The 72,089-nt window shown below is 40.6% G+C and overlaps 2 protein-coding genes and 1 long non-coding RNA gene across 4 annotated transcripts; 2 read left to right on the top strand and 1 right to left on the bottom strand.

The window, feature by feature from the left end:
• Positions 1-21,864: 21,864 nt before the first annotated feature.
• On the top strand, positions 21,865-35,268 carry LOC131224300 (uncharacterized). Its single transcript, XM_058219823.1, has 4 exons — positions 21,865-21,930; positions 34,185-34,245; positions 34,332-34,606; positions 34,700-35,268. Exons 3-4 carry the CDS (start codon positions 34,519-34,521, stop codon positions 35,266-35,268), a joined length of 657 nt encoding a protein of 218 aa, XP_058075806.1. The 5' UTR covers positions 21,865-21,930; positions 34,185-34,245; positions 34,332-34,518.
• LOC131223822 (LRR receptor-like serine/threonine-protein kinase ERECTA) lies at positions 25,092-25,998 on the bottom strand. Its single transcript, XM_058219331.1, has 3 exons — positions 25,811-25,998; positions 25,600-25,735; positions 25,092-25,439 (listed from the first exon to the last, which is right to left on the bottom strand). The coding sequence occupies exons 2-3, from the start codon at positions 25,719-25,721 to the stop codon at positions 25,106-25,108; spliced, it is 456 nt and encodes a 151-aa protein (XP_058075314.1). The 5' UTR covers positions 25,722-25,735; positions 25,811-25,998; the 3' UTR covers positions 25,092-25,105.
• Positions 35,269-35,312: 44 nt separating the features above from the next.
• LOC131222270 (uncharacterized) lies at positions 35,313-37,095 on the top strand. 2 transcript variants are annotated; one of them, XR_009159968.1, is made up of 6 exons: positions 35,321-35,470; positions 35,564-35,630; positions 35,714-35,977; positions 36,071-36,803; positions 36,881-36,944; positions 37,017-37,095. It is a non-coding gene; the product is annotated as an uncharacterized LOC131222270 (long non-coding RNA). The 2 variants fall into 2 exon arrangements; XR_009159969.1 differs by lacking the exon at positions 35,564-35,630 and having other exon boundaries at positions 35,313-35,466.
• Positions 37,096-72,089: the final 34,994 nt, after the last annotated feature.

Here is a 72,089-nt window from a genome sequence, read left to right as displayed (position 1 = left end):
TGGTGATACCCTGACTATAAGTCGATCTTAGTAAAATACTGCACCCCTTTCAACTGATCAAACAGATCATCTATCCTAGGCAAAGGATACCTATTCTTTATTATCACTTGGTTCAACCTGCGATAATTAATACACAATCGCAGTGATCCATTCTTCTTCACGAACAACACGGGTGCTCCCCAAGGAAATAAACTCGGTCGTATGAAGCTTACATCTAACAGATCATCAATCTGTTTCCTCAGTTCGTCCATCTCACATGGAGGCATGCGATACGTCGTTAGAGATATAGGTGTCGCACTAGGCACTAGATCAATGGTAAAATCGATCTCGCGTTGAGGAGGTAATCCAGGTATCTTCCAGAACACGTCCGTAAAATCCTGAACATCTGGCGTGTTCCCAAGTGTCGGACCACCAACATCCTCTAGCAAGGTAGCATAACAACTAATGTGGTAGTACCAACAGACCTGAATCAGAAATGTAAAGGTCGTGCCCTTAGGTCCATGGGCTATCACCAACCTATTATCACAATTAATCTCTGCCTTCATATTGGTGAGCCAATCTATACTGATGATCACATCGTAATGACATAGCGGGGCAATAATTAGGTTGACGAGTACTGTTCTGCTTCCTAAGTCTATCGAACAACCCTTACACATCTTGGTAGTGTCTGAGAAAGTCCCTGCGGCGGTAAGGAGTCTCAACCCAATCATAGGACTAGTTTCCAACCCCAGTCGCTTGACTGCTACCCATGATATTATAGAGATAGTGGACCTGGTGTCCACCAATAAGAAGACTGGTGTACCTTGAATATGTGCTATGACTTCGAAAGCCATCAGTGCTTAACTATTGTCTCAGATGCCTCACTTGCGAGTGAGTGCACACGAGCCTGTTGGGAATGGTTCGGCTGCGGTGCCATAGGTCGCTGAGGCGGCCTAAATCGAAGTGCAGGTGGCCTGTAAGAAGGTTGTGCAAGCGGTACAGAATGTAGAGGTGGAGCCGAGATAGTTGGTGGCATCTGACGGTTAATCTTCTGAGGGGGCATGAAGTCATTGTCCCTCATCCTGGTGAAGCAATAAGTGTCAGCATGGCCCGACCTCTTGCAGTAGGTACACCATACATCAGGTCGCCTCGGCTGTGACGATGGAGCCATAAGCTGAGGAGGAGAATCTGTACAAGGCCTCCTATCGAGGAATGGCCTGCTCGGCAAAGCTGGCCGAGGCCTAAGAATTTTTAGGTACATGTGTACGAGATAGCCTATCCCCGTCCTGCTTAGCTCGCAGGGACATGCTCACTAGCTCAGTATAGTTGTTAATGTTAGCGCAACACATCTTCGAGCGGATCTCAGGCTACAAACCCTTAGAGAATTGTTGCATCTTTATCAACTCGTTTGCTAAGATCAAAGGAGAGTATCTGGCTAGCTCCATTAATCAGTTCTCATACTTTGCCACAGTATTCCTCCCTGTCGGAGGTGAAGGAACTCTCCCTCCTTCTCATTACGGTAGGGGAGAGGGAAATACTTCTCATGGAAGCGTGTCTCAAAAGCCTCCCATGTCCATACGTAACCAGTAGCAACTGTCCGTAGGATGCTACCAGAGACTGGCCTCCTTCTCGAACATGTAGGTGACCAACTCGACCAGCTCTGCCTCAGTGCAGTGCAGCGGCTTCAGCATCTTAGAGATGCGGTCAAGCCAATACTCGGCCTCCTCGGGTCTGTGAGTACCCGCAAATGTGGGAGGCCGAAAGTGTTGGAATCGCTCGAATAAGCCGCTGATACTCATGTTTCCAGCAGGCTGCACATGTGGTGCAGGCGGGACCGTATGCATGCTCTGGGCAATGGCCCCCGCAATGGTGGCAAAAAATAATTGCTACTGTTGTTGCTGCTACATCAAGAGCATCATCTGCTCCAATCTATCAAGAGGAGGAGCCGACTGTGATACCTTTGGCGACGATGTAGATGCACAGTTCTTCTCGGGAACCGATGGTGCAAAAGGTGTCGGCCCATTAGTGGGGCCAGTGGCTGGCTGAGAATCCGGCATAGTCTCGTGATTCAGACCCAAACTAGGGTCCGTATGGCTATCGCTGAGGGGAGGTGCCCCGTCAATCGATTCGCCAAATGTAAGGCATGTCGTACTCTGAGTGGTCTTTGGTGGTATTCCCTACATACAACATAGGGTGCACCACGTGTAAGATTTAGCATGAGAACATACACTTATTCAAACATCATTCACATTCCAAACCAAAAGGAACTTCATGCATTTCATTTACCAAAATTGTCACAATACATGAGATACAGTCTTACATGAATTATGACAGAAAATGCATGTGAGCTAATCTAAACAAGATTTAAATACTAAAACATACTAACAACCAACCAAGCCTACAAAGGTTAGCACAAAAGAAGACTAACAACAAAACAAACTAAAAGACGACTACACATATGACTAGTCGTCCGAATCTGTTGATGGAGGAGTAGCACCCTTGTTCTGCATGCAGCACAAGATAGCCTTCAAGGTGCGAGACACCTTCTTGAATTTCTGTTTCATGAAGGCTTGACCCTCTTCAAGCTTGGCCCGGGTCTCACTAACCTTCTATCGCAGAGCGACCTGGCCCTCCTCGATCTGAGCCAAGTGGGCTTCTATAGCAGCCCCATCATGGTGGGGCTCATGTGTAGCATGGGGAGAGCCCTCATTAGAGTCTTGGGCCTCCTCTTCTTCCTCTTTCTGCTCTTCCTCTTCCTCACTTCCTTCCTCACCTTCATTCCCTCTTCCTCTTCACTTTCTTCCACTATCTCATCCCCATACTCATCACGACGGGCTCAGTGTGGTCTTTGCCCAATACACATGTTGTTAAGTGTAGAGTCATTGATGAAATGGATTGGCGCAAGCCTTTCTGATCCAAGTCTGTAGTCGAATTCTCGAGCAAGCTTGCATATGAGTCTGCTAAAGGGGAGGGAAAGATCTGTCCTAATAGAGCGTGTGGTCTGTACTATCTGTAGCAGGATGAATGTAGGTAGGCATAGCTTATCTCCCTGCCTTGCTCTGTATATGAAGTCCACCATCAACCGTGTGCATTCGGTGTGATTGCTCCACCTGGGATACACATTGTATGTGAATATGTGGTGGAGTTGGTGGAAGTCAGGAGTCATCTTCATCACTGGGAGGCAGTTGCCTCGACTCCATTGGATCAGTCGGCCGGAAAGAAATCACGTGCGGTGATCTCTTTCACGCACACTCTTGAGGTTCTTATCGCTAGCATGAACCTCACCGCGTGGCATCCCTATGATTCGGGCTATCAAGTCCACATTGACAATGGCTTCCCGCCTTCCTATGGGGATAGAGAACTGTAAAGGCTCCAACTATGGCTCTCATATATGGGCGTAGAAGGCTCGGACAGTACTCTCATTCACACGAGACCTGCCCTCAAATATGGGACCCCAACCGGCGTCCAACAGGAGATCCATCGCCGGATAAAGCCCAAATAATTTCTCGTCCACGTGTGCTTCAAAGAGTACCCTATGGCCTTGAAAACTTCCATGTACCATATCTGCCAGTAGAGTTCTTTCGAGAGGAATCTGGGGATCGAGATCCCGCTTCGTCCTTATCTCCTAATCGACGGTTGTGCTAGCCTCGGCGCCTTTCTACCTCCTTGAACGGGTAGGGCGGCTAAGCCCAACTTCATCCGTGGAAGCCCTCTTATTTCCCATGAGGGAAAGAAGTGTGGAGAGGGAGAATATTGCAGCCACAAGCTCAAAAAGAGCTATGGAAGTGAAACAAGATGGAGGGATAGGGTGGATTGGTGGACTTTGAGATTTTTGAGACAGAAAGGAGGATTTGTGTGCCCGAATGAGAAGAAATGAGGGAGATAGGAGATGAGTTTGAAAGGAACGGTGGGAGGTGGGTATGTAGTGATGAAGAAGAAGGAGATTTGAGAAAGGAGGGAGGATTTGAGAGAGAAAAATGAAATTTTTATAAGTTTGGAAAGCTTGGAGGGATGAAAATGAAGGAAAGGTAGAAAATGGGGAGGAAAAGGGGATCCCCACGCGATTTCGGGGGCCCCACTCATGTGTACAATGGTCGACCCGACCGGCCCGCTGCGTTCCAACAGGCTCAAGCGAACCGGTGGCGATGCATCACGGTAGGGGTGATGCCATCGCGGTCCGTTGGACCTTCGGGCACCCTAGGGGTGATGGCATCCCCCTCCCAGGATGCTAAAAATGTGTGGGACCCACCCCGAGTCCCACTGTTTTATGCGTTTTGGGCCCCCACGTCCATTTGATGATATTTCGGGTCCTATCTCGCACGTATTCACACTTTTCAGGTTATTTGAGCATAGAATACGTCGAATTATTGTCTAAACTCATCGATTGACAACCTGAAAAAGAATTAGGATCATTTCGCATGATCATAGATGCATACGGGTCCGATTTCAACGGTCAGTTTTGCTTGTCGGCGAATCTAGGAATCCTACGACTGTTTCTACGTTTCACCGCTCCCTCCTAAATTAAAGTACGTCAGTGTGCATTATGTTACCATAACCCAGGTCCAGTTTAATCCAAATCATGCTTTGATACCAACTTGTAATGCCCTGAAAATCGAGGGTCGAGCAGAAGCTCAACTCCCGAGTTCCAACGCATCACTTATGCAACATAGATAATGATGATTAAATGTTGTCCGTATTAGTGCATTAAACATGAGTGAGATTATACCAAATCAGCATCTCATACTTTAGAGACAGTTAAATTACGCAAGCGGAAGACTATGATAAATATATAGAGCAAATAAGTAATTGTAAGTCCCCAGAGTATGAATGTCACCAAGTTAAATAATTACATGTATAACTCCAAAATTTACAAAATAATAAAGTGTGATGTTCAACTAGTCTATATTCCCGTAACCCCGCCGACACAACTCCAGGTCTACATAGACCCGCCAGAGAGTTGCATGTAGGAGAACTCATCCTCATCATCATAGAAGACATGCTCTAACTCGTATGCTTCGTCATCATCTGAAACTAAAATAGGGTCTGGTTGGTGTTTTAAAACACTATCCCAGAGTGGGAGTGAGTGATCAACTCAGTGGAACTATAAGGCAAAGGTTAACATGTTATTAATTAAGTCAACTAGTAACGATAAAGCAATACAACATTCATGTCCTAAGTACTCTTGTTAATGCAAGAATGACATGTATTAATGATGTATGCCCTCACCTGCACTCCCTCTGTGACATCATCTCACGGTCGCTCATGCTAAACTCTCATTGTGCTCAACACCCACGCAAAAGGCATATGTAATGTGGTGCATGGTCGTGTTAGCGAAGTTCTTAATTAAACCTATTCATACAGTAGATTCGGGAAGTTAAGGTATCTCCTTTTATATCATTTATCCAAATAATGATCCTTCTAGAGTCGTCAATCCTAGTTAATCACATACGATAGGCAAGTTCGCAAGTTTACACTATAGGTTGCTATGGGAGGCTCATCACCTCAGCGTATGCTTAATTCACACTCAAGGTCACTATGAGGGGCTCGTCACTTGATCATAGGCCTATTTTATACTTAAGGTCACTACGGGAAAGGCTCGTCACCTTAGCATAGGACGATAACTTGAATACAGTGTCCCATACTACCGTATTCGGCTTACGAGTTTGGTTTGCTCACTTGACACTACGGGGAGGCTCATCACCCCAGCGTAGGCTGATAGCTCGACCACAGTATCCCATACCACCATGCCTTGCTCATGAGTCTTAGAGGATCGTGGCACCAAGGTTAAACTGGCTTTTCAATGGTAAGTGGTACCTTAAATTCAAATAGTAGCGTCCATACATGGTGAACATACATTAGGCCAATCGGGTTACTTGACAAGCTTAACTGGTATGAGAATACGTTGAATTAATCAACATGGAGTGCATACGTACTCCTTGTGTCCTAACCACTATTGATAACCACCGTGCGACTCGGATTCATCGAACGTATCCGTTGTGGCGAAATTAGTTCGGCCACTAATAGTAAATCATTACCGATTGCCTGGACTATGTATTAGTCTCAATCATACTCAAATACAAAAGGTATTCATATGTGATAGTCAAGATAGTATATGACAACCAATTTAAATAGAAATCTTATTCAAGCATTTTAACAAACACATAGTGCACATGTTTAACATACATAGGCATTTCATACATGAATCACGTAGCCGAATGTAACTTACATGAAGGAATCTATTCATATAGATAAGGTAATTGAGAATCTCATCTCAACACCTTTAATAAATGCATTTCATTAACCAATTACTCATTCAGACATTTTATCTAACACTTAGGCTACACATTCAATATACATGTAAGAAATTAGTTATAACATATAATATGGCAAATCCTTTCACTAAGGATTTGTCACATATACAACAATCATGAATCATCAATTAGTAATCATGGCAAGCACGAAACATCATTTCCATATTCATTCAAACATTTCAACAAATACATGTAATGCATCATATTCAACATAGTTCATATATATGTGTAATACACGGAAAACATCGTATCTAAATACATGTGACAGCAATCAAGTCAATCATAAATCATTAACTGACATTAAAAGCTTTGAAAACCATAACCTAAACATTTATAATCTGCACCTTTCATCAGTATGTCGATTACGAACTCAGTTCGTACACTATGCCTTTGTTTACAGCACAACGGCTACCTATACATTGAAATAGGTTAGCTATTTCACCATTTTACCTATTTGGATACCTAAAATAGATTAGGGTTAAGATTCCTTATCCAAGAATGGAGTTGAAATCGCTGGTATAGCGACATGAAAGAGGGGATTCAGCACGTGGAGTGGCGGAATTGAATCCCAGCAACAAACCACAACTCACTCTCTCTTCTCCTTTCTCCTTATCTTTTCTCTCGTCTCTCTCCTAGGGTTTAAGAAATTCGTATGGAATGAGAGAGGGGTGAGTTTAAGGTCTTATATATGCCCAGAAGTGAAGTCAATGGCCCTAGGGACATGGTATACTTAAGTTATAACCAAAAGTCATCCGTTTCGAGCTAACGGAGCTCATCTGAAGGCTCATTACCTACATACGGTCTGGAGAAAGTTCCCTAACGATGGATCTATGCCAGGCTAAGATTTCGGTCTGATCGGATTTATGGATCGACCGTGGTGGACTTGTTTCAGTTTAATGGTCGACGTCTCTCGATTAGGGCCACAAGTACACTGACATGTGTAGGAAAATTTTCTTGATCCGAGAGTGTAGTTGGGTTAGAATCTGACATTCTGAGCCCTTAAATTTGGCCCGCCAACGAACGGCCCAAATCACTTAAGTTTGAGTTCATTTTCTAAAGATATTCACATTTCTCACAGACTTCTCTCCGAGCTCAAGTTGTGCATTGCTGGATATTATTTGGGCTTAATTCCCGATATGGTTGTCAAGCCCATTAAGGAGGTCATAACCGTATAGTTTTGCGTTAATCGGACTTTCGACGCGTGGTTCAGGTCCGATACGGAGTTTCAATGTGCTCCCATGAGCAACTGGGTTTTGAGATTGATCATAGGTTTCTAGGTAATGTAGAGTTAGTGATTCTATTAGTTTTGGGTCTTGCAGTTCGTATAGAAAGTAGTTCAAGCTAATCTACCGATTAATTCAGCTTAGTACTTAATTAATTTTCGTCTAATTCCTAAAGGATTTGGTCCTTAGTGATTTCTGCCTGAGGTGGTATTCGGGTTTTTGTACGAATTTTTCGGAGACATTACATAGCCACACATATAAAGAACCCTACCATTGGAGCTTCGTCAACATATACTCCATGGCATTATATTACCGGCTGGATGGGGGTCTACTTTCCTTGGACTTTTGAAGCCCTAGAGAAGGCATATGTTCATCCTTCGCATCTTCCACTCTGGTTCTTTCAGCAAAGGGCTATGGCAAAAAGATCATACAACTGGGTAGCCAACAAGATTTGGGACACTAATCAGGTTGATTTCTTTCAATTCCATTTCTATCGCTACATCGAAGATACTGATATGGTAGACACCGCAACACTCATTGTAGGGAAAAGGGCATTCTTTCTCTCCATACGCTCTTACAGCTTGCCACTGCGGGAAGGAACGGAGTTTTGGAGAGAGCCATACTATCCCAGTCGTTTTGCTCGTCAGTTCGGTTTTGACCAGGCTATTCCAGAAGACTGTGGATTAGTTACCAGAAGAATGCGTTGTTATCACTATCAAAAAACTGAGCAAAGCCGACGGACTGGGGGTGTTTTTAGCTACGGTTAAAATTTGTCGGCATCACCGACGACTAAAATCCGTTGGTGAAACCCAATTATCCGTCGCCCTCCCACATGTTTTGAATGGTTGACGTCCAACTGTATAATGTTTTCTCGGTTTGTGGTCGATAAAAGATTTATATAGGGATGAGTTTTGGGGATCTATCCCAAAATAATGTGTAGAAATGGATGGACGGATTGGATGAAACATAGCTATCATGGTGGGGCCCATAGAGCCTTCCCCTTTCCAAAGCTTTGTTTACTACTTTATTTTTCTGTAAAAAAGCTGTGAGTTTTATACAGAATGTAAAATAGTGGTGACTTGTTCATGAAAATAGTGGCAATGATATAAAGTTATCCAGACCATTGAAATAATCTGTCTAGTTGTAGATGTTTAATATTTATAATTTTCTTATATAATACGATCTTAACCATCCAGAAAATGGTCCCTCTTGCATGTACGATTGTTAACAGAGTTTTTGTTATAAACAATAGTAAACGCACACTGTTTCATATTTTAAAATTTTATAATATTCAGAAAAGGATTTGTAAAATAACGAGCGCCTTCCTCTCTTCTCACATTTTCACTTCTTCCTTCGAGCGGCGACCCTCTCTTTTCACATTTTCACTTCTTCCTTCAAGCGGCGAGGTGTCTTCTTCCTTCGAGTGGCGCGGCTTCTTCTTCCTTCGAGTGGTGCTTGGAGACGGCCATTGCACTAACCCCCACCACCAGGATGAACGTTCCAAATGCTTTGCACGTGTGTAGGGAGAGAGGTAAGCAGAGGGACCAAGCTCCTTTGTTTGATTGTTATGATTGTTGAGATTAGAAGAGGTATTTTATCGTCTGAAGTTGATACTTTTGACAGAGAAAAGTGTCGGTGGTTTGGCTTTTCATACCAAAATTTTATTGTTTTTTCTGGCTGGCGATACCCATTTCTGTGATTGGGAGAGTTAGATTTCCTGATCCAGATGGGACCCATTTCACGAATCCCGACGTGGACAATGGTCCAGTCCAGTTTGATACGTCCAAGCACGTGGGATCTGAGCCGTGAAACATGTCGGACATGATGTGATGAATAATATCCTTAATGCATGTTAGGACGATCCACTCGACATGTAGGCAACATCTGTATGTTGGGTCAGATTGTACAGTCGTCGATTGAATTTGACCAGTGGTCATGAATGGATGGTAAGGATTACCTGACAGAAGCGTAAGTAAGAACCATCCATGATGGGCCCAACTAATTGTTTATTAGAACTATTTTGTATTAACGATCGTTACCCTACATTTTATATTTATATATTATTAATCAACTATTTTTATTTTATGAACGGTTGGGATCACCCGATTAGTGCTTTTAATCTCTGGACGACCGCAGCAGGGCCTGCCTCATGAACAATCCTACTCCAGTCAGTGTTAGACACGTGTACGGTTTCTGGTCAGGGAAAACTTCTCTCTATTTTTCTTACGTGGCAAACTGTCCGTAGAAGCTTGGGGGCATGAACGGCCGGTACGGCCATGCTTTATTATGCTTGGTAGGAAAGTAAAACTGCCATCCTCTTGCATTGCATGATCGATGATACACAGGCACTTACAACTTACATGCATGCAATATAAGTGATCCAAATTAGACCGTCCTAAGTTATGGATAATAGTTTAGATCCATCTTGAATGAAATATTACTCTTATTTGGAAATACAAGTATCAGATTGGTTGACATTTATTGGACGGCTAAAATGACAATATGGTCTTTAAATAACAAAAAGTGTCCTCCTATCGAAGGATATCATTGTTCAACACTCTGCCGGCCAAGGGCCTGTTTGGGAGTGCGGATTCCGAACCTCGGAGTCCCCTGGATTAATTGAAATCCTTCAATCGTGTATAGAAGCCTGGATTGGGAACCAACTTTAATCCAAAAGTAGCTATGCATGGTATATTTATGGGGGTTTGAATTTAATTACTAAATCAATTTTAATAGCTTTAATTAGTGACATATGTAATGTTTGACATAATGGCTGTAATAAGCCAATGCTTTGCCTGAAAATGATGAAATTCCAGGTATTAAATGGGCCACAAGCACGAGGTCATGTCCAAGTGAACTATGATAAAAAATGCTCTTTCAATGGTAACTGAACTATGATAAAAATAAAAAATATATATAAGTTTTTTTTTTTTTTTTTAAAGTAGCATTTAGATTGTTCTCACTAGTTACTTGGTGAACACCTGATAAAAACTAGCTTTGCTAAGTGAGAGAAGGCTCAAAATTTTCTGTAAACACCTATGTATTCCATTTAAGTTGTATGTCTAGCTATGTGGCATGTGGGGATCACCATAGTATTTGTATGACATCTTGCCTATATGTTATGGTTCTCTCACTATGAAAATGGCATGCCCAAAAAATCAGGTGGATCCAACTATCAAGTGGGGTACACAATAGGAAACAGCAAACAACCACCCTAAAAGTACTACATTCATACGGGGGACATTTAATGGTTGAATTGAGTTGATTTTTGAGCTTCATGGTGGGATAACCTGCTGCAGTTGTGCCTTAGAAAACTAATAGTATTAGACCTAAATTAATAAGCAATATGCATTTACCTTTTGAATTAACCTTTTTGCAACATGTTTATAAGTGTTTAAGAGTATAACCTCTGATGCTCTTGGTTTTCTCTTTAAAGATGAATGGAGGAATATTCTATAGCAGTTATTTTTTAACCACTTGTATTATTATTATTATTATTTTTAAATGTTTCTCTAAATGATTTCTGGATTCTTAATGCAAGTAGTAAAAGCTTTCACAATTCGTCTGCAAGTTCATTGTTAGAGGCTTAGAGATGCCCTTTATGTGACTAGATATTGGTTTTTCTTTTTGCAATTTATCATTTTTAACTATTTTTTGGCTTTATCAACCTGTTTAAGGTTTCAGAGTATTACATCCTATTTTTATTTAAGGCCTTTTGTTTTAAGTTGTGTAAGATGTAGTGGTTTTCTTCTTTTCTTTTCTTTTTTCCAGGGGTTGTCGGCTGGATTACTTAGGCAAGCTACATACATAACAACACGACTTGGGTTATTTAGGTGAAGCTCTTGCACATGAAGTACAAATATGTTAGACTGTGTATGATGTTTTTGAGATAAATATGTTTTCTATACTTATTTATAGTTATGCTTCAAAAACTATTGAAATAATTCATTGTGTTTCACTATAACCCATTTCTTCTTAGATTTTCCGTCATGATACAATTACAATTAGTATTTATGCTACCCAGTGGTTTATAATGTATCCCCCCGTTTAGGAATTTATATTGAATAATTATATTCATTCGATTGAAAATGCTTGTTCTTTATGGATTCCTAAATTGTCCCATTTTGGACAGTTCGGTACAATACCATGTACTTAAGTTGTCATCATTTTCAGTTTACATGTAGTTGAAAATTTGGTAGTGTCTCCCTATATTTTCTCTGGATATGTAGTTCTTTACTGATCGGTTTCCTCTATCCATGTGTAATGGATTATGTTGATGCAAATGTCCGGTTCCTCCTCTTGGACCTTCGTGTACCTGCACATAAAGGGGACGAAGGAGACCCTGGCTTGAGCAGGGGACCCTCCGATGCCAAAGTCAGGCCTGGATTCTGGGTCTAAGAGTATTGAGGAGCTTTTTAGAGGGAATTTGTTTCGTACCTCTCAAGGTGACCGGGGTCCTTCTTTTATAGCTGCTGGGGCCTTCTGTCGCACAAGGATTCTCTTCCTCTTATTGAGCGCGGGATCTTCTCCTGGTATCACGGAGATAGGATCGCGCCCATCTTGAGCCCTCATCCGATCCCGTGAGCTTCGGGGTCGGAGATCTTATCCCAAGATATCCGGGATGAGGCCCGTCCTTGCGACGGTCGGTCTGGCAAGATGGTCCGCCCGACGCATGCCCGGAACGCTGATGAGTCGTCCGAACCGACTCAGCCTTTGTCTCGGTTTAGCGAATCATGCCTCGGACTTGACATATCCTTTTGTGACCCGAGGCATTAAGTCCGAGTCTGCGGACTTGTATTTTTTATCCCCAACAGTAAGCCCCCCTTACTCCGTGTGTTTCGTATGACACTTAGGAGTAGCGAGTTTTGAGTCGGTTCACAACCCAGTCCGAGACAGTAGGTAGTCATTTAATGCGTTCCATGTCGCCTTTGACGGGAGGCGGTTCGGTTCCTGACATCGCATGCGCCGTCAGCCATCGAGTCACTCATCCCGCCAATGAGGGTTGGACACGTAGCAAGGGCATTATTGTCGTCAGTCGACGAGCGCCACGTGTCGAGTGGGGGAATCGATGCAGGCGTCGAATCATTTCCTTATTAATTACTCCCGCCGTATGGCAATCTTATAAATTGGTGGGGGTCCCGCTTTTCGAACTTCTATTGCCATTCCTACTTTTCATTCCCTTTGGAGCCTTTTCAGTCTTTCATCTTCTTCCTTTCCTCTCTCTTAACCGTCAGCGCTTCCTTCCGCCATTTCCGTTTTCCTTTCTCCCTCCGGTGAGTTTCTCCTTCCTCTTTATTAGATAATAATGGCGGATAGGGGTTCTCGAAGTCCCCAGGGGGGAGCTTCCGGAGACGAAGGCGAAGCGCAACGTTTTTGGAATGTTACGGAATCGCCTTCCTTACTAACGGAGATAGCAGTGGATGCCAACGCTGCTTTTTTATCTGAGAGAGTCACTGAAGCTCCGGCGGAGCGCCCTGCTTCTGTTGTTCCTTCTCGTGGTGGGTCGTCTTTGTTAACCCGCCCGGGAAGGCCTAACTTCCCAAGGGGCATGGAGGAAGATGAGGAGGAAGAAGATGAAATGTTGATTGCTGAGGGAACCTCCGATCCAGTTCCCGTCGATGACCCGGCGCATGCCGAGTCTGAAGGAGAAGGATCGGGGGAAGATTTAAGCGGTCCGGTTCCCTCAGTTTTAACTGAGGCGGACTTAGACAGAATCCGAATCGGGTATCACATCCCCGAATCGGTCATCACCTATCTCCCCCGTCCAAATGACTTGCCGGATCACCCTCCTGCTGGGGCGGTCGCCATTTACCAAGTGTCAATGCAACGCGGCTTGCGTCTGCCCCTTCAGGCCATCGTCCGGGGAGTATTGTCTCGCATTCAGATTGCCCCGGGGCAGATAGTCCCGAATGGGTGGAGGAACTTATTCAGGTGTGCGGTGTTGTGGGCCGAGATGGAACAGCCACCGCTTACAGTCGACGAATTTCTCCACCTGTACCAAGTGCGGGTGAATCCGAACTACCCTGGCTTCTACGTCTTCGCTGCTTGGCGAGGCGAAGGCGGTTCCCTGATCACTGACCCTCCCACTTCCAACAAACATTGGAGAGAGCGTTGGTTTTGGGCATGTGGTCGCTGGGAGATGGATGAGTCCGGGTCCTGCGAGGCTCGTGTTCCTCGGACATTCCAGAGGGCAGGTGACTTGGGTTTTCTCTCTCTCGCCCCCTTTTATTTTATGTAATATTCTGAGTCTGAAGGACTTGTGTCTGGCAGACATCCCGAAGAAGCGGTCGAAGCTCGGCTCCAGTGCCTCGGCTCGGATCAAAGAGTTGAGGACGTTGGATCCGGCAGATAGATCTTGGAAGGTGTTTTTACAGCCGGAGCGCCTTCATCTTGCAGGTCTAGATTCGGAAGTCACAGGTAACTGAAAATGTATCTTCTGAATTTTTCGAATTTCCCCTAACTTACTTCGTTTTTTTTTTTGTTTTTTTTTTTTTTTTCTTTTAGATCTGCCCGAAGCCCGTCCTAACCTCAGGATTGTTCCCGAGCCGCTCCTCGAAATGACTGGAGCTCGTCCCCCCCTTAGGGCAGTCACGAAGTTGAAGGCTCCTCCGCGGTCAGTTCTTCTGTCGAAGCCTCGGCCGCCTAAGAGGCAAAGGGTGGTGCGGAAGGAGAAAGAGCCAGCGAGTTCTTCTGCCCCTCCCGTCGTCGTAATTCCCGACCCAGAAGAAAGGGCTGAAGAGACGGCGGTTGCTGCCTCGGAACCTCAGGCGGCACCCGACTCGGCAAACGTTGAGACGGACGTCCCGAGACGGGAGGAAGAGACCAGGGCCGCGTCTTCCAGAGGGGAAGGTGAGACGAGGACCGCATCCTCCAGAGGGGAGGAGACAAACCAGGAAGGGCCGTCTGTCCTGCAGCAAGTGGTATCGGGGATGGTTCCCTGGGTCTTAGCCCACGGGGGCGAAAGAGAGTTCGTGAAGCTCTACAACACCCCGTCATCGCAAACCGTCAGCCATGCAGCAAGGGTGCTTTTTGAACTCGCTCCCTGCTTGATTAAGGCCGGCAAGGAGCTATCCTCGACTCATCGGCTGCAGACTCTTTTGTCGGAAGCCGAAGGGGGACGCGAGGAGGCCGAAATCCAGGTCGACGTCCTGACAGGCGAGGCGTCCCTTGCCCGGAAGGCTGCCGAGGATGCGAAAGCAGAGGTGGCTTCCTCCAGAAGAGCCTTGGATGATGCGCAAGCAGAGGTTGCTCGGGTACTGGCTCTTCTCTCCGAAGCTGAAGAAGAGAACCGGCGAGTTCTCGCAGTTCATGCTTCGTGCACCGATGAATTAGCTCGGGCTAAGCTTGAGGCGGCAGAGCATATTAGGCAGGCCGACGAGAAGACTCGGGAGGCTGAGAAGGCCAGGGACCAAGCCGTCCAAGCTTTCCTCGAGTCGGCGGAGTTCGAGGACGAGAGGGACCGCTTGTTCCAAAGCGGATATCTGGAATGCGTCAAGGATATAAAGAAATCTTTTCCTGACCTTGACCTTTCAGAAATCGAGGGTGGAGCAGCCTCGGACGCCGCTGCTGAAGACACTGCTGCTGGGGACGAGGCCGGTGCATGAGGACAGTTACCAGGGCCCTTTGATTTTTTTTTTATTCACTTTGATGTATTCACACATTGTATTTGTATGTGTTTTGATGAATGAAAGAAAAATGCTTAGCTTTATTCATTTGACTTGGCTTTAATCTTTCGTAGTTCAGAGTCTTTAAACATTGAGTACCGAGCTAAGGATAGTAGACCTTGAGGTGTTCAGCGTTCCAAGGGTGAGGCAATGGTTGTCCATTTAGGTCTTCTAGCCGATACGTTCCTGGTCGGATAGTGCCCGAGACGACATAGGGTCCTTCCCAATTGGGTCCCAGCGTACCCGACCCAAATTCCTTGGTGTTGGAAAAAACTTTCCGGAGAACCATATCTCCCATTCGAAACCTTCTAATCTTAACTCGGATATTGTAGAACCGAGCCACTTGTCGTTGGCGCGCCTCCGTGCGCAGCCGCGCCACTTCCCTTTGTTCGTCCAGAAGGTCGAGTCCGAGTGCAAGGAGTTCTTCATTCTCTTCTGTATTGAATGAGGTGATTCGAGCCGAAGGCAATCCGATTTCAACGGGAGTGACGGTTTCCGAGCCATAAGCTAGTGAAAACGGAGTCTCTCCTGTGGCTGTTCGAGCTGTAGTCCGGTAAGCCCAAAGAATTTTTGGGAGCTCTTCGGCCCATGCTCCTTTGGCCCTGCCAAGCTTGGTTCGAAGATGTTGCTTGATAATCTTGTTCACCGCCTCAACCTGTCCGTTGGTTTGAGGGTGATGAGGTGAAGAATAAACGTTTCTGATTCTGAGGTTGTCGCACATCTCGCGAAAGCTCCTATTATCAAATTGCCTTCCATTGTTTGTGACAATGGTACGGGGTACTCCGAATCGGCAGATAATATTTTTCCACACAAACTCGGTGATCTTCTGCTCGGTTATTTTAGCTAATGGCTCCGCCTCGGCCCACTTCGTGAAATAGTCCACTACTACCACAGCAAACTTGGTCTGACCTTTTCCCATAGGGAGTGGGCCTACGATGTCGACACCCCACTGTGCGAAGGGCCAGGGACCGGTCATCGGCGTCAGTGCCTCGGGGGCTTGCCTCGGAATTGCCGCGAACCGTTGACATTTGTCGCATTTTTGGACGAGCTGGCGAGCGTCGTGTTGGATAGTGGGCCAGTAATATCCCTGTCGTAGGACCTTATGGGCGAGAGATCGCCCTCCAGAGTGGTTTCCGCAGATTCCTTCATGGATTTCTCGTAATACGTAGTCTGCCTCGCTGGGTTTGAGGCACCGCAGCAACGGGGCGTAGTAACCTTTTTTATAGAGGGTTCTGTTGAGTATGGTGTAACGGGAGGCTCGGATCTTAATTCGTCGAGCCTCGGCGCGATCCTCAGGCAACTTTCCTTCGTCAAGGTATTGGCGGATTGGATCGATCCAGGATGGTTCCGAGTTGATTGTATTGACGGCCTCGCTAATTGGTTCATCTATACTCGGCTTATCGACGTATTCGACAGGGACGGACCTGGGTATTTCATCTTCATCGGCTGAGGCGAGCTTTGCTAACAAATCGGCTTTGCTATTTTCCGTACGAGGGATCCGAGTGACACGACAGAGTTGAAATCCGTTGATAAGTTCTTTCGCTTTCTGCATGTATGCCCTTAACTGGTCTTTCCGTGTCTGGTATACACCGGTGACTTGATTAACAACCAACTGAGAGTCGCTGAAGACACTGAGGTGCGTGACCTCCAAGCTAGCGGCGAGACGGAGGCCGAGTAACAACGCTTCATATTCCGCCGTATTGTTCGACGCTTGGAATCCAAGTCGTAAGGCATACTGTATATAGGTATGATCGGGGGTTTCCAGCACAACCCCAGCCCCACTTGCCTTCGAATTGGAAGAACCGTCAACAAACAGTTTCCAGGGAATAGGGCAGGTAAGGGTCGGGGGAGCGGTTGTTGTCGGAACTGCAACATCCTTTGGCATATCGTTGACCGGGAGCTTGGATGGTGGTGTTCCTTCGGCGATAAAATCAGCTACTGCTTGCCCTTTGATTGCTGCCTTCGGTCTGTATTGAATGTCAAATTCACTCAATTCGATGGCCCATTTCGTGAGTCGGCCGGAAGCTTCTGGTTTCTGCAACACCTGGCGAAGCGGAAGATCGGTCATTACGATGATGGTATGGGCATGGAAGTATGGCCTGAGTCGGCAAGAGGAAGTGATTAAAGCCAAGGCCATTTTTTCCAGGCTTGGGTATCTTGTTTCTGCCGGCAATAATGCTTTGCTGACGTAGTAAACCGGCAGTTGCTTTCCTTCGGATTCTCGTATCAAGGCCGAGCTAACCGCTGCCTCGGATACCGCTAGGTAAAGGAACAAAGACTCCCTCGATTCGGGCTTTGATAAGAGAGGTGCAGAACCGAGACATGATTTTAATTGTTGGAATGCCGCTTCACATTCTTCCGTCCAGTCCATTGTTTGTCTTCCTTTCAACTGTCTGAAGAAAGGGAGACATTTATCCGTGGCTCTGGACAGGAACCGATTAAGTGCTGCGACTCGTCCAGTCAACCTTTGGACGTCCTTTATGGTCTTAGGGGATTCCATATCAATCAAAGCCTTTATCTTCTCAGGGTTTGCCTCTATTCCTCGCTGACTAACCAAGAAACCGAGGAACTTTCCAGAGCGCACCCCAAAAGCGCATTTATTCGGATTCAGCTTCATCCGAAACTTTCGTAGGGTGATAAACATTTCTTCCAAATCATTCACATGATCTGCCGCGTGTATACTTTTGACGAGCATGTCATCAATATATACTTCCATGGTTCGACCTATAAGCTGAGCAAAGATTTTATTAACTAATCTTTGATAGGTTGCGCCGGCATTCTTCAGACCAAATGGCATCACTCGGTAACAATAAAGGCCTTTGTCGGTGACAAAGGTAGTTTTTGATTTATCTGTCTTATGCATTGCAATTTGATTATATCCTGAATAAGCATCCATGAAGCTAAGGAGCTCATGTCCGGCGGTGCTATCTACTAGCTGGTCTATCCTTGGAAGCGGAAAGCTATCCTTTGGGCAGGCTTTATTTAAGTCAGTATAGTCAATACAGACCCGCCACTTCCCGTTGGATTTCTTTACGAGCACGACATTCGCGACCCACTCTGGATAGTATACTTCTTCTATGAAATTAGCCTGGAGGAGTTTGTCGACTTCTTCTTCAATGATAGCGTATCGTTCAGGGCCGAGCGGTCGCCGCTTCTGTCGGATCGGTCGATACGACGGATCGATGTTGAGTCGGTGAGTCATCACAGAGGGGTCGATCCCGGGCATATCTTCATGACTCCAGGCAAAGACGTCGGCGTACCTACGGAGCAGGGCTATCAACTTTTCTTTCAAAGGGGACTGCAGAGACGAGCCAATTCGTACCGTCTTGGATCCATCTGTCTCGACCAAGGGGACCGAGACAAGATCCTCGACCGGCTGTCCTCGCTCATAATTCTCGCCTCGAGGGTCCAATGATTCGATCGTTAATATGTTGGTCGGACTTTTGTCGGCGGCTCCTTTTACGGCTATCATGTAACATCGCCTTGCATCCTGCTGGTCTCCTTTGACAATTCCAACTCCCAACTCGGTCGGGAATTTCATTGAAAGATGGTATGTGGATACCACGGCCTGGAGGAGACTCAATGAAGGTCGGCCGAGTATTGCGTTGTATACTGAGGGTTGATCGACGACCAAGAAGTCAACCATCATCGTCGTCTGACATGGGCACTACCAGCGGTGAGTGGTAACGAGACAATTCCTTCAGGCAGTACCTGTCCTCCGGAAAAACCGATCAACGGGGTCCGAACTGGGCGTAGTGTGGACCGTTCGATCCCCATTTTGTCGAACGCCTGGGTAAATAACACGTCTGCAGATGACCCCGTATCGACGAGTATCCGAAACACTTTTCGGTTAGCGATAGCCAGGGTGACAATCAATGCGTCATCGTGGGGGTGATAGATGCCTCGGGCATCTTCCTCTATGAACGAGATGCAATATCTTTCTCTTTTCTTTTCCTTTGGTGGCCGGTCAATGATCATGAGCTCGGACTGAGGCTGACTAAGTTTTCTTGCATGATTCCTTCGTGCATTGTTTGAGTCGCCCCCACCCTGTGGACCGCCGATAATCGTCCGGATCTCTTCCATAGGCTGGCTCTCGGTCGGGCGTGCCTCAGCTGCCCCAGCTTTAACCATATGTTCTCTGAGTCGGCCCTCTTTTATGAGTCATTCGATCTCTTCTTTTAGGTGACGGCAATCACTTGTGTTATGCCCGTGATCACGGTGATAATGGCAGTATTTATCCTTGTCCCGCCGATTAGGATTACTCCTGAGCTTACTGGGCCAGTTAACAAAGCCTTCATTTTTTATTTCCATCAATACCTCTTCCCGAGTCTTGTTCAGGGGAGTATATGTGGAAAATCTTCGATCCGGCCGTTTGCCTGACCTTCGCTCATCACGCGCTTAATCATCCTTGCGCTTCCTTCCTCCGGTCGAGTCGGCTTCCTTTTTGGCCGACTCTTTGGTCAAAGTTTTAGTTTCACGCATGATTCGCGCTTCCTCGGCATTCGCATACTTATCCGACCGTGCCATAAATTCCGCCAGAGTATCGGGCGGAGTTTTGTCTAGAGATGCCAGGAATGGCACATCTCTAACTCCTTGCATGAGCGCATTGAGAGCCGTTTCTTCTGAATGTTTTCGAACCTGAAGGGATTCGAAATTAAAACGCTTGATATAATCTTTTAGTAGCTCTCCCTGCTTTTGAACTACGTTGTTCAGATGCGCAGGGGGCTTCAATTTCTTCTTTCCACCGATGAAGTTGGTGAGGAAGGCGTCGCTCAGCTCAGCGAATGAACTGACGGACTTTGGTTTCAACTGTTTGAACCACAGTCGAGCTACATCGGTTAATGTAAGAGAAAAGGCCCGGCACATTACCGCATCCGAGGCATCGTGGAGCTCCATATAGGTTCTGAAGCATTCAATATGCTCGGTCGGGTCGGTCTTGCCGGTGAAAGGAGTGATTTGAGGTAATCGAAACCTCTCGGGCAACCGGGCCTTCAGTACCGAGTCCACAAAGGGGGATGCCTTCGCTTCGGACCCGGTCGGATATACATTCCGGCCGTGCTTTATGTCCGCCATCTCTTTCGCCATTTCTTCCTGCACTTCTCTTTTAAAATTTTGAATATCGGCTTTCCAAGGTTCACTGCTCTCTGCCGTGCCTTCCATAGATGGGTGATTGCGCCTTCTTCTCTCTATCTCGTGCCGAAGATCAGTCGGGGGGAGGGAAGCGTTGGCCGACTGTGCTGGAGATGGTTCTGATCCACCTTGGGGTTGGCTCGGCCGGAAAGACTGCGGCGCGGAAGGTTGAGGATCAACCGCCGCCGTCGGTACGCGCGCTGTCTCCCCTTGAGGATGCGGGAGTGGCTGCATTACATTCGTTCCAGCATCTGCTTCATCATATTCATATCGGAGCGGATTTCTTGAACCTCCTTGTCCAACCGCCCATCGTCGCGACCCCGCTGATTGTTGCTTGTTCCGGTCGCCCCTCGTCGGCGGTTGTTAGGTGGGTTCTGGGCTGCGGGAACCGCGACTGCATTCTCATTCAAATCTTCTTCTGGGACCGTCCTTCTAGTCATCACCATTGAAATCAGTATAGAGATACGAGATGGCTTTTTGTACGTTCCCACAGACGGCGCCAAGCTGTTGATGCAAATGTCCGGTTCCTCCTCTTGGACCTTCGTGTACTTGCACATAAAGGGGACGAAGGAGACCCTGGCTTGAGCAGGGGACCCTCCGATGCCAAAGTCAGGCCTGGATTCTGGGTCTAAGAGTATTGAGGAGCTTTTTAGAGGGAATTTGTTTCGTACCTCTCAAGGTGACCGGGGTCCTTCTTTTATAGCTGCTGGGGCCTTCTGTCGCACAAGGATTCTCTTCCTCTTATTGAGCGCGGGATCTTCTCCTGGTATCACGGAGATAGGATCGCGCCCATCTTGAGCCCTCATCCGATCCCGTGAGCTTCGGGGTCGGAGATCTTATCCCAAGATATCCGGGATGAGGCCCGTCCTTGCGACGGTCGGTCTGGCAAGATGGTCCGCCCGACGCATGCCCGGAACGCTGATGAGTCGTCCGAACCGACTCAGCCTTTGTCTCGGTTTAGCGAATCATGCCTCGGACTTGATATATCCTTTTGTGACCCGAGGCATTAAGTCCGAGTCTGCGGACTTGTATTTTTTATCCCCAACAGATTACATATGGCAACTAGTTAGTATTGAATTTTACATATATCTAGAGAATATGGGGAGGTGCTGCTGAAATTTTGACTCGCATGTAAACTGATGAGGACAGTACATGGTATGTTACCGAATGAGATAGAGACAATTAACTTGTCTAGGTAGAGACAAGTATGATCAGCCATTTATTGATATGCACAAAAAGATAGGGAGAGTACAAACTTCTTTTCTAACTTGGGAAGATAATAGAAATATGTATTCTTTTACTCAATGCCCTTATGACTAGTATTTATTCCATAATTGTATTTCCTTTAGCTCACAAAAAGAAATCATTCCTAATTCTTTTCTTTTTAGCAAAGTGGTCAACTTATTTCAGATATTAACGATGCATTCTGACAACACAATGGATTATGTGGTGCATTAAATGCTTCCATAGAGTGCTAAATGCCTCTTTAATAAAATCAACCATATATCTGTGATGTTTTGATATAGCTTGAATTGAAAGACAGTGCTTGTTTCATTTCAGGAATATAATCCTATTTGTTAGAAGTCCACTTCTCTTGCTGCAGATAAGAACTTGCTTCATCAAGTATAATTTGTATTAATTTAACTTGTAACTCCTCAAAACCCGCTCTGCCGTAAGATATTATGGTGCATGACGGTTCTCAGTAGGTTAAGTTCACTACAAGAAAAGGGGGCATTAGCCTTTGTTCAAAACTGTGGCTAAAAAGGTTAAAAACTGAGGCTAAAGCATTTAGCCTCGATTTTGCCTCAGTTATCCGAACTAAGGTTGAAAACCCCGTAGCTAAAGGCTTTAGCCTCAGTTTTAGCAACCGAGGCTAAAATGACTTTTATAGCCTCAGTTTTAGCAACCGAGGCTAAAATGACTTTTATAGCCTCGGTTCTTCAAGTGAAGCTAAAAGAATCTTTTTAGCTTCAGTTTTCTCGAAATGAGGCTAAATCAAAATTTTAGCCACCATTGTTTCCAACAGAGACTAAATCCAAATTTTAGCCTCGGTTGCCTCCAATTGAAGCTAAATCTATTTTTAACCTCGGTTCTCAACAACCGAGGTTAAAGCCTTTAGCCACGGGAGTTGTAGTCTCAGTTTAGGTAACTAAGGCAAAACCGAGACTAAAGATGGATTTAGCCTTTGTTGCCATCAAACCATCGATTGAACAGTCAAAAATAAAATTTGTAAAATGTCCAAGATTCAATTCCAAGAAATGAACAGCTTAATTTTGCTAATTTTGGTTGGTCAGATTGATCAGCTAGCTACTCAGGAACAAGGTTTAAAGTATCTTCCAGAACCAGTACGTATTGATACATACCAGTATCGTCCATAAAAGATATGGCTGTATCGACCCGAAACAGCCCAATACAGGGCAATACAGAGCTGTATCGGTGGTGAACGATGCAATAACTGGTACACCGATTTTAAACCTTGCTGATCTTCTCTGTTGTCTGTCCATCAAAATTCAATCTGTCACTATCAAAAAGGCATCGCCTTGCTGACTTCTCTTGTTTGGCTGCAACATGCCTTGTTGACTTCTCTTGTTTGGCTGCAATAGGAGAATAAAACAGGAAAAAAAAACTATAAAAATAAGTCTGAAATGAACAGCCAAACATAGCCTCACCTTTCCCCTCAAAAAATAAAAATAAAAAATCACACACATTCTCAAACAACAGACCTTTCACAGTGCAAAGTTTCAGTTCGTCTCTTCTTTACCTTCATCTCCAACCCTATACTATTTGGAGTTCATTTCAGATTCTACATAAGTCTAACAATGTAAATTCTTTTTTAATAGGTAATGAGAAAATAAGTCTGACAGATACATATTAATATCTGTATTTTTTGCAGACTAACAAAATCAAGTTAAAACCATTGAAGTATTTATATTTGGTTAAATATAATACTTCAATGTTCATGTATGTGTTCATATAGGAGCTTGCTAGTTGATAGACCCTTCCACTTCCTGACATTATTAGAACAGATGTTTCCCAAACCTTCACAGAAGTTGGACGAAACCATGGCAAGAACCAAGGATGTTATATGTTCACACACAGTCTACTGGCCAGAGAGTCAAAGAATCAATAAGCTCACTTATATCCACTATATCAACATTGTGGTTGGTTAGGATTCCCTGGACATTTCATCATAAGATCTTGCTATTAGGGGTATGTCTCTAAAGTCCAAACTGGTAAGAATAGGCCTGGTTCAATTTCCCTTGACAGATTGATCCCTTCTTTAGTCTGTGGATGTGGCTTCTATATTCATTATCCAAAATTCTACATGAAAACTGGTATATGATCATAATTTTGTCTCGCTTGTTGGAAGGGGATTCAACCACAACAGTAGAAACTGCAGAGAACTAAAGAGTATTGCAACAAACGACGTGCAGAAATACATTTACCATTGACAGCTTAAGTATTAGAAACATTGGTCAAATTTTGAATGGAGAATGAAAAATTATAAATTAAACCATGGTTAATTTAATAACAAATGGCAACCAGCCACCTGTAACAGTAGACTGCTTCCTTAATGTCATTGGGGCAATCCCTGAAATAGCAAATTGAAAAACATACATCAGATGATACAACCTGCTGAGCAAGCCATTCGTCCCTTTTATGCATCATATCGTTCCTTTGAAACATAAGGAAGTACCATTTACTGTATCTCCTATTAGATTGAAGAACATGCAGCTATCTCAAAACCGTGAGACTAGAACTTGACTTAATTCCTTATCGGAAATGGAATGTGAATTCATGAATGTATATTATAATCTAAAAAAGAACCAAGTAAAGATATTATGTGATTACATCGACAACGAAGTTGAGGCAAAAAACTGTAACTAACAACAAATAGAAACAAGAATGTAAGGTTTACCAGTAACACTCCGAAAATTAAAGTTAAAAAGTCCTTTTCCCACTGAATTTTGCCAAATTGCTTCTAAAGCTCGAATAATTGGAGATACATCTGTTCCACTAGCAAGGAAACCAAGCCTTGTGAAATCATTTTCCATCTCAACATTGTCCTCATTTACTGCACGGACAACAGCATCGATCAAAATTTGTTTATTTCGCTGGCACTAGAAAAGAAAAAGTTACCATTGGATACTCTGAATATATCTCATGAGATGCAATTGTAGCAAAAGATTATCCAAGGTAATGCAACCTTGGATAATCTGAATATCTACTGACAGATTAGAAAAGAAAAATTTACCATTGGATACTCTGAATATATCTCATCGATCAAAATTTGTTTATTAGCAGTTCATTGTTATATTTGAGCTCAAACTTCCAACTTCCTATTTTTCTTTAACTCTTATCAAATTAAGAACAGCATGAGGTATAAAAATTTATTTAAAAAAAAAAAAAAAGACAAACAAACAAACAAACAAACAAAAGAATTCTACTGACAGATTAGAAAGACAAACAACTCCTCTTCCTCTAATTTCATAAATTAACAGCATGCCCCAAATCTGTAAAGCAGAGAAACAACACTATCAGAGTCACATCTTTTTTTTTTTGAGTTTTGTTGAGTTGAATCGACTTGACCAAGTTACCTGTCCAGACAGAGTCACATCTTTTTCTTTTCTTTTTTTACTTTCTTTCTTGAGTCTTGATGAACTGATCAAATCGACTAGAGATTTTTCAAGTTTCCAAATAGAGGTACAAAAAGACAATGATTAGTCAACCAAAGATTGGAAAAAAAATGGCTGCTAAAATCAGAGCAAAAGGTATTTAATACCCACCTCCATGGAAATTATATTAAGGAATTAAAAGTAGAGTGGTCTATTTCACAGGTTGAAGCCAAAAGACATTTACAAACCTGGGAACCATGCTGATCACAAATAACCAATATGGGGACAGGGAAACAATCTGTTATGATAATTTGAGCATCATCATGAGGAGCTTGCAATAGTTGAGCAAAGGCCTGTAAAATAATCAATATAAGAGATTTTTTTAAAGGGTAGTACAAGTCCTCTTTCTCGTCATAATCATTGAAAGCTTGCATTGCAACCGACAGAGTATCAAGATTGATTATGCGCCCTAACTCAATAGGGATCCACCCTTTGAAATTGTTCGATGAGAAGTTTCTGCAGTTTAAAAGAAAATATAGATTGGTAAAAATATAAATATACTAATGAAAGCATGTGCACTTAATAACTGCAAGCCTCTGTACAAAGACATCATTGTAAATTAGAATATGTTCACAAATGACTGGCCCATCTCTAATATCTTTTGGTTAAGACTTACAGATATGTTAGACTCTCCAGCTTCAGGAATTCAGATGGAATGGAACCATTCAATCTTTGCCATGCACAATTCAAACAATTCCAGCTATCCAAGCTCGGCTGGAATGCTACCAACCAGTTCATTGTTGTTCAATTTCCTGTAGAAGGAAACTATCAGAAATAATTTACACACAAATATCCCCGAAATGGAAATTTTATTTTAAAGTAAGAACCTTCACAGATAGCTTAGCTTGGACATGTTCCCCAATTCAGGTGGAATTAGCCCAGTGAGCTTGTTACTGTGTAGGTACCTGGGAAGAATAAACAGGAAACACCATGACCAATGATGAAGAAAATCCCTGTTGCATGAATACTGAAGCTATGAAATAAATATCATGAAATCTAACAATTCTTGCTGACATTTTTCTAAAAACATAGAAAACAAGCATGACCAAAAAATAAAAAACCACATTTTCCTTTCTGGTATGGAAAAAAAATGCAGTAAAATGAAATGAAACTAAATCTCAGAAAAGAACATCAAAGCATCTGATTTATTAGACAAAATGCTTGTTGAATTTCCACTTCTCTGAAAATTCACCTGTTGCAACATTGCTTAAAAAAAGGCCAAAACCCTAATTTCCAAACAAATCACATCAGAGTCGAAGAGAGATCTCCGAAAGGGGTCAATCTCAGAAACTCCAAAGCAAATTCCAACAAATCAAACCACAACTCATACACAATACGCAAAAAATAACACCTTTGGGATTTCTCCCACATCTACATCATCCAAAACCTAACTCTCCCTGACGAAATCAAAAGCGATTTCCAGAAACTCAGCAATTCCGGCAAAAACACACAAAATGCAGGAAAAAAAAGGCACAAGACTGAATTTTCGAAACTTTTTCCCACCAAACGCATCAAAACCCAACCATTCCTACCAAAAAAAAAAACCCTAGCGATTCCCACCACAATTTTGAGAGGAACCGACACTTCAAGAGCCACGAACCCTAGCGATTCCCTTCTTCAATCAGCGACGAATGGTCGAAGAAATGGGAAGAAATGCCAGATTGCACGGTGAATAACAAAGATCGAAGGGAGATTCGTATGTACCTAGCGATGTCAAGATCGATTGAAGATCAGATCTTCGATTTTTACATTTTTTTTTCGTCTTCCTTTCTTTTTCTTGCTTCGATCTCTCCCTCCCTCTCTCTCTCTCTCCTTTTTCTTTTCTTCTTTTCATTTTTCTGGTTTGGCTCGGGTAAAAACCCACCGATGGTGAGTCTCTCGCTCTCTCACACGAAGGCGCTCATGGTGAGTAGACCTTTGGCCTCGGTTCTAGGCAACTGAGGCTAAAAAGCAGGGCGCACATCAGGTACTGCGCCCTCCTGTTCTGAGCTCGGTACTGGCGGAGGCCCCATGGGCCACTGAGGGGACACTGTGATGTGTTACTTTTATCCACACCATCCATCCATTTTTCTATATCATTTTAAAATATTGGATAAAAAATAAGGCAGATGAAAGGCTTAAATGGACCACACCATAAGAAGAAGCAATGCTAAGAACGCCCAGCATTGAAACCTTCGTAGGGTCCACCATGCCATTTATTTTCCATCCAACCTATTGATACGGTCATATATACCTGGATGAAGTGAAAAAATAAATATCATACTGATCTATAACTCTATAACTTCTGTGGCCCTGAGAATTTTTCAATGGTAGGAATTTAATCTCCACTGTGTGGTCCATTTAAGACTAGAAGCTGTCTTATTTTTTATCCAGTGTTTTAAATTGATATGAAAAAAAATAGATGAACGGTGTGGGTAGAAGTCATAGATCACGGTGGCCGCTAGATGGCCTGTGGGGCCTCTGCCTATCCCGATAAGTAGACTTTTGACGTCGATTCTATGCAAATGAGGTAAAATAATCAACTAACTAAGGCTAAAAGGTAGACTTTTGGCCTCGGTTCCTATGCAACCGAGGCTAAAAGGTAGACTTTTGGCCTCGGTTCCTATGCAACCGAGGCTAAAAGGTAGACTTTTCGCCTCGGTTTTTATGGAACCGAGGCTAAAAGGTAGACTTTTCGCCTCGGTTCTTATGCAACTGAGGCTAAAAGGTAGACTTTTCGCCTCGGTTCCTATGCAAGGGAGACTAAAAGGTAGACTTTTCGCCTCGGTTCCTATGCAACTGAGGCTAAAAGGTAGGCTTTTCACCACGATTCCTATGCAACTGAGGCTAAAAGGTAGACTTTCGCCTTGGTTCTTATGCAATTGAGGCTAAAAAGTAGACTTTTCGCCTCGGTTCCTATGCAACCGAGGCTAAAAGATGACTTTTCGCCTCAGTTTTTATGGAACTGAGGCTAAAAGGTAGACTTTTCGCCTCGGTTCTTATGCAACTGAGGCTAAAAGGTAGACTTTTCGCCTTGGTTCCTATGCAAGGGAGACTAAAAGGAAGACTTTTCGCCTCGGTTCCTATGCAACTGAGGCTAAAAGGTAGGCTTTTCACCACGATTCCTATTCAACTGAGGCTAAAGGGTAGACTTTTCGCCTTGGTTCTTATGCAATTGAGGCTAAAAAGTAGACTTTTCGCCTCGGTTCCTATGCAACCGAGGCTAAAAGGTAGACTTTTCGCCTCGGTTCCTATGCAAGTGAGACTAAAAGGTAGACTTTTCGCCTCGGTTCCTATGCAACTGAGGCTAAAAGGTAGACTTTTCGCCTCGGTTCCTATGCAACTGAGGTTAAAAGTTCATTTTTCGCCTCGGTTCCTATGCAACTAAGGCTAAAAAGTAGACTTTTCGCCTCCGTTGCTAAGGAACTGAGGCTAAAAGTTCATTTTTCGCCTCGGTTCTTATGCAACTAAGGCTAAAAATGAACTTTTAGCCTCAGTTCCTTAACAACTGAGGCTAAAAAACACATTTAGCCTCCATTTTTTTAACTGAGGCTAAAAAATTGTGGCTAAAGGCATATTTTCTTGTAGTGGTTGCAAGTTGTTATATAAAGTTGGTTGGATATCTTTTATTTTTATAAATGTTGTCAATAGTTAGTTGGATGATGAATTAGGTGAATAAACATGTCCCTACCTACAGTCTTGCTTAATTTATATTTATATTTCTTTATTTATATTCTTTTATATTAATTGACCTTGTAACTCCTCAGAACCCACTCTGCCATAAGATATTACGGTGCATGACGGTTCTCAATAGGTTAAGTTGTAAGTTGTTACAAATAGGGTGTTGGATATCTTTTATTTTTATAAATGTTGTCAATAGTTAGTTGGATAATGAATTAGGTGTATAAACGTGTGCCTACCTACAGTCTTGCTTAATTTATATTTTTATTTCTTCATTTATATTCTTTTGTATTAATTCAACTTATAACTACTCAGAACCCGCTCTGCCTTAAGATATTACGGTAAATGACAGTTCCCAGTAGGTTAAGTTGCAAGTTATTACATAAAGTTGGTTGGATATCTTTTATTTTTATAAATGTTATCAATAGTTAATTGGATGATGAATTAGGTGTATAAACATGTGCCTACCTACAGGTGGTATCCAATGAACTCTAGGGAGTAGATTACTCTACATTACCCGGACCCACAACTTATAGATGGTATGATGAGCTTTGTGAAGTTCGTAAAAAAAATATCTTCCTGATAGATAAACCATTCATTGTCCATGTACCAGATGCAGATGTTTACGTTTACCCTGCACAATCGATGATGTGGTGATAGATTTGATTAAATATGGATTTAATCTAACATAGAGGGTGTGGAACATGCACGGTTAGCCTGAATCACCCAAGTGTACCGAACGCACTTCTCACCAGTATCATAGTATGACAAACATAAATAACATTGTCAATGTGGTTGTTGAAGACCTCGGTTGTAATAACCTGGACCAAGTTATTCAAGATAAACCCAATGTAGCCCCCAAAGCTAAAGACATTGTTGGAGATGCTTCAACCAATGAGTTTGAAGCAAATATACGAGATACGATGACTGAGCTCTATCCTGGTTGTCACAAATTCACCGTGCTGACTTTCATTGTACAACTTTTTAAATTAAAGGTGAACCATGGATGGAGTGAACAAAGCTTCATGGCTCTTCTTCAACTACTCCAGAATGTCTTGCCATCCGATTATAAGACCCCAACTAATACCTACCAAGCGAAGAAGATCATTACAAAGTTGGGTCTTGATTATCAGAAGATTCATGCATGTCCAAATGACTACATGTTATACTGGAGAGACAATAAAACGAAGACGAGTTGTCCAAACTGTGGTACTTCTAGGTACAAGACCCATGTTGATTCCAAGTTGAAATGAGCTAAAGTACCTGCGAAGGTGTTAAGGTATTTTCCATTAATACCAAGGCTACAATAAATGTACAGTGTGCCATGGGTGGCAAAAGAGATGACTTGGCACTCAACCGAAAAAATGCAGAGTGGAAAGATGGGGCATCTGGTGGACTCCAGCGCATGGAATTTTCTTGACAACAAGTATAAGGATTTTTTAGCAGAGTCTCGCAATGTTCGATTGGGTCTAACTACAGATGGGTTTAACCCCTTTGGCACTTTCAGCATGTCGTACAGTTTCTGGCCTGTTATGTGTGTGACGTAATTTATATTTATATTTCTTTATTTATATTCTTTTGTATTAATTCAACTTATAACTCCTCAGAACCCGCTCTGCCTTAAGATATCACGGTGAATGACGGTTCCCAGTAGGTTAAGTTGCAAGTTATTACATAAAGTTGGTTGGATATCTTTTATTTTTATAAATGTTATCAATAGTTAATTGGATGATGAATTAGGTGTATAAACATGTGCCTACCTATAGGTGGTATCCAATGAACTCTAGGGAGTAGATTACTCTACATTACCCGGACCCACAACTTATAGATGGTATGATGAGCTTTGTGAAGTTCGTAAAAAAATATCTTCCTGATAGAGAAACCATTCATTGTCCATGTACCAGATGCAGATGTTTACGTTTACCCTGCACAATCGATGATGTGGTGATAGATTTGATTAAATATGGATTTAATCTAACATATAGGGTGTGGAACATGCACGGTGAGCCTGAATCACCCAATGTACCGAACGCACTTCTCACCAGTATCATAGTGTGGCAGACATAAATAACATTGTCAATGTGGTTGTTGAAGACCTCGGTTGTAATAACCTGGACCAAGTTATTCAAGATAAACCCAATGTAGCCCCCGAAGCTAAAGACATTGTTGGAGATGCTTCAACCAATGAGTTTGAAGCAAATATACGAGATACGATGACTGAGCTCTATCCTGGTTGTCACAAATTCACCGTGCTGACTTTCATTGTACAACTTTTTAAATTAAAGGTGAACCATGGATGGAGTGAACAAAGCTTTACGGCTCTTCTTCAACTACTCCAGAATGTCTTGCCATCCGATTATAAGACCCTAACTAATACCTACCAAGCGAAGAAGATCATTACAAAGTTGGGTCTTGATTACCAGAAGATTCATGCATGTCCAAATGACTACATGTTATACTGGAGAGACAATAAAACGAAGACGAGTTGTCCAAACTGTGGTACTTCTAGGTACAAGACCCATGTTGATTCCAAGTTGAAATGAGCTAAAGTACCTGCGAAGGTGTTAAGGTATTTTCCATTAATACCAAGGCTACAATAAATGTACAGTGTGCCATGGGTGGCAAAAGAGATGACTTGGCACTCAACTGAAAAAATGCAGAGTGGAAAGATGGGGCATCCGGTGGACTCCAGCGCATGAAATTTTCTTGACAACAAGTATAAGGATTTTTTAGCAGAGTCTCACAATGTTCGATTGGGTCTAGCTACAGATGGGTTTAACCCCTTTGGCACTTTCAGCATGTCGTACAGTTTCTGGCCTGTTATGTGTGTGACGTATAACCTTCCACCAAAGTTATGTATGAAACCGTAGATTACTATGCTCACTTTGCTCATTGAGGGACCACGACAGCTTGGGAAGGATATTGATGTTTATTTGGAGCCATTGATTGCTGAGTTACAAGACTTGTGGCGGAAAGGGATGATGACATTCGATGCATACCATGGAAACATGTTCAACATGTATGCCATCTTGATGTAGACAATTCATGACTTTCCCGCATATGGTAATGTTTCTGGTTATAGGATTAAGGTTAAGTATGGTTGTCCTCCATGTGGTCCCCACACAGATTCCTTGTGATTACACCAGGGAAAGAAACACGTTTATATGGGTCACAGATGGAGGTTGCCTTTAAACGATAAGGCTAGAAAAGATACAAGCGCAAGCACCTTTAATAAGAAGGTGGAGTTGCGACCACAGCCGATTCGTCTGACTGAGATTGAGGTGGAAAACATCGTTTCGAAACTAAATGTGCAGTGGGGAAAGATCGGAAAGAGGAAACAAAGTGGTATAAAAGGAGGATAAGAACAAAATGATGATGCAGAATCAACATGCTTCTTGAAGCGATCCATATTATACGATTTGGAGTATTAGAAGGATATTCCCGTACGCCATATCCTTGATGTTATGTACGTTGAAAATAATGTATGTGAAATCCTTATTGCATTGATGTTGAACACAACGGGCAAAACCAAGGATGATGCTAACGCACGCAGAGACTTGAAGCGGCTAGGAATTAAGAAGCGTTTATGGCTATAAAATACTGATAGCAAGGTGATCCAAAAATGAGGTCCTTTCTTCCTTCAAAAGGAAGAAAAAAAAAACTTTTCATCCAGACTTTACGTGAGCTTCGTGTTCTGGTTGGTTTTAGTGGGAATTGGAAGAACATCTTAAAGGAAGATAGTGTCGATTTAAAGGGAATGAAGTCTCATGATTACCACGTATTGATGTAACGTCTACTTCCAATTTTGATCCAACATGCATTCAGGGATAGTAAGCCTATGCGCACTATAATTAGAGCTTTAGTACATTTTTCAATGCCCTATGCTTGCGAACCATAGATATTGAAATGTTAATGGCTCTTGAGAAGGGCATGGCTAGGACTTTACGTCAGCTCGAGATTACATACCCTCCAATTTTTATTGTGATGATGCATCTGCCTATCCACTTGGCTTATAAGGCTCACGTATGTGGTCCTGTCTACTATCAATAGATGTATCCATTCGAAAGGTATGATATGATTTTATTCCGAATAAACCGATCCAACATCTACAATTACATTTTCTAATGTGTTGTTAACTCTTTTAGGTTCATGAAGATGTTTAAAGTGTACGTCCGCAATATGACATGACCTGAAGGTTGTATAGCAGAACGATACATTCAAGAGGAGACACTTATATACTGCAACCAGTATAGAGGAAAAAATAACACAAGCCTCTTGGAGAAACTGGAAAAGCAGTTAGAGGGATCAATTTCACTCATGCCGAAGTTACAAGATATTGTTGATGACTTCGATGTTGACGTGGTTGGCCCAGTTGGCCCTGGTCAAAGTGTCGTTTTAGAAGGTATTGAATACGAACAGGCTCGCACCTGGGTACTAAAGAGTCATCCTAACTATGAGACATGGCAAGGGAATGAACTGGACTTAGCTTGTATGTATATGTCTTCTTCATTTTTTTTTTCAAATTTGATTCAATAACATTGTAACAACATTTATGAAAAAAATTGTCAATTTTGTAACAACCTTCTTAACTTACAAGAAATATGCTAATTTCTTAAAGTAACGCAATGTAGTTGCCAGGACCAGGACTGAGGTGGCGAGTGATGATGAGTTCATACCTTGGTTGAAGAAACAGCTAGACTTGAATGAATCAAGTAATGAAGTCTTCAGAGATATAGTTAGGGGACCAAAGCCTTTTCCGATGCAGTACAATAAGTATTGTATTAATGGTTTCCTCTTTATCACCAAGGAATATGAAGAGAATAAAATGAACTAGAACAATGGGGTTAGCACAGAGAGTATGACCACCTTCCGATCTAGTACTAAGGATAAGAATCTAGTGGATGAATCCGTACCTTATTACAGAGTCCTTCGCAAAATCATCCAACTGGAGTACCGAGAAGGGTACAAGCTAGTCCTATTAAAGTGTGATTGGGTGAAGGTGACACACCAAGGTGTTTCTTTCAATGCGGTAGGGAATTTGAGACTGGTGAATTTGTCTAATCTTCTTAGTTCAGACCAAGTGGGTGATGAGACATTTATTCTTACGGAGCATGCCATGCAGGTTTTCTATTCTAGAGATCCAAAAAATCCTGATTGACATGTGGTTTAGGAGGTTCCAAGAAAGATTTTCGTTGAAGATGAGACAAGCCTTTTATCAAAAACACGGGTTGTAACTGAGGCTCAAGTAGGACCGGATCTCACCGAAGTAGACATCGGTGGCGAGTTGTTATTCAATGACATTAAAGATATTTGTGGTTGTTGAAAAGAAAAAGAAAAGAAAGAGAGCAGGGAAAAAAACCTGATTTGTTGGTTATATTATGCATGTAACGAAACGATTTTGATTTATGCCCATTTTTTATTTTTTCATTATAATATTAATATGATAGAAAAAATTTACGAATTAATTTACTCGTATCTTTATTATACTTGGTACTTTGCTATTTGGATATAAATTTTTATAGTAATTACGTTACAAATTAGATCTTGAAGATGGATCTAGAGGCAGAGCTGCTCGGGAATGCATCCCATAAAGATGTTAGGGGTAATAACATAACTCTCGTTAGCTGTTTAGATTTAAAATTTCTTTTAAAATGATCTTTCACTTAGAGGCAGTGTCATTCGGCCCAGAGTCACTAGGGGATGCAGCCCTTGAAGATGCTACAGGTAATTAGTAAGATAGCCTTTCGTAATTGTTTAGATTTAAAATTTATTTTATATTTTCGATGATGAAACATGTGTGTAGCTATTTTTCTTTTTATGCCAGGGGTAATAACATAGCTCTCGTTACCTGTTTAGATTTAAAATTTCTTTTAAAATGATCTTTCACTTAAAGGCAGAGTCATTCGGCACAGAGCCGCTAGGGGATGCAACTCCTGAAGATGCAGCCCCTGCAGATGCTAGAGGTAATAAGATAGCCTTCCTTAATTATCTAGATTTAACATACCTTTTATATTGGCGATAATGAAATATGTGTAGCTATTTTTCTTTTTATGCAGGCAGGTCATCATCTTCATCGTCTAAGAAGAGAGGTCCTACGCGAGGTTTAGAATTACATGAGAAGACTTCATTGAAAAGGGTCATTGAGATTAATGAATTTGGGCAATCGAATGCAGGGAATGCAAATCGGATCGCATTCAATTCAAGCATTGGTGTTCTCACCGGCACACACATTCCAATCACCTACACAGACTTTCGGCATGTGCCTCCACAATACATTCAAAGGGTCAGTGATATCGTGGCGTGTAGTTATGAATTTCAGGATAAGCAAGAAGCGTGGCCACAATACGTTCGTGATCATTGTATGGCCGCTTGGAGAAATTTCAAGACCAGTTTGCATAAAAAGTATATTAAGGACAAGGATCCTGCAGTTGTGAAATCGTATCATGCCCCTATTGGTGTCCCTATTGAGGATTGCATGATCTTCATGGATTATTGCAATACTGATAAATTCAAGGAATCAAGTGTAAGAAATGCATCCAATTGGGCCAAACAAGTTGGCCGTTCTACACTTAGTCGGCATAACATGGTTGCCACACGTCATGAGATGGTACATGTCCTAAAATAACATAGCTCTACTTTATTTATGATGATTATTTCAATTTATTAGTCATTTAATTCCATTATTTATGTGTTTTGGCATGGATGTTATAGGGAAAAGGCAATTGAGAGGAATCTTAGTACTGATGTCGAGGTTGGTAGGGCTGAGGTGTACATCTGAGCCCATACAATAAAGGATAACAAAGTGCAGTTTCTAGAAACCTTTGTAAGTGCAACCCTCGCACATCCTTTCATTATCCATGTGAATTTTAAATGCTTCTTTCCCGCACTATAATTTTCTTTTGGATGTTGTCATATGAAAGAATAAAATCGATTCAAAGTAGTAATCCTGCATCTCGGATGACCAGTGTAGATGATGCCCTTACACAGGTATATATGCATGTCCTTCAAATACTTGAGTTTATTTATACTTATGCATTCTCTGATAAATCTAATTTTAATTCTGTTTACAGTCAATTGGGAGTGATAGTAGAGGGCGCATGCAGGGGATAGGTGGAAATGAAGGCAAGATTACATTGAAGAAGACAATGCCTATTGTACATAAACTCGGTATGGTGTCACGGGGACGAGATAATTTGGTAGATGAATTAGATGAAGTGAAGAAAAGCCTGGGAAATCTCCACGAGAAGGTTAATTGCTTTGTAGATAAGCAAGGGGAACAAAGGGATGTGGCTCCACCGACAATTCCTCCATTTATATCTAGTCATGCATCATCGGTATGTATGCATTTCTCTAATACTAATTTAAGCTTATGATTATATGCACCTCCATTTAAAAATACTAATGACATGTTATATGTGTACATGTAGCCTGATTTGGTAAATCTTGGCAGGAGACGCGATCTCTGTGATTGGAAGAAACGAGTAATTGCTCATGATGAGGTGTATGTGGTTGATCCAAATACCCATGTCCATGGAGCAGAAATGAGCGATGGAAATTTTAGTGTCGTCTTGATGGAGATTATAGCTCCGTAGTCAAAGCTATGGAAGGAAGATAGTTATCATGATATGCTTGGAGAGGTCGGTGTAGGAGGATTCGTCGTCTGGCCCTAGTTATTTTTAACCATCTATCCATGATGTTTGTGAATATTAGACATTACAATAACTAACACAATTAACTTTTATTTTTAAACGATACAGTAACATAGACAGATGCATGCATATTATGGAATCGAATGAATTTAACACTCACTTCAGATTACACCCACGTATATTGAATGGAATGGAATTAACACCCACATTTATACATTGATATATTTGGTTGGCATTTCAATTTTCAACCTCCATTTGAGGAATTGAAAGATTTGTAATAATTTTCACTTCTTTAAGTGTAATTTGCACTTGGGAGAGAGAGAGAGAGAGAGAGAGAGAACTATAGGGAATTTTCATCATCCATGGCAGCTATTGCAGAGAATGCGATCATCTCCGACGATAAGTTTTTACATGGTTCTGCTATAATTTCTTCAATGGCTGCTGGTGGTTCTGCAGGTGTACAGAAATTACACCTCAAACAGAGTACCATCTGCTGTAAGTTACTTCAAGGGTAAATGGTTTTACTCTAGCTATCTTAAAATCATGTAAATAGCAAGATGCTGATGTCAGAGGTACTCTTATTTGCAGGATCTGGTTTTGAGTGTTGTAGGATCATTTACTGAAGCTACACTGGTTGGTTCTCACCCCAAAGGTACTCTTACATTTTTTTATGCCTTGATTGCTAAGTACACATTTGGGACTGATCTGGTTTCAGTTGTTGCAGGTTGGTGTAGGTGTCACTTCAGGGGGAGTTAATCAGATAAGTTTATATTTTTCTTTTTGGTTGCATTTATTGTCAAATTACCTGCTTGCCTTCTACTCTATTCTTTTTTCTTTCTTTCTTTTAATTGTAATACTCTTTGACTATTTTAGATCAAAAAGGGACGTCCCCGTATTCAAGGAACGGTTTCAACATGACAATAACGGTAAGCTTAACTCTAAATATCACCTTTATAATCAGAATTTGTGCTCTTTATTGTCTACTTTTGAACTATACTTTTTTATATAATTGGCACCTTTTATCTCGGAATATGATCAATGAAGTAGCTTATGAACGCAATCCCCATCAAAATCCACACCTAGGGGAGTGTAAATAAGAGGATTGATCTTAACAGTATGGTCATCATGTACATAGACAGAAAATGCTTATAATGAATGTTTATGATTACTAGGTGGCCTATTAATGAAAACAATGTCTCCGTCCATAAATAACGCCTGTTTATGATTTGACCAACTTTCAAATATGTATGTCCTTTTGAACCTTCCCTGATTGCATAAGTGGCTGAACCATCTCTGTATGTTACACATAATTTGTCATCCACTAGTCTGTAAATGATCCATGTTGTATGTAGTGACCTTCTCTTCGAATGTGATCTTTTGAGCAATTTCTAATGGTAAACTGATTTCATGAATCCCTTTATATGCATCCCTAGTAATCACACTACAAGAAGAGAAACCTGATCTCCAGCAGTTTGGTAATTTTGGTGTCCTTCTTGGTTAGGGTTTGGGTTGAAAGTATGAGTGCTAGAGTTGACGCTTTCGGAGTCGGAACTCATTCTTTTGAAAAATAGAAAATGGGAATATTAGTAAATATGGATTTTCTTGTTAAGAAGAAAATGGAAGATGGATTGAAAAAATATAAAAGAGATTTTTTTTTTCTTCTTCTTCTTCTTTTCTTTAAGAGAGAGAGATGGAGAGGTGAGAGTGGAGAAATCAAGGGAGAGAGTGGGGGAATGAAGTGGTTGCATGAGATTTGAAAATGGTGAGTGTAGTTTGGTTTGAAAATGACGTTTTGCATGCGTGGTGTGCATGTCTATGAGAGGTGTCTACGGACGCAGATTAGTTAATAAACGCGACAGTAGTGAGTTTGTAATAGATTTTTGTCTGAAAAATTCATCATTTAGGGTCCCACCAAGACCCAAATCGGGTAGTGATATGATTAGGAAGGTTTCCAGTTTGGGCTTTGGCTTGGAGTTCTTGAAATTTTCTAATCTAGAGTTCTAAGATCTGTTTAAATTAGTTTCTTAGTAAATTTAAGTCAAAGATAGATTATAAGTTTTACTGGGTTTACAAGTTACCGTATTGAGAAGTATTTTTTTTTTAAATAACCAATTTAAGTTGATTTCTTTCCAATTTTAGATTGTGTTAATTTTCTGATTTCAGGAAAATTTTACATGAATTTATGCATGTTCTGGGATGTTTTATGTTTAAAAAGTCATGTTATGGCAGTAACTTGAGTAAGAGTTGTTTTGGACTCTGACAATTGGGCTTTAGGAGGTTTGCTAATTGCACATGTGTCTGGGGCCTCAGTTTTGCATTTTTGGATGTGCATTATTCATTGGCTCTGATTCTGTTTCTCAGGTTCTCTTGAGCCTCATGGATCACTTATTTCAAGCAACATTGTTGGGATAACTCAAGGATGACCTATTACACGAATGGCATTGAATATGTTAAGGGCCGATATGCATTGCTTTTACTATGTAACGTCTCGAAAAATTCCATACAAAGACTTGAGTACCACCTCAGGCAGAAATTGCTAATGATCAAATTATGTAGAAATTAGACGAAAATTAATTAAGTACTAAATTGAATTAATTAGTAGATTAGCCTGAACTACTTTCTATACAAACTGCAAGACCCAAAACTAGTAGAATCGCTAACTCTACATTACCTAAAAACTTAGGATCAATCTTAAAACCTAGTTGCTCTTGGGAGCATACTGAAACTCCATACTGGACCTAGACCGCGCGTTGAAAGTTCGATTACATTGAAACTATATGATTATGACCGCCTTACTGGGCTTGACAACCCTCTCGGGAATCAAGTCCAAATAGTAACCAGAACCACACAACTTGAGCCTGGAGCAAAGTGTGTGAGAAACGCGAATATCGTTAGGAAATAAACTCAAACTTAAGTGAATTAGTTTGTTCATTTGCAGGCTAAATTTAAGGTTTCAGACCGTCAGATTCTGACCTAATTACACCCTCGGATCAGGAAAATTTCCTAATAAATGTCAGTGTACTTGTGGCCCTGATTAAGTGACGATGGCCGTTGAACTGAAACTGGTCCTCCGCGGTCGATCCATAAATTCGATCGGACCAAATTCTTAACTTGACATAGATCTATTGTCAGAGAATTTTTTCTAGACTGTATGTAGGAAATGGACCTCCAGATGAGCTCCGTTGGCTCGAAACAGACTACTTTTGGATATAACCTAAGTATACCATGGCCCTTGGGCCAGTGACATCAGTTCTAGGCCTATATAAGGGCCTTAACCCACAGCTCTCTCATTCCATACGAATTTTCTAACCCTAGGAGAGAGAAGAGAGAAAAGAGGAGGAAAGAGTAAGGAGAAGAGAGAGAAAGAGAGAGATAGTGCTGAGATTCATTCCCACCACTCCACAGGCCGAATCATCTCTCCCGTGTCGCTACACCATCAAATTATAATCCATTTTTGGGTAAGAAATCCTAAACCTAATCTGTTTTAGGAATCCAAATAGAGGAATAGGAGAAACAGCTAACCTATTTCATGATTTAGGTAGTCGTTGTGCCATAGACAAAGGCATAGTGTAGGAACTGAGTTCGTAATCAGTGTATCGACGAAAGGTGCAGACTATAAACATTTAGGTTATGGTTTTCAAGGCTTTCAATGTTAGTTAATGATTTATGAATGACTTAATTATTGTCACATGTATTTAGATGCGATGTTTCCCGTATATTACACGTATATATGAAATATATTGAGTATAATGCATTCCATGTGTTTGTTGAAATGTTTGAGTGAATATGTAATCATGATTTGTGCTTGCCATGAGTATTAATTGAGAATACATGATTGTTGTACGGGTGGCAACTCCTTGTGAAGGGATTTACTATACTATATGTTATAATAAATTTATTACATGTACGTTGATATGTGTAATCTAAGTATTTGATAAAATGCCTGAATGAGAAAATGCTTATTGGAATGTATTTAATGAGGGTGTTGAGATAGGAATCTCAATCACCTTATCTATAATTACAGTTTCCTTCATGTAACCTATCTTATTACTACGTGATTTATGGATAAAATACCTATGTATGACAACATGTGTAGTATGTGTTTATTAAAATGCTCAAATGAGATTTATATTTGAATTAGCTGTCACATGCTGTTTGACTATTAAATATGAATGCCTATTATGTTTGAGTATGATTGGGACTAATATGTAGTCCAAGCAATCGACAACAGTTTATGATCAGTGGCTGAACTAGTTTCGCCACAACGGATACATTCGATGAATCCAAGTCATACGGTGATTATCAACAATGGTTAGGCCACGAGAAGTGTGTATGCACTCCATGTTGATTAATGCAACATGCTCTCGTACCAGTTGAGCTTGTCAAATAACCCGATTGACCTAATGTATGTTCACCATGTATGGATGCTACTGCCTAAATCTAAGGTACCACTTACCAGTGAAAAGTCTGTTTAACCTTCGTATCACGATCTGCTAAGACTCATGAGCCGGGCATGGTGGTATGGGACACTGTGGTCGAGCCGTCGGCCTATGCTAGGGTGATAAGCCTCCTTTTAGTGTCCAGTGAGTAACCCAAACTCGTGAGCCGAATATAATGGTATGAGACACTGTATTCGAGCTATCGGCCTATGCTAAGGTGACGAGCCTTTCCCGTAATGACCTCGAGTATAAATTAAGCCTACGCCGAGGTGATGAGCCTCCTGTAGTGACCTGAACTTGCCTGTCCACTATTTTTAAATCAGGGGTGATGTTTCCCTATAACTTGCCCATCGTATGTGATTGACTAGGATTGATGACCCTAGATGGATCATTGTTTGGGTAAATGATATAAAGGGAGGTACCCTAGCTTCCCGAATTTGCTGTATGAATAAACCTAATTAAATATTAGCTAACATGATCATGCACCGCATTACATGTGCTTTGGCGAGGAAGTGCACATGTCTGAAGTGTTGCATGCCACGATCGTGAGATGATGTCGCAGAGGGAGTGCATGCGAGGGCATGCATCATTATAGCATATCATTCCGGCATTAATAAGAGTACCTAGGATATGAGTATTGTACTGCTTTATCATTACTACTTGATTGAATTAATAACATGTTAACCTTTGCCTTATAGTACCACTGAGTTGATCACTCACTCCCACTCTGGGACGGTGTTTTAAAACACCAACCAGACTCTGCTGTAGCTACAAGTGATGGCGATGTTTACGAGGCGCAGCCTGACTTTTATGATGATGAGGAGTTCTCTTACATGCAACTCTCTGGTGGGTCTATGTAGACCTGAAGTTGCGTCGACGGGGCTACAGGGATACGGATTAGATGCTATTACACTGTATCATTTGTAAATTTTGGAACTATACATGTAATTATTCAGCCTGGTGACATGTTCATACTCTGGGGACTTATAACCACTTATATGCTTTATATATTTATCACAGTCTTTCGCTTGTGTAATCTAATTGTCTCTGGAGTATGATATACTGATTTAGTGTAATCTCATTCATGTTTAACGCACTAATATGGACAATATTCAATCATCATTATCTATGTTGCATAAGTGATGCATCGGAACTCGGGAGTTGAGCCTATGCTCGACCCCTGATTTTTGAGGCGTTACATACTACCTGCTGGGCTTTTCAATGGTTGGCAATTACTTTATGTAACACCTTGGAAAAATCCATATAAAGACGCGAGTATGACCTCAGACAGAAATCCTTAATGACCGAATCCTTTAAAAATTAGACGAAAATTAATTAAGTACTAAACCAATTAATTAGTGAATTATCTTGAATCACTATCTATACGAACTGCAAGACCCAAAACCATTAGAATCGCTAACTCAACATTACTTTAGAACCTCGAAGAAATCCCAAAACCTAGTTGCTCTCGGGAGCACATTGAAATTCCGTATCGGACCTAGACCGCGCATCGAAAGTCCGACTACCGCGAAACTATAAGGTTATGACCGCCTTATTGGGCTTGACATGCATCGCGAGAATCGAGTTGAAATAGTATCCAGAAACACACAACTTGAGCCCTGAGCAAAGTGTGTGAGAAACACAAATATCTTTAGAAAATGAACTTAAACTTAAGTAATTTAGGCCATTTTCTTGCAGGAAAAATTGAAGACTTCGGACCATTAGATTCTGACCAAATTATACCCTTGGATCAGGAAAATTTCCCTGCACAGGTCGGTATACTTGTGGCTCTGATCGAGTGACGATGACAGTTGAACTGATACAGGTCCTCCACAGTCGATCCATAAATTCGATTGGACCAAAATCATAGCCTGGCCTAAATTCATTGTTAGGGAACTTACTCTATGACATATACAGGTAATGGACCTCTAGATGAGTCCCGTTTGCTCAAAACAGACACCTTTTGGCTATAACCTAAATATACCATGGCCCTGGGGCCATTGACATCACTTCTGAGCCTATATAAGGCCCTTAAACCACCTCACCCCTCTCATACAAATTTCTCCAAACCCTAGGAGATAGGAAAGAGAAAAGAAGAGAAAAGAGTGAGGAGAAGAGAGAGTTTGGGAGATCGAGGCAGAGTTTCTCTCTTACGACTACACGCACTAGATCATTTTTACATCTAGCTACATGAACCATTCCAACCCCGATTTGGGTAAGAAATCCTAAGTCTAATCTCATTTTAGGAATCCAAATAGTGGAATCGACAAAATAGCTAACCTATTTCGTGATTTAGGTAGCCGTTGTGCTGTAGACGGGGACGTAGTGTACGAACCAAGTTCGTAATAAGCGTACCAATGAAAGGTGCGGACTATAAATGTTTAGGTTATGGTTTTCAAGGCTTTCAATGTTAGCAATGATTTATGTTTGACTTGATTGTTACCATATGATCTTAGATAAGATGTATCTGATAAATTATACATGTGTGTGCACTATGTGAATATAAAATGTATTTTATGTGTTTGTTGAAATGTTGAAATTAAAGTGAAATTATGATTTATGCTTGCCATGACTATTAATCTAGAATACATATTTGTTGTGTGTATGACAACTCCTTTATGAAAGGATTTGCCATAATATATGCTATAACTAATTTAGTTTGTGTATATAGTATTATGTAGTCTAAGTGTTTAATAAAATGTCTGAATGAGAAATTGTTTGATGAATCACTTTTAATAAGGGTGTTGAAATAGGATTCTCAACTACCGTATCCATATCTATAATTTCCTTCATGTAATATAAATTGTTACTATGAGATTTATGGATGAAATGCATGTGCATAATAACATGTTCAATGTGTTTGATAAAATGCTCAACTGAGAATTATATTTGATTTGATTGTTAATTGTTATTATGTTCAACATATGTGACTACCCATTGCAATTGAGTATGTTTGGGACTACCACGTAGTCCACGCAATCGGTAACGATTCCTGATTGAGTGGCTGAACTAGTTTTACTACATTAGATATGTTTGATGAATCCGAGCCATACAGTGATTGTCGACAGTGGTTAGGCTACGCGGAGTGCTTATGCGCTTCATGCTGATCAATTCAACGTGCGCTCGTACCAATCGCACTTGTCAAATAACATGATTGGCCTATTGTGTGTTTACATGTATGGACACTACTGCTTAAATCTAAGGTACCACTTACCAATGTGAAGCCCATTTAACCATGGTAGCAAGATCCGCTAAGACTCATGAGTCAGACATGATGGTGTATGGGACACTGTGGTCGAGCTGTTGGCTTACGCTGGGGTGACGAACCTCCCCTTAGTAACCAGTGAGCAACCCAAACTCGTTAGCCGAATATGGTGGTGTATGGGATACTGTATTCGAGCTGTCAGCCTACGTTCAGGTGATGAGTCTCTCGTAGTGACCTCGAGTATAAATTAGGCTTACGCTGAGGTGACGAGACTCTCCGTAGTAACCTCGAGTGTAAATTCGTGAACTTACCTATCCACTGCTTTTCATCAGGGGTAATGCCCTATAACTTGCCTATCGTATGTGATTAACTATAATTGACGACCCTAGATAGATCCTTGTTTGGGTAAATGATATAAAGGGAGGTACCTTAGCTTCCCGAACTTGCTGTATGAATAAGCTCAATAAATTACTTGGCTAACATGTTCATGCACCACATTACATGTGCTTTGGCGAGAAAGTGCATGTTTAGAGAGTTTGTTATGCACGATCGTGAGATGATGTAGCTGAGGGAGTGCAGGCAAGGGCATGCATCATTACAGCATACCATCCTTACATTAACAAGAGTACTTGGGATATGATTGTTGTATTGCTTTATCATTACTGCTTGACTGAATTGATAACATGTTAACCTTTGCCTTATAGTACCACTGAGTTGATCACTCACTCCCACTCTGGGACGGTGTTTTAAAACACCAACCAGACTCTGATTTAGATGCAAGTTGTGCTGAGGCTTACATGACGGAGCCGGACTTCTTTGATGAGGAGGAGGAGTTCTCCTACGTTCAGCTCTCAGGCAGGTCTGTGTAGACCTAGAGCTGCGTCACCGGGATTACAGGGATATTGGATTAGTTGAACATTTACATTTTGTTATTTTGTACATTTTGAAACAAACATATGTATATACTTAGCCCGATAGCACGTTCATACTCTAGAGGTTGTGAAACACATATATATTTTATATATCTATCCCACTCTTTCGCTTGCTTAATTATCTTAATCCTAGAGTATGATATGTTGTTTTAGTGTAATCCCACTCATGTTTAAGGCACTAATATGGTCAACATTCAAACATCATCATTTATGTTGCATAAGTGATGCGTGGGAACTTGGGAGTTGAGCTTTGCTCGACCCCCGATTTTCGGGGCGTTACACTTTACATAGCCATTAGCACTGTACTGATATAGCTGTAGCTTAAAAATCTTATCTAATGTAGTGTGTCTAGAGATGGTCTTTGGATTTTTTCAAGAACTCACAACAACAAAATTTGCATTGTTGGGAGACAAAAAAAAAATTTATTTGTAGCTCATCAGATGATCTTGATATGTGATTAAGTAGAGATGTTTTGATTATGAGGAATCTTTCTATTCAGCTGTTAGTGATACCCTGGAGAAGTATACTTTATATGCTTTTTGTTTTACTTGTTGACTTGTCATAATGAATAAAGTAGATACCATTTAATTAGTTGGGCTTCTTTTGTTTTCTGTTTGGATGAGTTTGTAAACTCCAAAGGAATTAGTTTTTATGTTTATGCAATTAAGAAATAGACAACTATTGGGACACCAGAACAAGGAAGTAATGTTGCATATGATGTGTTTGATTGATTACCTATATGAATTTAGTAGGTTTAGTTGACTAATTTTTGCTTATCTATTTGATGCATATTTTGTAAGAGGAAACTAATTGGAGTGCAACACACCCGTTTCCTTTTTTGGTGCATTGTGATCAAATTGCTCATGTGGCAAGGTTTAGACCATTCAACAGCTTGAGGTAAATACACATTGATTTGTTGTTGTTAGTCTATATATTTTTACAGGATACTGCTATTGGCGTCAACAATTGTCGGCTAGAATTAAGGCCCATGTTTATTCCTTTAATAGTTGTGCCAAACTTGAGGTGTACAGACTCTTGCACTGTGGTTATTCATTCTAAAGATTGGAGCCAGAAATGGTTAGATTTTTGGGATGCCCCATCCATTATGATGCGTAACTGATGAAAGGCCCAGATATTATACACGTACTACATTTATACATGTCATGTGTTTGATAACTTCCTTGGATTAAAAATCCATATTTAGAGTTATTTTATGGAATATAGAACTATCTCTTCAGTAATACAGTTCCATAAGAATTGCAATCTACTTGTTTGTTTCTTCTATTGGAGTTATACAATCTAATGTTTTGCAGTAATTGGATTCAAACAATTGGATTGGACGATTAGGTCTGGGTTCTATTGGGGTCATATGTGTACAAAGAGGAATTGTTATGCCTTGATGAGTTAGGGTATCTGTAGCGTCAAGATTCTCACGGCACATACTAGTGGGCCATTGTTTGGTGATCCAGGGCCATTTATCTGATGGGCCACACCATGGATGAGAAATTCCTAAGAAATTCTCATAGACCCAACCCTTTGATTTACAAATACATGGTTAATACAAAATAGAATAATGGGATGGAAAAGGCCAAACATTAGGTGCCTAGGATCTTCCAATCTATAAATTTCTTATTCAGTTCTATGTTGAACAGAAAAAAGTTGATTTTTTTCTGTTTTCAGAGGATTATGTCTAATTTTTATTTCCTTTAATGAGAGACTTTTTGGTATTGTCAATGGCACATAATTCATGCTTCCTTTTCAATCTTTTACAATTTATTATTGTCTCTTAAATTGGATGGGGGTTGCTCATATATGGAGGCTTCAAGACTTTCTTTGGAGATAAGAAAGCAGAAAGAATATGTAATTCTTTACACTGATGACTGCAAGTCTATGATCTATATTTCTGAATAGGTTATGCTCTGATGTCGGATATTAACAATACAGCCTCTCTGATTGAAGGAGCAGATTTAGTTCATCACTTCTATTGGCTCATCTAATTAGTTGAACTCATTAGACTTGCTGAAACAATCTAATAGACCTGTACTTGGGTTGAGTTAGTTGGCCATGCATTTTTTAAATTATATATAAGCTAGAGAAAACCTGTTTCAATATTTTAAATAGGGAGGACATAACTTGATTAGATGGTGCTGTGTTGAATTTCCTCAGCTAACATAGAACTACAACGTCAATACGGACATTGAAAATTAGGATGGCCATGGCATCTGCTCCTGTTTTTAGATGCAGTGCACGTGCAGAGAAGTGGAAGGGGGTATGTTCTTTATCAGAGAATTGTTTGTGAAGTTCCATATTATATCTTGACAGTTAAAACTTATTTCTCTATGTCTTTCTTTTAGCTTTACTCAAAGTTAGAGGAGAAACACGAAGCTTTGGAGGCAAAGAAAAACCAGTGTGAAGCCAGGACCAAGGTACACTATGCCAATTTTTTATTTTTATTATTTATTTTTAAGGTACACTGTCATTTTCTTTCTCTGATGAGGAAATTTGCAATGTTCATACAAGCAATTTGTCTGGCCTAATAAACTGTATATGGTACATGTGGGGGCTACATGCTGGTGATCTGCTCCCTGACTCGATTATCCTGACTGTGGACGGTAAGCTGTAATTTTTCCATTCATAAGCCACCAGTTATGGATAGGATCATCTTACAAAGATGTTAACGCATGACCTTTGTTCATTGCAAGTTGTCAATCACATGACAACCTCACACGCATACTAGCGAAGCATGTGACAGATCTTAACATGAATACATGATAAATAGGAAAAAAAAATTCAGTTTTGCATTTTTGGATGTGCATTGTTTAATAATGCTATGCAAATGGAAATGCCTCGTTGAAGGATTGGCTGTTACTTGAAAAAGCGAAGACATTATGGGTAGATATTGATATGAAGTTCTTAGTTACTACTAATCCTATGAATTGAGGTGGTTTTCACACCCTTTTCATTGGATAGTTTGTTGATAATGCATAGGAGCTTTGATGTCTGTGCAATAAAACTCATGTTCAAGCCACAAAGAATCAAGTTGAATCACTGGTCAGGTGAGCCACAGTTTGTTAAACAAATGTACAGCTCTAAAAAACTTGGCAGAAGTTTTCTAACCCATCCACATGTTTCCAAAATAGTGGCTTGCATGCTAATCATGCCAGATTTTGTTTTTGGGAAAACATGTACATGGTCTAACTAACCTAATGGATGGATTAGATCTAGTATGCATGTGTCATGGTTGCACATGTTATTTTCAATTCCATCACACAGTTAATAGTTAATGTTGTTTTCAATTCTTATTACATGATGAGAAATCAATTGAGGCACTGCATTAGAAAATAATGAATATGTAGAACTCAATGGTCAGAAACTTACAAATGGATTTGTTAGGCCTGGGTCTATATTCCAAGTCCAATCTCTAACCTTGTAAAAATTGAAGTCATTACTTCTATTGCTTTCTTGAAATCTTCAGTGGCAACATTTGAGAATTTTGCTTGGCACTTAGGGTAGTTATGCAATTTATCCTCATAATTGTGTATTCTCTTTATTGACTCATCCACCAAATTAGAGTTTAAGTTAACTCAGTTCAAGATATTTACTTTTGCAGGAAAAGATCTCTTCTTCCTACTTTTGAATCTGCAGAAATGTGCATCTTAGCAAAGAGTTTTAAGTAGGTAAATTCAGTGCCACTTAGATGGAAACCACATCTAAGCAATCCCTAATTCTGGGTTTTACAAAATTCCCTGTTATCCATGGATCAGAATCCATCAGTTGGCATATCTTTACTACTGAGTTGGTACGAGTGTTAATTTAGATTCGGTCTTTGTTACTTCCAGGAATATCATTCGTGGGAATCCAAATGTGAAGTGGGAAAGCATCAAGGGGTTAGATAATGCAAAACGCCTTCTCAAGGAAGCCGTTGTGATGCCAATAAAGTATCCCAAGTAGGTCTCATTAAGTTTGGCAATGCCTCACGGATAGTTCTATTAAAATTGTTGAGAATTATTTGAGAAATTTTCTTTTAGATGAATAATTTGTTAGCTTTTGAAGCTCGTTACATTAGGTATAAGCTTTGTATTGCATATTGCACCACTTTTTATCCATTCATTTCTTATATGTCCATTTGGTGAACTTCTCTAATTACACCAATCTACTTCTCAGTGCTGCACATTGCGTAATTGCATGAAAGAGAAACTCAAGCTGAAAAGTCTCATTGTTCGATGGATAGAGTATTGAGCTTGGTTAGAAGTTGTTAGATGGAGATTAGAGTTTTGAGCTTGATCACACTAAGTTGGGAGATTGATTTTATTCATCAGCTTATTCCATTTAGGCTGCATTAGGAGTTTTGGCTATGTTTGGTTGCAGCACTGATATTTGGTGGAAAGTCCAAAGGGATTAAAATAATGCAATTTTGTTAAACTTCTCTCTTAGATGTGTGCCTAGATTATATTTGATTTTGATTTCTTCCTTTTCTATTGTGTAGACTTACCTTCTCAAATAGGTTAGTTCGTTCAGAGCTTTGGAGAAATGGATATATCTAGTCTTGGATGTGTGCCTTAATTAATACACATCCATAACTAGATATACCAATTTCTCCATTCTCCGAAGCCCTAATGAACCAACTTAAACTTATTTGAGAAGGAAAAGTCTACACAATAGAAAAGGAAGAAATCAAAATCAAATATATTATCCAAATTCTTAATTTTTTTTTTTTTTTTTTTATTATTAATGAGAATCGCCAATGGTTTTTAGCCACTGAAAACGCCGACGGTTTTTAGCCGCCGACAACTCCAACGGTTTTTAACCACTGACAATGCCGACGGTTTTTAGCTGCCGAAATCTCTGATGGTTTTTACCCATCGAAAACGCCGACGGTTTTTAGCCGTCGAAATCTCTGATGGTTTTTAGCTGCCGAAAATGCTGACGGTTTTAGCCATCGCCCTTACCATCGAAAACGTTGACAGTTTTAATCTGTCGGCGGGCAACACCGACGCACCCTTTATCGACAAACCTTGCGACGACTAAAAGCCGTCGGGGAAGGACATTGCCGACGTCGGTGTTGCCCTATTTTTTGGTAGTGTATGGCATTAGTCCTTATAATTGGGCCATGATATGGAAACAACTACTCAGTGGTCACGTTGATTCTACTTCGTAATCCCAGGTTGTGATCGTAAAGTTCGTGCTTCTTATAGCTGGATGCGATGGTGGGATCACCAATCATACTTGGTCAACAATCGTTTGTCGGTAGATGAACCCATCTGGCTTCCCCCGCCCAAGCTAAGAGGTAGGAAACTCAAAGACGAAATTGGCTATATTTCGGGGAAGAGCCGAACACCTTTTCATGACCAGATTTGCAGAAGAATATGAAATGGCCAAGCTATATGTACTAGAGGGGGGGTGAATAGGACTATGCCAAATTTAAAATAAATACAGTAGAAATAAAGAAAGAGAGAGCCAAATAAATAAATCAATACACAATACTGAATGCAATCTCAAAATATTGATTGTTCTAAGGATAGCCATGCACCATAAAAATGGCAGGGCAACCTTACTAAAACAAATAGAGAAACTGAAGCTCAAACTAATAAAGAGATAGCAAGAGATAAATCGCAGGAATATAAATCTAAACTATTACAACATTCCCCACTGATCTTGAAATAAAATGATTACAACATTCACATCCACATATACATCCCACAAATGAATAATTAAAGATATGAAATACAAACCACACAACCACAAAACACAAGGGATTATAGTGGTTCGCCTATGTGTACACCAACTATTAATAAACAGAACACAGCTACTCTACTCCTAATATCCTCACACAGGGGATATCAGCGTTCACTATCAAAGATAGGTTTTCCAGGTTCACCCAAAACCTTCACAATTGTGTCTTTCTCTGTGGGCTTACACAATTAAAAAAAAAAAATCCCTCTTCTGAGTTTTCTTGGCTCTCCTCAGATAACCAATACAATGAGATTTTTCTGGCAAATCCCAAAAGAAAACCAAATGAAAGTAAATTACATAAATATAAAATACCTGAATTTCTCCTTCGTTGTAGCAGCCTAGAAGAACCAAGTCGGAGTAGAGATTTGAATGTCGAAGTTCAATGTCCAATACTCACTTTATAATGGTTTTAGGTTCTAATAGATTTTAAATTAAACCAAATGGGGCTAGCTCTAATTGATTTTGATTCTAGAAAAAGGAAAAATGAAACTTTCTCTTTTTCAGATCAGATTGGAATAGAAGAAACAAAATCAATTTTAAAAGCTAAAGAAAGAGAATATTAAACATGCACACTTAGCTTAAATGGAGCACAAACTTATCTCTCAGAAGGCCGAATTAAATTAGCTTGAATTTTATCTTTTATTCTGAGATTCGTGCTCTATTTATAGGTGAGCAAATCACATCTTCGACTAGTTTAAAGATCTCTACTACTGGTCATAGAACCAACAGATATTTGAAAATTCAGGAGCGATAGGATCTGGCGGTTTCACGACTGGTTGTAGGTGGTCTACGACTGGTCGTAGGTCTCCTTCGACTGGTCATAGGTTACTCACGACTAGTCGAAGCTAGCCGAATTTCAACACTGTACTTTGAGTCGTAGGACTACGACTGGTCGAAGAAATAGTCGACACTGTTCATACGACTAGTCGAACAGTCCCTAAGACTAGTCGAAGCCTAACAGAGAATTTCTGAATTTTGCAACAAACTTACGATTGATCCAGGAAATTCTTAGACAGGTCGAAGTAGTGCTAGGACTAGTCAAACAAAGTCCAGGGCTAGTCTTAAAACAGACTAAACTCACTTATATAAAACATATGAATTATGTATCCAAAATGACCTACTCTAAAGGTCAACCTAAGGTCAGTCATACCTCAATAGTGAAGTAAGGACATTGAAACTTAGAGACGAGTGACCTTTGAAAGTAATGAAGCTTGAAGTCTTGATGTAGCTCAAACTTAAAAGCTTCTTGAGATCTTAAGGTTGAACTTGAAAGCTTCTTGAGATCTTGCATTATCCTTGTCTTGAATTAAGTCGAACAACCTAACTTTCTCGAGTCTTGACTTGTGAGCAGTGCTTGTCAATCAAAGCTGATCTTGAGTAGAGCTTTGTTCTTCACATATGCAAGCTTCATAATAGTGTCTTTGGCACCACAAATTTGACAAAAAAAGGGGCTATAAACTATAGCACTTACAATCTCCCCCTTTGTCAAATTAATGACAAAATATACTTCCAAGATATGTTACATAATGCAGAATATCTGATTAAAGAATCATGCACCAGTCGTTATCAACCGGCATACTAACATGATCCTGCAAACCTGTAAATCATTATTCAACATAACATACAGTCCACTACAACACACACTCCCCCCGAGTAACATACAACAAAAATGAAATGTTACTCCCTCCTCAATGCTACTCCCTCCTCATAACATAATCATTAGACACATCCATATCCATTCTCTCCCTTTTTGTCACATTAGGACAAAGAAATCATAGAACAGATGGCTAAGGAGAAATAAGTAAAGAGATATATGAGAGGTAACAAGACAAGATATGAGTAACCAGCATAAACAACCCACATAATTCATAAACTGAGCTAAGTCAAAGATAGCTACAATCTCAAAACCAGTTAAGCTAGCGCAAGAGTAATAAAGTTATAACAGACTAGAAAACTTAAAAGAACTAATTTGAACCAGATAAAGGAGCAGGGATGGAAGGATCAAGTTGATGCATACCCTTGTTCAAGTGCCTAAGATATTTGTGCATATACTTGAATTGTAAATCATGAGCAACAGACATATTTTCCATCTTAACATTCATATTCTCAACCTTATCTTCTAATGCACGCAGACATGCATCAAACTCAAAAGGCTCATAATCTGGATCATTTGCAGAATCAGATTCAAGTTCGTTAAAAATATCATCCATGTTAATATCATCAGGAGGAAGATCACTAGCTTCTTCCTCATGTTCAGCTTCAGCATTGCCAACACCAGCACCTTGGCCAGGAAGGAAATCAAGCTTCATCTTATTGATATTAGAATTGTTAAATATCAGATGATGGATAGGGGCCTCTCCAACCGACATATCGACTAACATATGCGTAGCCAACACAGTCATCAAATAACCAAAAGGAATGTCACTGTGACTTAGATGGAGTCGAAAATGAATAATGGATTGACAAATCAAGGATGGTAAACAAACATGAGCACCGTTGGCAACAGCATGAGAACATGAACCATGAAGGAAGTCAATTCATATTTATTACCCGATTGAGGATACAAGTTAGGCACAAAGATTTTGTAAAGAACTCTATACTTGGGTAACAGATACTTTGAGGGAAGTGCATTCCCTTTATGAGTCCATTGAACATCCAAATTGCATAAATCTCTAGTGAGCATACGTTTTTTAGTTACTGAGGGTTTTTCAAATAAGTTATGGATAGGAATGCCCTCATCATTCACAGGAATTTTCATAAGAGCTGAAGTCAAATGACAATCAACGTCAAATGGTCCTTCTCTTGTGGCTATCTTAAAAGTCAAATTTTTCAATAAAAAAGTACTTATGCATGCAAACATGGACTGGGCAATGGACCGGTATGCTGGCCCACCCCAATGTAATAAGTTATCCCAACCTGCAGCTTGGATCATAGGAAGGATATCAAAAGGAGCAACATGATTAATATCAACAGGATGTTCAACAATAACGTTACGCAATCTGATGTCCCAAACATAAGATGGATCGTCCTCGGGAGCCTGAAGATGACGCTTAGTGACAGGGGCTGATCTGGAGGAAGAAGATGGACCATGGGATGTTGTCTTTCTCCCTCTAGATGCTATTTGCAACAAGGATTTCAAGAAAATAAAGAGTTGCAAAGGATTGAGAAGAGGGTTTTATCAAATCAGATTTTACAAAAGAAATACCCCAAATCTCAACGAAATTAAATATTTTGAAGGAAGGGTTCGACTAGTTGTGTGTCGACTCGTTGGAGAGTGAAGAGGAAATGAAGAAGATGAAGCAATTTTCCCAATTTTAAGTGATTCACGCGATTTACGGCCAAAAATCTGATTTCTAGCATTATATACAAAAATTGAAATCTAATGAAGCAATTATATACAATATGATACAAATAGGCATAAATACTCATTTTAAAATGCACATGCCAAGATCAAATTTCATTTTGTTAAACCTGCTTTTGTCGAGCGGTTTAGTGAAAATGTCAGCACGTTGATTCTCGGTAGGGATATATTCCAAAGATATAACCTTTTCTTCTACTAATTCTCGAATATAATGAAATCTAATGTTAATGTGCTTAGTACGAGAATGTTGAATTAGATTTTTTGAAATATTTATGGCACTGAAATTATCACAATATAATAACATAGAATCCTGTTTAATTCCATAATCGCTTAGGATACGTTTCATCCTAACAAGCTAAACAATTTTTTATATAAAAGCAACCACCACTGGTTGATTTTCTATCATCAAGATTACCAGCCCAGACAGCATCCGAGTACCTAGCTAATTGAACACTAGTCTCATGTGGATACCAGAGATCGAGATTAATAGTACTTACGACATATTGCATAATCCGCTTGACAGCAGTCAAGTGCAACTCTTTAGGATTAGACTGATATCTAGCGCAAATACCAACACTTAGAGTGATATCAGGTCTACTAGCAGTTAAATACAATAAACTACCAATCATACTCCGATATAATTTCGGATCCACATTTTTACCTGTAGAATCTTTTGAGAGTTTCAAAGTTATACTCATAGGAGTATCAAATTTACCATTCTTAAATCCAAATCTCGTAATCAAATTCATAGCATATTTAGATTGAGAAATGAACATTCCATCAGGCTTTGTTTTACTTGTAACCCAAGGAAATAATTCAATTCCCCAACCATGCTCATTTCAAACTGAGATTTCATCAAATCTGCAAACTCAATAATCATATCAGTACAGGTAGATCCATAAATGATATCATCAACATAAATCTGTACTATTAAAATGTGATCATTATGTTTTTTAATAAACAGAGTCTTATCAACACATCCCATTTGAAAATTATGGCTTAATAGAAACTTCGTTAGTTTCTCATACTATGCCCTAGGAGCTTGTTTTAAACCGTAAAGTGCCTTTTTAAGGCGATACACATGATCAACATTTTTAGAGTCTTCAAAACCCATCGGTTGTTCAACATAGACTTCCTTATGCATATCGCCATTTAAAAATGCACTTTTCACATCCATTTAGTAAATCTTAAACTTTCTAAAACACGCAATGGATATAAAGAATCTAATTGATTCAAGACGTGCTACTGGTGCGAAGGTTTCATCATAATCAATACCTTCAATTTGAGTGTAACCTTGTACCACTAGCCTAGCCTTATTTCTAATTATATTACCAAGCTTGTTAGACTTATTTTTAAAAATCCATTTGGTTCCAATGATGTGCTTATCTTTAGGTCTAGGTACGAGATACTAAACATCATTTCTCACATATTGGTTAAGTTCTTCTTACATCGCAACAATCCAGTTTTCATCAGCAAGAGCTTCTTTTACGTTAGATGGTTCTATCTGGGATGTAAAACATACGTAATTACATATATCCTCAAGTTGTCTATGGGTACGAACACCAGTGAGAGGGTTTCCAAGAATCTGTGTGGTTGGATGATCTTTAACAATCCTCAGTTCAGAATCAGTCTGATTAGATGAAGTATCAGATTTATCAATTACTAGAACTTTATCATTATCTAAACTTGAGACCGGTGTGTTTAAGTGATCATCAATGACTACATTGATAGACTCTTGAATCACACCGGTCCTTTTGTTCAGAACCCTATAAGCTCGACTATTAAAAGAGTATCCTAAAAAGATCCCTTCATCACTCTTCGTATCAAACTTTTCCAGATATTCACGATCTTGTAAAATATAGCACTTGCTGCTAAAAACTCGAAAGTATTTGACAGTAGGCTTTTTATCGAACCACATTTCGTAAGCCGTTTTATTATTACCTTTACTAGTGTAAACCCGGTTAATGATATAGTAAGCTGTATTGACTGCTTCAGCCCAAAGATTCTTAGAGAGCTTCATACTATTCAACATGACATTAGCCATTTCTTGAAGCACTCTATTTTTCCTTTCAACTATACCATTTTTTTGTGGAGTTTTGGGCACTGAGAATTCATGTAATATTCCCTGGTCACTACAGAACTTTTCAAAACCGCTATTCTCAAATTCAGATCCATGATCACTATGAATCTTATTGACTTGAGAGCCTTTTTCAGTTTGAATCCTTTTGAGAACCTTTTTCACTTCTTTAAGGGTTTTTGATTTGTCCCTTAAGAAGACAACGCATGTATATCTGGTAAAGTCATCTACTATTACCATGATATATCTTTTGCCACCTCGACTTTCCATCCTGGTAGGTCCTACAAGATCCATATGGAGAAGCTCGAGTGGTCTTGATGTGGTATTGGAATTCACATTTTTGTGTAAGTTCCTTATTTGTTTGCCAATTTGGCATTCACCACATATTTTATCTAATTTTTATAGTTTGGGTAGATCTCTTATAAGTTCCTGTTTGCTCAATCTATATAGATTTCGGTAGTGTACATGTCCAAGACGTTTGTGCCACAAATCAGTCTCATCTGTATGGACCATGTAACACAATTGATTAGATGGGCTGGATTCGCTAACAATATAACAATTTTCAGACTTTCTATGTCTAGTGAGTATTACTGAACCCTTGTTGTTTAGAATCTCATAGCTTTGATTAGAAAACCATACACTATGGTTATTATCACAAATTTGAGATATGCTTAGAAGACTATGTTTCAGTCCTTTAACATACAAAACATTTTTAAACAAAGGAAGGTTATAGAGTTGAATCGTACCTTGGCCCATAATCTTGCAGTTGCTGCCATCACCAAATGTGACTGAACCATTAGTCATGTCTTTTAAATCGGTGAATAAACCTTTATCACCAGTCATATGCCTTGAGCATCTGCTGTCTAGGTACCACATAGAATGGCTTGTTGCTTTAAAAGCAATGTGAGCAACCAAACATGTGACTTTTGGAACCCATTTCATAACCATTTTGGATTAGGTGGATAGTTGGTCTTCTTTTGTTTGTAAGAATTATAAGTATGACCTATTGAGTTAGACTTTAGAAGCTCCTTAAGTAAATCAACTATCTTTTTAGCCAAAAGATTTTGATTTTGCTATTAATAGTTGATATAATCACTTTTAGGTTTTTGAAAAGATTTAGAGATTTTAGAAAATATTTAATCTTTCCCTTTTGAGTTTAAGGTCTCTCCCTTTACAAACTTGGGAGGAGTATTCTTTGGTTTAGGAGAAACATTCTTATCATAACCCAGACCAGAACGATCGTCACATTTTCTCGATCCTGATAAGAGTTTTTCTAGTTTAAGATCACCTTGGGCATATTTCCAGGTTTCCTTTAAACTCAAGAGAGAGGAGACTTCATGTTTTAGTTGTTCGTTTTCAGATTTAAGATTTTTAATCTAGGAGCTTTTAAAATCCAAATCGCATTTTGTCTTTTCAAAACAGTCTGAAATGTGGGACTTTTCTAAAACAAGAGATTCATAAATTTCTTTGAGTTTAGAAAATTTCTCTTTTTGAAGTTTCAATTTCATAGCAATTTTACAACTTTCCTTGTATAGGGCATTGTATGCATCTTCAAGATCATCTTCATTTTCACATTCACTATTCAGATTTTCTTCACTAGTCGAGTCATCATTATCTGAAAAAGTGAATTTAGCTAGAGTCATAAGGGCCTTAACATCACAACCCGACTCAGTTTCAGAATCTTCTGATTCAGAGGAGGCTTCAGAATCAGAGGACTCGTCCCAAGTAGCCATCATACTTTTCTTTTTTGACTTGCCCTTATTGGGACATTTGTTACCCAAATGCCCATACTCATAGCAGTTGTAACATTGACTATCTTTTAATGATTTTTTTTATTTAGGTTTAGGTTTCTTTTTATCAAATGCCTTTTGAATATCAATCCTCTTTTTACTTTGAAAAATTTTATAAAACCTTTTTGCCAAAAGAGCCATATCATCTTCAGAGTTTTCTAAATCAGAGTTTAAATCATTTTCTTAAAAACCATTTTTAGAAGTTTTTAAGGTAATAGATTTACCTTTTGGAGCTTTAAAGGTTAACTCATAAGTTTGTAATGAGCCAACTAATTCCTCAACCTTCATATTGTCCGTATCACGAAGTTCCTGGATTGCGGTTACTTTAGAATTGAACCGTTCAGGAAGTGAGCGTAGTATTTTAACACAAATCTTGCTTTTAGGGATTTTATCACCTAGACCCCACATAGAGTTTAAATGTCATACAATCTGGTATAGAAGTCCATGAACATTTCATTTTCTTCCATACGTATTTCCTAAAATTTCGTTGTGAGGATTTGTATCTTAGATTTCCTGACAATTAAAGTACCCTCGTGTGTCATTTCCCATATATCCCAAGCTTGTTTTGTAGAATCACAAGATATACTTCTTTTGAATTCATCCGGTGATAGTGCAAAAGTAATTGCATTCAGTGCTTTAGCATTTGCACTACTCTCATTTTTCTGAAGTGTGGTCCAAGAGAAATAGGTGTAACTTTCATAGATTTTGAACCATCAATCCCGGTTATTTTAATGGTAGGGGGGATCCATTCATTCACTATGGATAGCGACACACTTTCATCCATGGATTTGAAGAAGATCCTCATCCTGGCTTTCCAATAGGCATAATTGGAGCCATCAAAAGGCGGAGGCCTAGTGACTGAAAGGCTATCAAAATTTGACATCTTATATAAAGCTTAGATCGTTAGCTCAGGAATTAAATCCAAATAAGAAAGAGAGCTATTAGGCTTTGATACCACTTAAAATGGTTAAGCTATATGTCCTAGAGGGGGGTGAATAAGACTATGCCAAATTTAAAATAAATACAGCAGAAATAAAGAAAGAGAGATAGCCAAATAAATAAATCAATACACAATGCTGATGCAATCTCAAAATATTGATTGTTCTAAGGATAACCATGCACCATAAAAATGGCAGGGCAACCTTATTAGAACAAATAGAGAAACTAAAGCTCAAACTAATAAAGAGATAGCAAGAGATAAATTGCAGAAATATAAATCTAAACTATTACAACATTCTCCATTGATCTTGAAATAAAATGATTACAACATTCACATCCACATATACATCCTACAAAGGAATAATTAAAGATATGAAATATAAACCACACAACCACAAAACACAAGGGATTATAGTGGTTCGCCTGTGTGTAAACCAACTGTTAATAAATAGCCACACAGCTACTCCACTCCTGATATCCTCACACAGGGGATATCAGCGTTCACTATCAAAGATAGGTTTTCCAGGTTCACCCAAAACCTTCACAATTGTGTCTTTCTCTGTGGGCTTACACAATTAAAAAAAAACCCCTCTTCTGAGTTTTCCTGGCTCTCCTCAGATAACCGATATAATGAGATTTTTTTGGTAAATCCCAAAAGAAAACCAAATGAAAGTAAATTACATATATGTAAAATACCTGAATTTCTCCTTCGTTGTAGCAGCCCAGAAGAACCAAGTCAGAGTAGAGATTTAAATGTCAAAGTTCAATGTTCAATACTCACTTTATAATGGTTCTAGGTTCTAATAGATTTTAAATTAAATCAAATGGGGCTAGCTCTAATTAATTTTGATTCCAGAAAAAGGAAAAATGAAACTTCCTCTTTTTCAGATCAGATCAGAATACAAGAAACAAAATCAATTTTAAAAGCTAAAGAAAGAGAATATTAAACATACACACTTAGCTTAAATGGAGCACAGACTTATCTCTCAGAAGGTCGAATTAAATTAGCTTGAATTTCATCTTTTATTCTGAGATTCGTGCTCTATTTATAGGTGAGCAAATCACGTCTTCGACTGGTCTAAAGATCTCTACAACTGGTCGTAGAACCAACATATATTTGAAAATTAAGGTGTGATAAGATCTGGCGGTTTCACGACTGGTTGTAGGTGGTCTACAACTGGTTGTAGGTCTCCTTCGACTGGTCGTAGGTTGTCACTACTAGTCGAAGCTAGCCAAATTTCAATACTGTACTTTGAGTCGTAGGACTACGACTGGTCGAAGAAATAGTCAACACTGTTCATATGACTAGTCGAACAGTCCCGAAGACTAGTCGAAGCCTAACAGAGAATTTTTGAATTTTGCAACAAACTTATGATGGATCCAGGAAATTCTTGGACAGGTCAAAGCAGTGTTGGGACTAGTCGAAAAAGGTCCAAGACTAGTCTTAGAATAGACTAAACTCACCTATATAAAACATATGAATTATGTATCCAAAATGGCCTACTCTAAAGGTCAACCTAAGGTCAGTCATACCTCAATAGTGAAGTAAGGACATTGAAACTTAGAGACGAATGACCTTTGAAAGTAATGAAGCTTGAAGTCTTGATGTAGCTCAAACTTGAAAGCTTCTTGAGATCTTGAGGTTGAACTTGAAAGCTTCTTTAGATCTTGCATTATCCTTGTCTTGAATTAAGTCAAACAATCTCACTTTCTTGAGTCTTGACTTGTGAATAGTGCTTGTCAATTAAAGCTGATCTTGAGTAGAGCTTTGTTCTTCACATATGCAAGCTTCATAACAGTGTCTTTGGCACCACAAATTTAACAACAAAAAGGGGCTCTAAACTATAGCACTTATAGAATATCTTCAGAAGATCCAATTCGTGAAAACAAGGCTATCAATACCTTAGAAGGTTGGATTGCACATGGGGTTATTGCGGAATTTGAATAAGTTTCTCGTGACTTCACCAGTCAGGCTGCAGATGATGTTGAAGGAACATCTTCTCCCATTCCAGCAGACACCGCTGCAGCTCACGATGAACTGGCTCCTCCTTCACAGCCTACTCCTCCTAGCTCATCTTTTCCTATGACTAGGTATCGGGCACGTTTACATGCGTCGCCATCTATTCCCCGAGAAGGGGCCAGCCAGGCTTCTCCATCCCCTTCGATTCCAGTTAACAAAGACTCTCAACTAGAAGGTAGTCAAGCTCCTCCTTCAAAGGAAAACAGGTTATGATTAAGGAAGTCGATGAAGAAGACTTAGGGGATGAAAGTTTAGCCTCTTCATTGGCAGGTACCACTTCTATTAAATACGAAGATGATGAAAATGATGAAAATGATGATGATTTCGAAGAAGGAGAAGTTGACATTAATGGCGAGGAAGATGTCATTGCAAAAGGTACTAACAAAGAGCATCTCCCACCGATCCCTGAGACTCTTCGTAGTGTCAATATTCCTGCAAAGTCCCCTGTAGTAATAGAGGAGGAAGAAGATGAGCCTTTGGATTACGGAGAATATGGATATTCACCAAGTAAAGAATTTTCTCTCTTTTTTTATTCTATATATATATGCATTTTGCAGTAGTTATCTCATTATCATTGTTATATCTTTGTTTCAAGTGCTCATATTGTTAATGCTAGAATGGGTGATACTCCTCCCTCGGATCTTCTTTCAACTGCACCAGTGATTTCACCGAGAGCTCCTCTGGTTCCTTTGGTGGCACCAAAAGTCGTGGCTCGTGAAATTATTTTTCAAGTGGAGACCACTGATCTACCAACTCCAACTACCAAAGATTCGAGCATGTAGGCCAGAAAGCCTTCTTTTGCCGATATGTTAGGAGCTAGTCCTTCGCTCTAGGAAGTTCCTCCTCCTGTCAATCGTACTTCTACAATGGGTGTGTGTGTATATATATATATATATATATATATATATATATATATATATATATATATATATATATATATATATATATATTGGTTACCTTATCAAAATTTTCGCATCTTCTAGCCTTGTTATCATTATCCTAACTTCCTTCTTTATATTAAAGGAACTCCTCCTTGTAGTGGTGCAGCAAGCTTTGAATCTGTAGCCACTGCATCTGAACTATTGTCTTTTGTAAAGATTCCTAAATGCAAAATGCTTTTGATGAAGAATTCTATGTCGACAATAGTTCATATTTTCAAGGATCCTGAGCAATGGTCAGACTTGGACATCACCATCGAAATCCTGGAAAGTACTGCAAGGATGGCGAAGATCAACATTTCCATCTTCCATGACTCTCTTTTCAGATTCTGTATTCAATAATTTCTCTAGCATCAGTGGAAAATGTCACCATTGCACCTGAGATATTGAAATACGGGAAACAACTAGCTCTCTCCAAGGAAAAGGTTTCCTCATCACATCTGCTATTTTCGAATTCAATCAAGGACAATTAACTCTTCAGGAACAATTGAAGGCTTGTGCTGATGAAGGGATGATTATTCAGAATCGCATTACTATCCTAAAAGAGGAAATCTTGCAGCTGGAGTTGAAAGATCATTCAAAAGAATCAACCATAAAGGAAATCAAAGAAAAGATGCGAATCAGTATTCAATCCACTGATGCTGAGAAATCTGAATTATTCAAAAATGAAGAGGTAATTCCATCCCTGGAGAATAAGCCAGCTAGAATTCCTGATCAGGAAAAGATCATTCTTGAAGAAAAGTAAAAGCATGTAGCAGCTCAAATTCAGTTAAAGGAAGACTTGCAAAAGTACATGGGGATATTAAGAATCACGGACGAGCTTTAAAGAAGTCATTTCATTTGCGTATCTATTTTTTTAGCATGTGATTTCTTTTGATTTTCAGCATATATCAATGAAGGCATGCTGATATCTTTGAGATATTTTGCTCTTTCATGAATTTCTAAATCATATATCATTTCAAGCATGTTCATTTATGCAATAATTTTGACATGATATTTAATGAAGAATTGAGATAAAAACATCAACATATTATGATTGTCAGTATGGGATTTCTTATATGATTTTTTTGATAAGCGGTACTAGATTTCAATTTAGTTAGATGATCACACATAGTTTAAGCTCTTGAGTAGTGGAGCAACGTAGTTTTTTAGACTCTTGAGTAGTAGAGTTGGGTCTCACGTGATAGTCTCTGTAACTCTTATGAGTTCACTGAACTTCTCACAGCCTGGTGAGTTCACAAACCGCAATCCATCAAAGGGGCCCAGTGAAGCTACCGGGGTCGTGAACTCGATTGGATTTACGCATGGGGTTGGCCACAGTAACTCTCTAGAGTTCACAGGGTGCATAAGGTGACCTTTGGGTTACCAAATTCAGGGTCGTCAGTCCATCAATAAGTAGGTTTAGGCCCTTTCTTATGAGTTACTACTGAAATCAAGCGAAGAATCTGGGGGGTCTTATGCATGGTTGGCCTATCTATGAACAATAGCCAAAGAGTGCACACTGCAGCCTGCGTTTTCTTCGTCTACAAGGTCGGACCCATTCACGAGAGGGCAATTTCATCTGTTCCCTGTGACGTTGTCGAAAGGCTATACAAATGGCATGGGTGTTACGCGTGATTGGCCATTGAGGACTTTTTGGCCCTTTAGGGCTTTCAGTCACTGGCTCCATTCACTGCCCCCATGGGTATGCATACGATGGCCTTCATGGGCTTTTTAGGGCCACTGGCTTCTCACCGCTGCCCGAATGGCGATGAAGATAGGCTTTATGCATAGTTGGCTGTATAGGCTTAGCTAGGCTGCCTTAAATGATGATAAGCTGCCATCGTTGTTGGAATAATAATAGGTGTCTTGATCAATATATCACCACTGCTAATAATGTTGATGATATTCGCGTTATGCTCATAATAATATATCAGCCTAGTGATTATACCAATTTCGACGAGTTTCGACGAAGCTTATTCAATAATGACAACAATGGTTACTCTCTTTTAAGAAACCACTGATATGTAATCTTTGACGATATGTTTGGAATTCCTCCTTTATTCAATCATCTGACAAAGAATATATGAACATGACTTCACTTGTCTATGCCCCCTTTTGATATAGAAGAATTATGGTGATAATCTTCTGGATCAAAATCAGAACCATCTTCAGGGATGATACTTCTTAATGAAGCGCGCATTGACTGGTATACTGATACCCTGTCTATCTTGATTAACGACTTTGTATGCTCCATTTGAATATACTTCTTTTATAATATATGGTCCATCCCATTTAGGCTCAAATTTGCCCCCTGTTCTCCGGGTCATTACTATTGGTCTTTTCAACACTAGTACCATATCCCCTTTATTGAAAGAGCGATATTTCACTCGTTTATCAAAGGTAGCTGATATTCTTGCCTGATATAATTGCAATCGCTGCTGGGCTGCTAGACGCTTCTCATCAAGTAGGTCCAGTTCTTTCAACCTTATCTTTTCATTTTCATCATCTGTAATTGACTGATGCACTGTTATTCTGAGTGATGCAACCTGCGTTTCAATTGGAACGACCGCCTCTACGCCATAAACTAGTGAATATGGTGTTATGCTTGTTGTCGTTCGGTGAGTAGTCCTATACACCCATAATGCCTCCTGCAACCTTTCGTCCCAGTCACGCTTATTTCCAGTCACCGTCTTCTTCAGTATTTTCACAATTGTTTTGTTAAATGCCTCTACTAATCCATTTGCCAGTGGATAGTAAGGTGTTGAAAATGAATGGTGAATACCAAACTTTTAACACAGTTTCTCCATGCCTCTGTTCTTAAAGGGGGTACCATTATCGGTAACAATCTTCTACTAAATGCCGTGGCGATATATTATTGCGTGTGGAATGAAATTGACCACATCTTTCTCTTTGACATTGCGCAATGCGATCACTTCTGTCCACTTGGAGAAGTAGTCTATTGGTACAGAATATATTATTTTCCTTTGGACGAAAGCGGATTTATGGGGCCTGTAAGACCCGTATCCTAGACCGTACTGTTCCGTTGAATTCCGCGATCCTTCCCGTCAAATTTTGGTAAACTGTGACCGATAATCAATGTTTGCGCGCGACCCTAAGTCGTATCCTGTAGATTCGAGTCGGCTTAATCCAAGACTTGTACCATTGCAACCGCACCGTCGCCGCGGTTCCAATGCCGCGACTCGTGCACCGATCCTACACCCTGGCCGAGAGATGTGGGTCGGCGTTTATTTCGAAGAAACACCGCGTGGTTGCAATCCCAAGAGAATCTCTACATCATGTCCCATCAATCAATCACTCAAATCAATCAATCAATCAATCAATGCTTTCTTTCTCCCCAAGTCAAGCAACCACCAAGTCAACTCTTTCTCACCCTCTCTCTTACACACCCATACATGTCAAGTACAACATCACCTCACCCATCTCTCACATCCATCCCATCTCTCTCTCTCTCTCTCTCTCTCTCTCTCTCTCTCTCTTTTCTCTACACAATTTCCAAGCAACCAATGAGAGTAAAAAAAAAAATGTGGACGTCCATGGTCTTTCATGAGAGAAAAGAGTGCTATGTGGCCCACTTTCCTATCTCAAATCCTTCATCCTAACCCTTAATTCCTCATCATCCACCATCAAAGTGGAGCACAAGGAGATAGGCCTTCCAATGGACCAAGAAGATCGAATGGTGGGTGCTTCTATAGGCTAGTTTTCATGTTTGTATAATGGGCCAAATGAGGCCTACCGATTGATGGTGTGGATCTCATTTTGGACCATAGATGTGGTGATGGCCCACTTTAATTCTCATGATCATTCCATGATGGGGCCATTCTCCATGGACCCCCATCATGATGTTTATTTTCCTTGCATGGATAGGGTCATCTAGACCTTCCATTTCGGCGGAGAAAGGATCTCCACCGTTGATTTTGATTGGTGGGCCCATACGAAATAGGACCCACTTGATGTATGTTGTGAATCATGTAAGGAAGGGCCCATAGTGCCGGGGTCCCTCCATCATCACGTGCCTCTCTCTCTCTCTCTCCTTCCTTTATTTATTTTGTGGCCCACATGATGAGTGTATGTGGTGTCCAAACTGTTCATCAAGTAGACCCCATGGCGGTCCAAGCCATGTGGGCCCTACCCTTTGATGTTGGGGAAAAACACAAATATCATACTGATACAAATCAGGTGAGCCACGTCCACATGGGACCCACTTTGATGAAATGATTCACTCCTGGACGTGGTTACTGGAGCATGAACAGACAGTGGGTGTACCCACGTTAAAGGCAAACCAGAAACATGGGTTTGATTGTAGGCTTTTGGGTGGGTCACTCATACAGGCCCCATCTTGATGTATAAATTAAATCCACACCATCCATCCAATTTCCCAACTCATTTTAGGCATTGAGCGCGAAAAATGAAGCTAATCCGAATCCCAGGTGGGCCATACCACAAATGCTAAGGGATTGGGCTACCCATGTCATTTCTTACTTTTTGCATGGGAGGTTTGGAGTGAGTTTTCACTCATGGGACCCATATTGATGTATTTCTTAGATCCACACCATACGTCCATTCTCTGGCACATTTTAGCTGTGAAGCCCAAAAATTTACTCGATCCAACCATCATGTGGACCACACCACAACTGATGGTGGTAGTGGGAACACCCCTAACGTCAACCATGCGGACGTGGGGTGGGGGCGTCCCAACCATGGGCTCCACCTTGATGTATTTGTTTAATCCATGTCGTCCACCACCTTCCCCATGTAGTTTTAGGCTATGGGTCGAAAAATGAGACAAATCTTAGTTCTTAGTGGACCGCACCAAGGGAAACAAATTCCCACTGTTGGAACTTTCTAATACCTACTGTTGTGTGTATAAGTGGTGGACCTGTCTATCATTAGACTCCTTTAGTCCATAGAGAGCTGGTCGATGTAATAGATGGTATGGATTATCCACTAGTGGGCCCCATATAGTAGAACAAAAAAAATAAAGAAAGAAAGAGAAGAAGAAGAAAAAAAAAGTCACTGGACGTTACTGTCTAGTGACGCTGAGGGTGGAAGCCTTACTGGGCTGCCACCATATGTGGATCCCACCATGATGAATTTGTTTAATCTACACCATTCACTATCATCTCCTTATAATTTCAGGCCATGTGCCAAATTTTGAGGTAAATATAAGTTTCGAGTGGGCCGTACTAAGGGTATTAATGCCCACCTGTTGAAACACTCTAGGGCCCTCTTTGGAGTACCTTGTCATCCAAACCAGTCCTAGTCAGAGTCTATTTGACCTCATTTGAGGTGGCCAAGATGGTGAACGGATTAGATTATTCACTTGGGGTGTCCCACCATGGATTGTATTGTGAGGCCTAAGATGGTGTATGTGTTGTATATTCACGTTGCCCAGCCAATTCCAGTTAATGCAGGGCCGTGGGCCCCATTTAGAGGCAGGCCCAAATCCCAAGTGGACCCTATTATAAATAGTGGTGGTGATTGAGCATCCACCATAGGGCAGAATTGAGAGGCCCACCATAATGTGTTATATACATGTTGTTCCTCCATTCTTAGGGACATGGGCTACCTTATGCAGGCTTACCATGATATATGTGTTTTATTCCAAGCCGTTCATCCATTTCTCTTTCTTTTGGATGTGGCCCACCATGATCTGGATGGTGGGCCCTATCATGATGCATGCGTTCATCCATGCAGACCACTATCCAGGTATGGACGGTGGGACCTATGCAATGTATGTGTTTTCTCCAAACCGCCCAAATCATGGGGCCTACCTTGATACATGTGTGGCCCTTACTTGAGGCCCATGAGTGAGGCCTAATTTGATGTGATGTATGAGGCCTGTTCGTTGAGGCCCACCTTGACATATATGGAGCCCATTTGATGAGGCCTGATGTAGTGTATTTGGGGCCCATGAGTGAGGCCCAATTTGATGTGATGTATGAGGCCCGTTCGTTGAGGTCGACCTTGACATATATGGAGCCCATTTGATGAGGCCCGATGTCGTGTATTTGGGGCCCACGAGTGAGGCTCAATTTGATGTGATGTATGAGGCCCGTTCGTTGAGGCCCACCTTAACATATATGGAGCCCATTTGATGAGGCCCGATGTAGTGTATTTGGGGCCCATGGGTTGAGGCCCATTGTGATGTATTAGGGCCCGTGGATTGAGGCTCACCTTGATATATACATGAGGCACATGTGATTAGGCCCACCTTGATGTGTATGAGGCCCATTGTTGAGGCCACCTTGATGTGTATGAGGTCCATGGGTTAAGGCCCATTGTGATGTATTAGGACCCATGGGTTGAGGCCCATTTGATGTATTTGAGGCCCATGGGTCGAGGCCCAATGAGATGTATACAAGGTCTATTGTATTGTGTGATTCTACCATGGGTTATGTAATGACATTTATGGCGGGCCATGCCTTGGGAGCAATGTTGGTTTGATGTCCACATTGTAGGAATAATGTTGGTTAAATGTTTACATTACAACTCTCTCTAGGGCCCATTGATAGGCCCATACTTGTTGTGTGTAGGCCATCAAGGCCCATCTTCGTTGTGAGGATAGTTCATCACCATATAAAATGCTTAGTATAACTCCATGATTCATGCCCATACGCATCATATGTATGCCTGATATGAGGAACGTTTGATCATAACATACACTATTGGGTAGACTATTTACGGGACTCCTTATGAGATGGAGTGCCCACATTATCACGCCGTATGCACAGGATTGCTACATGACTGGATAGTGTGACTCATGCATCTCACATATATGTGACTTGATCATTGTACGCCCTAGCGACATCAGGGTCGTGGCCTCTACAGACACATTGTGGATGGCTAGATGAGACATCGAAAATGCTTGGTTCTAGCACTATGGGCACGTAGGATGTCCTTGAGTAAAAATCCCAGAACCTCCTTGGTACCAGGAGATGCTCCAACGTCTAGACCGAGTAGAATATGAGCGTCAGTGCCTATACTATGAAGTCGTGTCTCCCACTGTGTCGTGGTCAGTTGAAAGGGGGTGTGGCCTTATCCACCCGAGTGAGGGGGCTATAAGCTAGGCAGAGTATGACCAGCTCATAAATGGGTCCGCTATCGACGAGCCGAGCCTGATATTGGCAGGTGGATAGTGAGGTCTCTTCCACTCACTGGGCTGTGCAGCTAGGTAGGAGGCAGTCGGAGTGAAGTGTAATTGACCCCAATGATTTCCCCAGAGAGTAACCATACTGATATGTGGACTATTGAGCAGGAATTATATATCCATTCATTCATTCATTCACTATCCACTCGGGCTGGTGGTGCGTAACTATTTGTCATGTGTACCTTCACATGGCCAGGATTTTGGTTGGGCACGCAACTAACCTGAGATCAGGAGTTTACCACATTGAGTCGGACTATCCAAATTTCTGTATGGGACTGATTTGGATAAAAGTCCCTTGTGATGAACCCCTTAGCGTACGATACTACGTACTATTATCCCGACTTCACATTCCAGCATGGTCATTTCATTCACACCGCATATTACATTGCATCCTCAGCATCTATTATTGTCTTATTATGTTTTGCATCGCATAGCCTTGGTACGACTGATAGCACTCATGCTTTGCATCGCATAGCCTTGGTATGACTGATAGCACTCATGGACTGACCAGTATATTTTCGCTTATTCCGATGATATATGATTTATGGGCTTTATGGTATACTTGACACTTATCTTGTGCACACACTTACACCACCCTTTAAGCTTTCTATAAGCTTATGCATGATAGATGCGTGCAGGTGATGTTAGGTTGCAGCAGTGTTGAGCTTGAAGCGTGCAACGGTCTTCTGGTGCTTGATTTTTTATTTATGTATTTCCCTTTTAGCATTGTACTCAAATGATTATATTAGTGGATATGTGATGATGATGTTGCCTTTATGACTTGGTTATACTTGTGGTTATGCTCCATTACAAAAAAAAAAATTCATATTGAAAATCCTCCTTGTAGGATCCCAGGATCGGAATCAGGCACGTGAGCGCTGGGATCCGAGAATGGGGCACTACAGAGGCTGTCGGCGCTAGATTCAAAGATCGGGAATTTTGTGAGCCTGTTTTCCGAGTTTAGGGCATGACAGGGCCCGATAACATCAAGTCCCTAGGCGACGAAAGGCCAAGAAGTGACCGTTTGATGGAGATCTTCAGGGGGAATATGCATAACATCTCCATGGATTTGACATTCGTGGAACCTTTTTGCGTAATCTATTGCATCTTTGAACATTGTGGGCCAGTAATACCCCATCCGATGTATTCGATGAAATAAATTTCATCCAGCCTGGTGTGCCCTGCATTCCCCAGAATGAGCTTCTCGTAGCATCTGACCTGCTTCTTGTTCATTAAGACAACGTAGCAGCATCCCATTGTAAGATTTTCTGTAGAGCACTTCACTACAAATGATGAACCTGCCCGATCTCTACCTGATTTGCTGCCTTTGAGCTGGATCTTCCGACAAGATATCATATTTGAGGTAATCTATGAATGACTGTCTCCAATCATCTGCTGTCACTTCTAAACATGATATAGGAAGCGCTTCGATGACTTCATCGATAACTTCTGAAGAGGGCAAGAATCTTCTTTCTTTTATAGTCACTTAGAGCGGACTTTGGTTTGGACAAGACAGGACTACTACCAAACTAGCCAAAGCGTCTGCCTTTGCATTTTCAGATCGGGGTATATGTTTGATTTCGACATGGCAAAATTGTTCCAATAACTGCTGGGCTTTTCAACAATATGGAAAGAGTTCTTGCTTTCTTATTTCAAACTCAGTCGTTAACTGATTTATAATTAGCTTGGAATCTCCAAAAATCTTCAACGTCTTTATTTTCATTTCTTGGGTGATTTCCATTCCAATGATGAGAGCTTGATATTCGGCTTCATTGTTCGTGCAAACAGTGCCCGATGTGAAAGAATAGGCTAATAAATCACCCTGAGGTTTGATGAAAATAACTCCTACACCCACTCCTGATGCTCTAGAAGCACCATCAAAATACATCTACCATTGACCTTACAACTCAATCATCATTACCTACTCATCAGGAAAATCATCACTAATAGTTTCACTTTCCATTACGGGATGCGCTTCCAAGAAATCTACCACTGCTTGTCCTTTTACTGCTTTCGCCGACTCATAGGTAATTGTGTATTCCAAAAGTAGCAGCATCCATTTGGCCAATCTTCCCGATAACATCGGCCTTGTCATTAAAAACTTTATCGGATCTGCTGTTAAAATCAAAATTATATCATGAGAGGCAATAATGTCTCAATTTTTGTACCGCAAATATCAACGCCAGACATTCTTTCTCGATCGCAGAGTAGTTACATTCTGCGCCTATCAGAGTTCGACTCGGATAATAGAGAGCTGTCACTTTTCCATCTTCATTCACCTGTCCTAACAAGGCTCCCAACGAATTTTCAGCTGCAGATATGTACAAGATAAGTGGTTTACCTTTTATAGGAGTTGTCAATACCGGAGGATGTCTCAGTAATTCTTTTATTGAATTGAACGCGTTCTGACAGGCTTTATCCCACATGAACTCTGTTCCTTTCTTCATCAAATGAGAAAATGGATGACATCTTACTACCAGATTTGAAATAAAATGGCGAATATATGCCAGTTTCCCTTGCAAGCCCTTTATTTCCTTCAATGTTTTCGAAGGTGGCATATCTTGAATGGACTTGACTTTTCGTGGGTCAATTTCAATACCCCTGTGCCTGATGACGAAGCCGAGAAAATTTCCTAACAGCACACCAAAAGCACATTTAACCGGGTTCATCTTTAGTTGCTTCTTTCTGAGCCGATGGAAGACCGATGCTAAATGCTCGCGATGTTCTTGATGATTACCCGACGTAACCACCAGGTCATCAACATAACATTCAACATGCTTGTGCATCATATCTTGAAAGATACTTTGCATTACCCTTTGGTATGTTGCCCCAGCATTCTTAAGACCGAACGGCATAAATTTGTAGCAGTAAATTCCTAACGAGGTTCTGAACCCTGTCGCTTCTTCGTCTTTAGGAGCCATTCTAATTTGATTATAACCAGTATAGCCATCCATAAAAGACATAACAACATATTGTGTCGTACTGTCGATCAGTAGTTTCGTTATTGGGAGGGGAAAGTCATCCTTCAGGCAAGCCTCATTTAGGTCCCTGAAATCTACGCACACCCTGATTTGTCCATTTTTCTTCTTTACTGGAACAATATTCGATATCCATTTGGGATATTTGACCTCCTTGATAAATTTGACTTTGATCAGCTTGTTCACTTCTTCTTCTATTAAAGGAACCAAATCTGGTTGAAATCGCCTTTGCGCT

This window comes from Magnolia sinica, chromosome 13, assembly GCF_029962835.1.
Source record: "Magnolia sinica isolate HGM2019 chromosome 13, MsV1, whole genome shotgun sequence".
Lineage (NCBI taxonomy): Eukaryota > Viridiplantae > Streptophyta > Magnoliopsida > Magnoliales > Magnoliaceae > Magnolia > Magnolia sinica.
Note: the sequence above shows the minus strand (reverse complement) of the source record. Positions and strands in the feature narration are given on the sequence as shown.

Excerpts from the sequence above, each read along its gene's own strand:
- LOC131224300 (XM_058219823.1), top strand. The coding sequence starts at position 34,519 with ATGATCTTTCACTTAAAGGCAGAGTCATTCGGCACAGAGCCGCTAGGG. Across the intron at positions 34,607-34,699 it reads AGCCCCTGCAGATGCTAGAG|GCAGGTCATCATCTTCATCG; the intron begins GTAATAAGATAG and ends CTTTTTATGCAG.
- LOC131223822 (XM_058219331.1), bottom strand. The coding sequence starts at position 25,721 with ATGAACTGGTTGGTAGCATTCCAGCCGAGCTTGGATAGCTGGAATTGT. Across the intron at positions 25,440-25,599 it reads CTGGAGAGTCTAACATATCT|AAACTTCTCATCGAACAATT; the intron begins GTAAGTCTTAAC and ends TTTAAACTGCAG.